Source organism: Papio anubis, chromosome 7 (genome assembly GCF_008728515.1).
Source record: "Papio anubis isolate 15944 chromosome 7, Panubis1.0, whole genome shotgun sequence".
Lineage (NCBI taxonomy): Eukaryota > Metazoa > Chordata > Mammalia > Primates > Cercopithecidae > Papio > Papio anubis.
In genome coordinates, this window is record NC_044982.1 from 5,177,081 (window position 1) to 5,249,169 (window position 72,089).

Below are 72,089 nucleotides of genomic sequence, written 5' to 3' on the forward strand. Positions count from 1 at the left end.
CCTTGGCTGGCTTTTTCATGTTTATGGCACGAGGTGGTTATTGCTAGTGAATTTTGCTCTTACGATTTTTTTTCCCTTGGTTGGGTCTTGGAGAAGGAGGAGTCGTCTGTGGTTCTTCTTCCTCCTGCCATCTTCATCTGGCAGTGCTCTTCTGTAATTGTTTATTCATTCACTGAGTACTTACTGAGTGCTTACTGTTCAATGTCTGCCGTCGAGGGAAAGTAGACGCAGCAATTATCACCTCGTGACAAGGCTGTTATAGACACTAGTGAAGGAGGTTGAATTCTGCAGTTGATTTTGGCTGCCTGGGTTCCTGTCCCGTCTTCCCGTCAGACAGAGAGCTCCTTCAAGGCAGGAATCGAGTGTCGGGCATCTTGGTCCTTGTCTGGAGGGGTGGTCAGTGTTTGTTGCGCTGACGATGGAATGAGTGGATGGGATGCCAGGTAAAAGGAGGGCTGTCTGGGCATGGTAAGCATATGAGTGCCTTGATCCTCCGACTGCCAGAAACAAAGATAGAGACAGCTTGGCTCTGCCCTTAGTCACGTGGTGGTTAAAGACAGGGTGTCACTAATCACGAACTGAGCATTCCAGGTCTGGTTTAGTCTTCATTGCCATAAATTAATGGTAAATTTGTTGAATGAATCTAGAAAATAGCTGTCAAGGCAAAAGTTTAAAAGGAGGAAAACTGTACTGGGCAGTGGAGATTCAGGATCTCTGAGACCCAGCTGTGGTTCTAAGTGGCATTTGTCATCTGGTAGGGAAGACAGACAGGCAAGCCCACGTGGGGCAGAAGGCTCAGTGTGGGACACAGGACCTGAGTGGACTGTGGGCCACGTGGGAAGCTGAGGGCAGCCCAGCCGCAGCAGCGAGGCAAAGGCAGTGAATGCTGAAAAGCAGGGTCTACCTGAGAGGTCATTGAGCTCTGAAGGAGCGTGGGAGGCAGATGAAGCTGTCTGCAGACATCAGACGGCAGAGGGGCCTGCACGCCATGTTAGGGGTTGGACTGAAGTCCAAGTGGAGTCCTGGACAGGTGGGAACACAGGTAATGGGGCCCTCCTCCTGCTGCCCCATCTAGGGAGCATGAACAGAACCACCTGAAAGAGCCAGGCACACTCCACTCTCCTGACAGTCGCCAATCTGTTCACGGCAGCCCTTCCATGGCAAAATCCTGACCCTCAGGACAAGGTGTTATCTCATACGTGTTTTGGAGGTCCAAGAAGGAGGAGAAGAAGCCACTTTGCCTGCACAGCACGCTGAAGGTTGGACGACTCCGGATTATCTTAGCGACTTCTCTCAACCACACTGTCTCTGACCTTTCTCTGTGGTGACTCAGTGGGTGTAGGTGGCTGTACTTTGCCCTTTGGGTTCTGGGTAATTCTATAATCTTCCTCCAAATTGTAATTTAGCCCACTGGAAACACAGTTTCAGAATTCTCATTTTGTGTGCACCTAAGATGGCATGATTTTCTCCAAAAGTGTGTTCCCAGAAGAAAGCCTGTGGGACTTAGCTCTCCTCCAGGCAAGGTGGGCCCGGAGAAGTCACGTGGGTATGTGTCAGACCCTCTCCCATGTGAGTCTCAGTGAGTGGTGTCGAATGATGGGGTGTCTGTTTGCAGCATGCGTTGGCACCAGTCGACAAGCATTTGATGAGGACTTCTGACCCTGGTTGCTGGGCTGGGCTGTCCGGACACAGGACTGAAAGGCTTTGTTACTGACACCCCAGGAGCTCCCAGTCTGGAAGAGAACACCAGCCAAATACATGGGAACCAATCGTGGGACTGTACAAGATGACGCTGCCTGTGCCAGGTGTTCTGCTGTGCATGCCACACCCTGGGCCTGGGGTATGAGGTTCCTTCCTTCCAGAATCCCAGGATTCCCAACGGGAGCAGGCAGCGGACCAGACCCTTTGTTATGAACTTGAGAGGGTTTCTTGCTGCATGGCTCAGCTTCCTTCTATTCTGAGGGAACCCAGAAATGATGGGCGGTGGTTGAAGAGTGTCCTCCAAAAACGTCGTGTTCACCTGGAACCTCAGAGGGTGACCTTATTTGGAAATAAGGTCTTTGCAGGTGCAATTAAAGAAAGGATCAGGGTGAGAACCTGCTGGGTTAGGGTAGGCCCTAAACCCAATGACTGGTGTCCTTATAGGAGATAGAAAAGGATACATGGAAACAGGGAGGCTGTGTAGAGATGGAGGCAGAGGCTGGAGTCCTGTTCCCACAAACCAAGGAATGCCTGAAGCACCAGAGTCTGAACAGGGCAAGGAGCCTCCTCCCCTGGGGTCATGGGAGGGGCACACTCACACACAATAAAATACAATCCCCGTGTAATTCTAAATGGTGGCCTCTTTCATCTTCCAGAGGCTCGGCCAGGACTCAGGAAATGGGCAGCAGAAAGGGAAGTTGAAAGGCTGGCCTGGGCAGCAGAAGGAGGATCGGCCGGCCGGCCTGGGCAGCCCCTGCCCCTGCTGGCTCCCTCTCTAATTCTGCTCTCAGCCTTTCCTCTCTGCTGCAGGGTTCTCCTCGCTGCCCTCTGCCCCTGCTCACCCCGCTGTGGTCCTGACGTTTTTAGGACCAAGAGTGGTCGATGGTTATCCTGAGTTCCGAGATAGGACAGATGACCAGCGCTTGCTCACAGCACTCAGGTAGGGTTGCTGAAAAGCTCAGCGCAGACCGCAGTGTTCCCCCAGAACCCTCTTAGGTTCCTGCACCGCGCCTCTGGAGGTTCCTGCACCGCGCCTCTGGAGGTGGCCTGCAGAGGGTCGCTCAGAGACTGGGGGAGCGCAGTGTGGCAAGACCTGGATTATTACGTCAGGAAATCTGTGCCCCATGGGCCATGCAGGTAACCACACATCACGCTCTGAGTAAGTCTCCTCAGCTGCAAATTAAGAAACAAGGTGCCTCATGAGATTGACCTGAGAACTAAGTGAAACAAGGGATACAGAACCACTTCACAAACATAAAAGCAGTTGCTAAATGGAAGCTTTTATCACTGTCATCTAAGGAGCTGCAAATATGGGTCAGGTGTGTGAGACCACACTCCAGTATTTCCAGGCCCCATATGCAAATTGTCTGCTGGACACCAGCCAAGATGTTCAGGGAGATGTCCGTTGCCCCCCAGTCAACTCAGCTCTTGCAGACCAGCCTGGAAATGCAGTCTGCACCCCACCCTGCTGCTCAGGGGGACCTACTTGCCATCTCTGCTCAGGATCAGAGGAGCATCAGACCCCGGCCAGAGGCCATGGCAGCGTGGGACTGGGGAGGCTGACACCTGTCCCATGTTTATGTGGAGCGGGGGCCAGCCCACTTTCTCTGCAAGGGCCAGATGGTGAACATCGTGGGCTCTGTGGGTCTCTGTCACAGCCGACAATTCAACTCTGCCACCGTAGTGTGAACACAGCCATAGGTGATATATAAAGAAATGGACGTGGCTGTGTGCCAATAAAGCTTTATTTACAAAAACCAGGTGGTGGGTTAAATTTGGCTCTTGGGCTAGAGTTTGCTGACTTTTGTTGTAGAGGGGTTTGGGGAAAACTTTGGCTGAATTTTATTTTTTGGAGTAGCTTGATTCTTGAGATTTTCATTATCAAACTAAGTCACCAGTATGATACAACTCGACGCCTAGAAATGGTGACTTCTTTGATGAGTGTCTCTTCCAGGAGAGCCACCCAAGAAGGAGAATTGCATTTACTGTGTCTTTAGTGACCAGGTCTTGCTCACAGATTGAGGGAAAGCCTTCGCCGTGCCAGGAACTGGGACTTCTTTCCCGAACTGGCGTGTCCGAGTACTGCAGTGGCCTGACAGCCAGTGGTTTCTGGAAGTGAAACAGAACAGAGCTCCTGCAGAGGAATTTCTGATTCTACTTTTCCTCCAGGTCCGACAGAGCAGAGAAAGCCAGTAAACATTTGCCAGGGACATGGTGGGGCTGGCGAACATTGTGGGCTAATTCACATTTTTATTCGAACACAGATGGCTGGGCCCCTAGGAAACCTGGATGTTGCTTCCCCGTTAGTCTGACTTCAGAAACACTCCGGTGTCACCAACTCTGTCTTTGTTCTTATTATAAAATTATTACTAATGAGAGCGGCCATTTATGAAGTCAGTTCTCTGAGCCAGGCTCTGTGCGAGGCACTTTCCATTCATCTCAGTCTTGACAGCAGCCCGGTTGAGGTAGGAGGTCTTGACCCCCTCGACAGTGAGGGGTGGAGACTTATCAGGTGACACAAGTTCTGTTCATCAAACAGCTGTTGAACGATGAGACTAGGGGTGAGACCAGGGTTGTTCACCTGCGAAATCCATGCCTTCCACAGAGCCATTTCCACTGGGATCTGAGGGGTGCCTCCGGTACCACTCTATAGTGATCCCCATGGCCTGGGTTTCCGCTGGGAAGACCCCAGCTCCAGCCCTCCTTCCTTTCTTGTCTGGGTCCTTCCCAAGCTCTGCAAGAGGATGTGCAGGGTCAGCTGTGCGGAGTGCACGGTGGATCCTCATCATGGCTCGAGGCCCACATTGATATGGACATCGCCCAGGTGCCCCGAGGTCTCCAGGGCTGATGTACCTCATGGGACCTGGCGTGCCAGCCTAGAGAGCTTTGCTCTACCCTGCTGGGCACCTGCCTCACTTCTCAATGACACCTCACTTCTCCATGGCGCCTCCCTACTCCTCACCCTGGCATCCTTCTCTCTGCACACAGGGCCACCCATGTGTGCTCCTTACGTGGTGCCCTTACCACACAGAGGCAGCTGTTTGTTTCCTCCCCAGCCAGACCACGAGCACCCTACATCCGGGATCTGGGTCTCTGTCTCTGGGAATCCCCCGTGCCTAGCATGGTGCCTGACGCACAGTAGGCTCTCAGCCCGCGTTTGGTGACTGCACGAACAGATGTGTGAACTTACACGAGCTGTCACGTGACATGATTTAATGTCATTCTTATAACAACTCTGAAGTGGGCAGAGTGTGTACGACTGCCCTCCCTTATACAAGAGAAAGCAGGGCCCCTTCTGTGGGGCTGGCTGAGGACCCGATGGTGGGTCATAGACTGAAGTCATGGTACTGGTGATTGCATCCTTCCACGGAGCTCGCAGCACATCTGAGCACTGCTTTAGGTCTTGGACCCAGCAGTGTGCATCATTCTTTAACCTTTACGAGACTGTAGAAGTCTTACCTTATTCCCGTTCTATGAAGAAACCGAGGCACAGAGAAGCTGAATATTTTGCCCTGGTCCTGGTGCTCCCTGAAGTTAATGCCCAAATGGGAACCCTACGCGAGGGCACTGCCTCAGCCGCGCAGCCCCAGGCAGTAGTGAGAATGAAGAGAAATGCCTGGTATGTGCTAGGCTGGGGCCTGGAGGCCCCTTCCCTGGCTTCTCCCAACCAAGAGCTCCTGTTTCTCAGCACCTGCCAGGGACCGGGGTGCTGGCGGAGGGCGTGGCCAGTGTTGTGACCTTGGAGGTGGAGAAAGGAAACCAGTTCTGGGGGCCTTCCTCCCTAGCATCCCTGGCAGCCCTGGTCCTTCTCAGAGTGGCCGCAGGAAGCCTGGTGTGGTTCTGGATGAGGTCTTGGAGAGGGCGATGAAGGAGGAAGAAATGGCATCCTGGCGAGTCCTTTCCTGCTCCTTTAAGGCTTGTGGAGAAAGGAAATTCACGTGGTGGCCGAGGAGGAGCTGACGTGGAAAGATTGCTGGCTTCCAAGCAGGAGGCTGTGGTTTCAGACTCTCTGATTTTGTGGCCGTGGGCTTGTTTCTGAACCTCTTTGAGGCGCAGTAGAGTTATTTGCAAATCAGGGATACAAGTACATGCCCTGCAGGTCGTCTCTGACGCATTCTGAATTCCAGACTTTGAGGATGCTTTGGTGGCCTCATTCACTGGGACTGACTAGCGGGCAGAGGCTGTGATTATAATGGAGGCCTACCATGCATGGGGTGTTTCTCTTCATCCTCACCACCGCCTGGGAGGTGGCCATGGGTATTTCCATTTTACAGGTGAGGAAAACTGAGATCCCAAAACCTAAGGGGTATGCTTAAGGCCATACACATCTAAGTGGCAGAACTGGACTCCGGGCCCAGCCACGCCATGGACCACCTTCTCTCGGCCTGGCCACTGCTCACCCAGTGCAGCATGTCCTATGCCCGACTGGGCTGGCTGATTCCAAATATGCTTTGAAAAGATTTATTGGACACATCAGGAGTTTTCATCAGCTGGAATTTTTTTTTTTTTTTTTTCCTTTCTGGGTTGTTGTTATTTTGCATCAGGAAAAATGAAAAGAATTTAATTCATCATTAAATGCTGGGAAGAAAGAATGCAACAAGAAGAAAGCACCACTGCCAGGGAACAGCGTGAAGCCAGAGGGTGAGGAGGGCGAGGCCTGACAGAGTCCACCGGGCAGGGATGCAGAAAAAGTCTTGCCATTGGTGACTGCTCCCCGGGGCTCACGAGGGCTTCTTCACGGACCTTCTTGGCCAGCTCATGAGTTCTCTGGCCAGCTGGCCACTTGGCAAGTGTCCACAGGCAATGCTTGTTGTAAGGAAAATTAGAGGCCCCCAACTCTGAGTTTAGCAGGTGCTATGGCTAGAACATTTGTGTCCCTCCAAAATTCGTGTTGAAGCTTAATCCCCAATGCAATAGTCTTAGGAGATGGGGCCTTTACAAAGTGATTAGGTCCCCAGGGCTCCACTCTCACAAATGGCATCGGGGCCCTTGTGAAACGGCTCCAGGGAGCCTGCTTGTCTCTTCTGCCCCTTCGTCCGTGAGGACCTGGGACAAGCGCCACCTCAGAAGCAGAGAATTGTCCCTCTAGATGCTGAATCTGCCAGTGCCTTCATCGTGGACTTCACAGTCTTCAGAATGGTGAGAAATAAATTCCAATGATTTAGAAATCACCCATCCCAAGATATTTTGTTATAGCAGCAGGAATGGACTAAGACAGGGGACTGTGTGGTGTTTGTGTGACAAAATGTTTCTGGTTCTCTACTGGGACAGCTGCTGGGCACTGAAGGCCCAGGAGGGAGGCAGGCAGTGAGGTGAGTGCTGCTCCCCACACCGGCCCTTAGGACAGAGGTAAGCAAGGGCAGTACCTGCACCTTCCATTTTTCTTACATATAATCAAAGGTCCTAGTCCCTGCCTCAGGGAATGTGCAGAAGAGAAGAGCCTGTCTCTGCATGCAGTGGTTTACACGTAAATGTGTGTCTCAGGCTGCCGTCCTCACCAGCTTGGTACCTGGGGCTGGGCCACATAACCTTCTGAGCACGTGCTGAGCTTATCTGTGAAGAAAGGAAGTTGGCTTGTCTATGGGCGTCCCACAGCCCCGTCTGGTTTTATGATTCCGTGCCCTATTCGTGCGCATGTCATTAGATATTTGACCAAGGGGTGCAGCAGAGGGACACTGACTACTAAAAGTGTCGTCACAGAGGGTTCCCCAATTCCTCCTCTGTTCTGTGCCCACCTCCATCACTTCCCTCTCTTTACTGGGCCATGCCTGTGCCTTGGCATCTGCCTCCCCGCGTCCAGAAGCTCCCTGTGGGCGAGAAGCTGTGTATGGCTCCTGTGATTGTACTGAAGAATTTAGAGTCATTGCAACACTAAGGACAGCCACGTGTCCACCCAGTGGCAACCGGGGCATGAAACTGCCCAGCAGGGATCAGCACAGAACACTGATGTGCATGAGGGGCGCTCGCCGTCCCGCTCGCCGTCCTGCTTGCCGTCCACATGGAAACCAGGGCAGAGTGTGAGACGGATTTGGACAGACGCCCTGACCATCCATGGGCGCATGCTTAGCAGGCCCCACAGCAGTGTGGACCACTCTGCCTCCAGTGGTGACAGTAACGGTCCAGTCACAGAGACCTAGGACGGTGCCACAGGCCTCAGTTGGCTGTGCATATTCACCGCATGCCTGCTGTGCCCATGGAGGCAGTGGGGAGCGGGAGGCAGGGGCTGGAAGGAAGAGGAGGGGGGATGGGCAATGGAGGGTCTCGAGAGCTACAGGAGCAGGCTCTCTTTCCATCAGCTCCCGGAGCCCTCCCCTCACCCGCTCCTCTTCTCCACACCTCTGCTTTCATCCTCTGAGACCGGCCTCTATCCTCCTGGCTTCCAGCAGCGGGGGGCTGCCCTGTGCTTCCTGGGCTGTGTGTGTGCAAACTCCTGTTTGCCTTTGCACCTCCCCAGGGCTTCCGGGGGTTTCTTGCTCTCTAGCTTCCCTGCTGGAGCCAAGGTACTGGATCCTGCTGGGGCTGCAGCCTCCTTCCCCAAGAGCTATGTCTTGGAGAGTGAGGAGGAGTCAATGGGGAGGGGACACAAGGCACCCAGAGGGATAAGGAAACCATGTCCTCTGTTCACCTGAGGCTGCAGACCTGGTGGGGGACCTGGTTCAAGTCAGCAACATCCATAGGTTCAAACTCAGGAAGCCGAGACCAGGAACACCTAGAAGGGAAGTTAGTTGCCTGAAGATTTTAAAGTCTCTGTTGGAGAAAGTTTTAGCTCATTTCATGGGCGATTGAGTCACAGCTGTTTAAAGTTATTGTGAAGTGATGTGCAGACATGATTTAGTAATCACCAAATGTTAGATATATGCTGCAGGAAGGTACAAGGGGTGATGCCAGTTCTCCCACTCTCCTCCAGCCCCATGCCACTCACTCTGGGCTCAATTCTTCTGATGAGTTTTTCCCATAGCTCTAATTAAAGTATTTGTCCTGGGCGCTGATTTAGCTGTTTAAACCCATCGGTGTACCCCCCACAAAACACGCTAGAAAAGACAAGACTTGGCTTAGACTCCCCCCCACACCACCCAGCTTCTCAATCTTTGTTATTGTTTTTATGTTTAAAACATTAAATGTGTTTATGCAATTTTTACACAGTTTATATATATTATGAATTAAATTCTACAAACAAGGTCATGTTTATATAGAAGTGTAGTCTATCCTTTCTTTTTTTGTGTGTGTTTTTTGTTGTGGTGCAATCTATCTCACATAGGATTTACTGTTTGACCCATTCTCAGTGTACAGTACAGTGGTGTTAAGTACATGTACGTCCCACCATGCATCTCCAGAATGTTTCATCTTCCCAAACTGACATTCTGTCTGTTAACATAACTTATCCTCCCCTCCCCTGCTCCTGAGAGATACCAATTGCCCTCTGTGTCTGCAAATTTGACTTAGCTGAGGTACCTCTAGAAGGAGGAACTCTACTGGATTTGATCTGTAGTCCACTCTTTCTGAAATGACCAACATTTTTTCTTTTTTGTTGAGATGAAGTCTCACTGTGTCACCCAGACTGGAGTGTAGTGGCGTGATCTCAGCTCACTGCAACTTCCGCCTCATGGGTTCAAGCCATTCTCATGCCTCAGCCTCCTGAGTAGCTGGAATTACAGGTGCCCACCACCATGCCCAGCTAATTTTTGTATTTTTAGTAGAGATGGGGTTCGCCATGTTGGCCGGGCTGGTCTTGAAGTCCTGACCTAAGGTGATCCACCCGCCTCGGCCTCCCAAAGCGCTGGGATTACAGGTGTCAGCCACCGCCCCCAGCCTTGAAATGACCAACTTTCAACTGTGTGGGTGCCTACTCGCCCTGCCACATGAGATGAGGACATCAGCCATGTGCCAGGGTCACACAGCAACTCAGCTGCAATTCCGGGGGTCACGCTTGGGTTGTTCTGACTCCAAACAGCCTCCGAATCCCCCTCGTCCTGGGATCTTGGCGTGATTAGGCGTCAGGACTGAAGGGAAGGGAGGCTCTTTGGGAAGTCCCGTCTTACAAAAGAGACACACTGCTGGCTGGGGTTTGTGTCAGAGCCCTGAGGGCTGGCAGGCACTGTCCTGCTGGCCCCAGGTAGCTCGAACGCCTCTGTACTGTGTGAGGAGGAGAGTCTAGGATGTGGAGGGTAAGGAGCCGTTGTCTTGAAGCCTGGGCCCTGCCTCCTGGTGGCTTCCGACTCCAGGAATGCAGACAGAACGCCTGGCGGCTGGTGTGGTGCAGGCCTGTTTTTGCAGGCTGTCTCCTTGTTTATTCCACTTGTACCATTTCTCCTGGCAAAGACCTTCCCCAGCCATGGCCGGAGTCATGTTGGGACAGCTGACCCCTGGGCTCTCTTGAGCTGGCTTAGGAGCCTGGATGCCGCCCTCTGGGTTGAGTAGCAACATTCCTGGCCAGACATGAAAGGAGAGATTATAACAGCCCATTTTCTCCAGGCAGCTTATCCCGATTAAGTGAGAATCAGGCACAAATCCCCACCCTCAAGTCCTTTCTTCTCATCCTGCCCCACCAGCCGCCTCACCCTGATGAAGTCTGACAAGACCCAGGGGGGAGTCTCGGAGCACGTGGAGCTCCCGCCAGCGCCCCATATAGGTGCGGGGCCGAGCCCCCCGGCATAGCCACTCACCGGCAGCCGAGGCCCACGGTGGCACAGGCAGCCAGCAACGGCACTGGCGGGAAAACTGTACCTGCCCAGGGCAGCACCTATGCCCCTTCCTCCCTGCTATTTGCCTTCTGCGGGCCCGAGGGGCTGAGCTTCGCCTGTACATGATGTTCTCTGGTCACATCAAGACGAGGTTGCATAATCCCCGGACTGTGCGTGGGGTGTGGGTGCCTGGGTGTGTGGCCTCGGGTGTGAGGTCAGGCTCAGCCAGGCCCTGATCCCGCCCAGCCCGCAGCAGCCCCCTCACCGTCGTGCAAGCCGGAACGGGAAGTGCCAGCTAGAAGCGGAGGCCAGGCTGATTTACGAGGATGGAGCCTTTGGGGAGCTCCGATGCGGCCTGGGAAGCTCCTATTCGTGACGCTGCCCTGGGCTGGCCGTGCCGCTCGCTGGCCTCCGCCCACACCTATTTTGAGCATTTTTAATATTTTCATAAGGACTCTGTGGCAGATGATTTATGGCTCCCTCTCCCCTTCCAACCCTTGTACATGGCCGTGGCAAATGCATCTGGAAAGGACAGGAGAAAATACAGATGAGTGAGAAAGGCGCCAATGAGGCGATCTCGGCCACACTCACTTGAGTTAGAAGGGTCAGGCCTAGCCCCTGGAGCCCAGGGCAGGAGCCAGGCTGAGCAGCTGTCTGTGGCTCTCCAAAGCATCACAACGTTAGAAATGAACTTTGGAGCGCGCAGACCTGGCAGACGAGGCTGCTGAGGCCAACTCTGAAACAAGTAGTTCAGAGGGCAAAGCGATTTGGGCCGCGTTTGGGCCGTGCTGGCACTCCCCCGGCCTTTCCATTTGAGAGCAGTAATTCATTGTAAGATGGAAACTACTTAGAGATAACTGGAGAACATTGGCCTTTAACACACATAAACAAAGTGGTTTCAAAGGAAGGGCGCTTGTTGGCCCTCCAGCCAGCCAAGGCAGAAAGCCCTGCTCCAGCTCGGAGACCTGCAGTGAGGCCTTCCCAGTGCCTGTGGGGTGCCAGGAGCAGGGATTCTGCCTTTTGTCCCGGGGCTATATCTTGCTAGCAGTGTGCTGGGAAGGCAGGCGGGGACCCGGACCCCCACACACCCTTGAGGGCCTCCAGCCTGCAGATCCCTAACCCCGGTCCCAGGCAGTGTGGGCCTGCTTGGCAGGGTTGGTGCAGGGGAGGAACGATCCATCAGGGAGGTCCACAAAACTGACCACAGTTGGGGTGGGCGTGGGGAGGGCTCTTGGGCATGCAGGATGATGGACAGCAACAGGGAGGTGAGGATGGGCCACAGGCAGAGCAGCTGCGTGCGTGGTGTGGTGTGTGAGGTAGATGGGAAATCGGGGGTGGGGGGGCACGAGGCAGCATCTGTGGAGGTGAAGGTGAGGAAGACAGATGCCAGGTCACAGGGATACCTGAGGCCACACTGAGGATCCAGGCCACGCCTTCAGGGCAAGGTAGCCGATGGTTAGTTTTGGTAATTGACACATATTAACTGTATATATTATATATTTATGAGATACCATGTGATGTTTTGATATATGTTTACATTGTGGAATGTTTTAACAAGCTAATCAATAACCTTTCACCTCACATACCAATGTTCTTTTGTGGTGAAAACATTTAAAATCTACTCTTTTAGCAATTCTGAAATATACAATGCATTAGTATTTATTCTAGTCACCATTCTGTGCAATAGATCACTGAAACTTACATTTCTTATCTAACTGAGATCTTGTACCCTTTGACCTTGTCCCCTTGCCCCATCTCCCAGCCCCTGGTAACCACCATTCTGCTTTCTACTTCTAGGACTCTTTTTAGACTCCACATATTAAGTGACATTTCTCAAAAGAAGACATCCAAGCAGTGAACAGATCTATGAAAAAAAAAAAAAAATGCTTGTCATCACAAACCATCAGGGAAATGCAAATTAAAACCACAATGAGACATCACCTCCCCTGTTCGAATGACTTATCAAAAAGATGAAAGACAGCAAGTGCTGGTGAGGATGTGGAGGAAAGGGAACCTTGTGTGCTGTTGGTGGGAGTGGAAAGTCATACAGCCACTGGGTGGTGGGAGGAGAAAATGCAGTGATTCACTCAGCAGATACCCTCACTCATTCAGTGTTGACCAGCTGCTGTGCTCCTGATCCTAGGTTGGGTGCCTACTAGAGATGCAGAGACAGCATTTGAGCTAGACTGCTCTGGCACTGGCCTGGGGGTAAGGTGGGGGAGCGGAAAATGGTCATTCCTGTGAGAAGCTGGGATGGAAAGGAGAAGACAGATTGGGGATGGTAGGAGGCAGAGGGGGCAGGCTTAGAGATCACATGGGTGTGGACACGGCAGATGGGGTTGGCTGGGAGAAGTGGGTAGGGAAAGGTAGCACCAAGATAGCAAGTTCTGGTAGGCAGATGGCACAGTACTTCCCAGAGATGGAGACTAAGGAGCTGGTGAGTGTCCCAGGCCTGGATGTGGAACACATGAGGTCATGAGGAGCAACCACAGCAGCCATCGTGTGGGAAGCTAATATGTGAGTCTTAGGAGGAGATGGGGTGCCAAGGGTCAGTGGTGTTGTGTGTGTGAGTGCAGAGAGGAGGCCGTGGGAGGCCAAGGCAGTGGTCAGGATGCGAGGGGTGGAGCGAGCACCGCGGGCCTGGTGGAGGGACCTGAGGGGCGGACATTGCCATCTCACTGGCAGGTCAGGGAGAAGGTGGCCAGTGGCAAGGGCGTGCCTTCGGGTTATAAGGAGGGGTTCCTGTCCAGACTCTGGACAAGTGTGGTTGGGAGACTTTGGGTAGCTTTTCTGAGCCTCAGGGTCCCTAAGTTAGATGGGGGTGATGATGCCTCCCTCACAGGATGTGGGGGATTAACGGGTCAACCTTGGTGCTGACGTGCATAGAGTGTACAGTGAGACCCCAACCTCAGTGATGCCTCTGCCCCCAGATGCAGCTGAAGGTTAGCACCCACCGACTGTAACATCATAAGGGGGCAGGACACACCCAGATATTTAGGACAAATTAGTAAATCCTGGTTGGATGCCTCTTTCTGTGCATGTGAACACATTCTGGTTGGGACAGGGCCAGGGGCCTCTCAGAGCAACGGATGGGGCGGCCGCGAGGGGAAGGCCTTGCTTGCTGGGTATGCCCTACGGGTGGGCCTGAACTTTGTGGCCCAAAGGCCAGAGCCCCTTTTGGAGTAGCCCCTTTTGAAACGGTAAAGGGTTTTAGAAGGGATTCGTCGATGTGACAGTGGCTGAGGTTCATCCGAAAAAGCTCCCTAAGGAACCAAAGCCCAAGACTCACTGGATAGGAGATGTGTTCAGTGCAAACCAGGGTGCAGAGAACCTGGCATCAGGTCCCAGTTGCCAGTCGCCAGGCCAGCCCATGATCAGACAGCCTCAGGTGGAGGGAACATAGCTTCTGTGTCCCTGCCTGAATGAACGGTGGCACGGGAGTGGAATTTGAGGTGCCCTGGGAAACACGTAGAAATGCTGGAAGTGGGTGGGCAGGAACAGTCTTGGAGCACTGTGTGGACCGAGTCACAGACAAGCCCGGCTCACGTCATGCCTCATTCTGCTTATCTGTGTTGGCTGACTGCCTCAAGGCCAGCGAGGTATCAGGACCTACAAGTTTCCAACAGCTTTGCAGGCTCTGGAGGACAGCAGAAAGGTCACTGTCCACAAGCAGGCACTGCCACCGTGGAGAGGGGACACAGGTGTAAGGGACATATGCCTGGGTGGTTCAGGAGTACCATGGTTAGTCCAACCCCGCCACCCTACAGAGGAGGAAAACATGCTGAGGAGACTTTCAGGGACTTGTTTATGCCCCAGTTAATGATTTTCTCAACTTGGCATCCCCTGGCACAAGGTTTCCAGAAATGTCATCCTTCAGATGGGATATGGGAATACCCAGGTCCCGACTGCTCAAGGTTTGTCAAAGATTTCCAGGCCCGCGTTGAAGACAGCGGAGGGGCAGTGTCAGCGGTGTTACTCGTGGTTAGACGTCTGGTCAGCACTTTCTCTGCCATTAGAAATGTCATCTCCAACTCCCACAAATGTTGCTTCACCGTTAACCGGGGTGACGTCGGGTGGTTGCCTCTGCTCTGCTCTGAGGTCAGGATTTCATTTCTGCTTTTTTAACAGGTGTAAGTCTGGGTTGTTAACAGGCATGGCCCAGGAACCCAAGGACATCTGTTGGCACCGCGGCTGCCTGCACACAGGACGCAAACTTCAGACACTGTGTCTTTCCCCATCCACTCCTGCGACCCAGCCACGAAGCCCGACCAGTTCTATTCCCTGGGCCTCTGGGTGATTTCTGACCCTAATCCACCTCTTTGGGGAGGTTTATTAATTACTGTACTGGGGACAGCTCCATGCCAAGTAGTTCAAAGCATCTTCCAACCTTGACCCATTAATCCCTTTAGCATCCCAGGGAGAGCGGAAGGCGATGGCTGAGTCCTGTGATTCCCGTCGCCTGCCGTTGCACACATGGTGGGGGATGGAGGCGGGGGAACTTGAGCAAGGAGAGCTTGGCCTGCACGTCCTCGGTGAGTCAACAGCAGGCCTGGAAAAGAAGTTGAGTTTCCCGACTGAGGCCAAGGGCCTCACTGCCAGCACAGGCTTCCTTCCTTACAAAACAGTTGTCATCCACGCCTCTCAAGATGTACCCGTCCCTCAGCACCCCATCCCCCAGCACAGGCCGCCTCAGTATCTTAGTGCCAGCAGCACTACCGCTGTTTACATTGAGCTCTGGAGAGCCGTGTGTTATCATCGGGAGCAGCCAAACGTGGCCCTCTCCCCTCTCTGAGTATCCTCTGCAGAAAACACCCTCCCCCACAAAAGGGTTTGGTCTTGGAGCAGAGGCCACATCCGTCACCTGTTCAGGGAGCACCACAGCTGTGCGGTCCCCGAGGGGGCTACCTACCAGGGCAGGGCAGCTCCCCGGGGTGCTCGGGGGACCCCCAGCCAGCGGCAGCTGGATAAGGAAGAAACAAGATGTTCTTTCTCCTGCCTGTATTTGCCCTGTACTCTTCAGATTCGACATTGTTTTTAATTTTCAGCCTAATTTTAGTCCAAGAACTTGGTGAGGCTGGAGAAGAGTCTTAAAACCTTTTTTTTTTTTTTTGTAAACAAGTGTACTTTTCTGGCCAGATGTTTCTTTTTTCCTGGTCTTACGGGGCTGCGCCATTGAGCTGTCCGGCTGAAACTGAATAAATCTTTGTTTTACGGCTTCTTTGGTCCTTTACAACTAAGAGCCTCAGGAAGGAATCAGATATTTTAATCCTCCTGGTCTTAGCCTTGAATGACCTCGCAAATGCACCATTAGCTAAGAAATCTTAGAAATATTTTTGTGGCTGACCTGAAAGCACATTAGCAAAGTCCCAGGCCCTAACGCTGGGATGGTTAATCACCCCTGGGATGGAATGACCAGGCAGAGGCTGTCCCAGCAGGGTGCCACAAAGCGTTGAAAACATTTCTTTTTTATGAGCTGTATGTCTTGCATGATTAGGTCTTCTTAGCAGCGACCAAGACGACTGTTACCTTCTGTCTCCAGCTGGATATCCTGTTTAAAATCCGACCCTGCATTTAAACGTGTGCAGAATGGGTCCTCAGCGCACCCTGCTGAGGTTGCTCGGACGGGTTCCTCCAGGAGGTGTGCTGGGGTGTGGGCTGACACAGCAGTACGTCGCAGCTTGAGGTATGGTGAGATGCGTTCATGGTTTAGGGAAAGCAGAGGCTTATTCCAGCTATTTTCACTTCTAAAAGGGTCCTGGCAGAAGGACAGACTTGTAAAATCTGCTGTGAGTGATACAGCTCCGGCCAACTGTGGAGCCCTCCAAGTGCTGGGGAGAGCAGGCAAGGAACCGGGCCTGGTTCTTGGACAGGTTTTCATGTCCTAGGAGGAAGAACAGTTATTGCTTAATCTTGAAAGTTGGGCTTTAGACCCTCAGTGTCACAGCAGACCACAGGGCTGGCGAGGTTACAGATGAGGCAGGGCCCCGCTGCTCCTCCTGATTCCTCTGCCTCAGAGGCCTCCCTCCATGGCCCCAACCCTACCCCACGGCTGCAGCGTCCCATGCTGCGATGTCTTAGAACTTTGAGCAGAATGTCCCGTCTCTTGTTCTCTTCTCTGCGGAACTGTCTTTCCCTGGCCCCCTCTAATGGGCTTGGGGCCATTGCCTTCCCTGTCATCCTTCCCTTTCCCGCCTCACTCACCACCCTTCCTCCCTCTCACGTCTAATCAGTCTTCGAACTGTGTCAGTTCTACGTCTGTGACATCTCATCACCATCTCTGCTCAAGTCTCTGTTACCCGGGCCACGTCCACAGCCTCCTAACGGCTTGTTTCTGCCTCTGATCTCTCTGAACCGCCTCTGCCTGCATGTGCTGCTGTTGACTCTTCCCAAGCTCAGCCCTGGCTGTGGCATGCTGCGTTCTTCCAGGAATCCCTGTTACCCCGGCATCCAGTCCCTATGTCCACCCTCACAGGCTCAGGCCCCTCACCATGCAGCCCCAACCCACCTTTCTGGACAAGAACTCTGTACCTTCTGACCACTCTGGATAGAGGCTCTTGCTGCTCCTGTATCTTTCTTTGCCTACTTGATTTCTCCCGCCTGCATGGAGCCCCCTGCCACTCCCAACCCAGCTGAATGTCCAGAGGCCTTGCCGTTAGCTGCTGAGAGGAGGAGGTACTGGACCCAGATAGAAGAAAGTGTGGGAGGCCTATTTAGTTCTGAAACAAAAAGAAATCTGGAACCACACCAAAAACCAGGGAAGATATTTTGCTGTGGCTCCTTTAACGCAGCTGTTTAGACACGGGGACATTTTGGCAAGTCATTCTATGTTCAGCTATATCATTCTACTAAGCGTCACGTGACACGGACTCTCTGACCTCCCTGCGTCTCACCCCACTTTTGGGCTCACGCCAGACGTGAGAAGGGTGGTGGGACACAGGGATAAAGTGGAGGTTAATCAGGCGTCAGAGAACCGGGCACCTGGGGCTTAGCATGCAATTCCCTGGAGCACAGCCGCAGCTTCTCTGCAGCCCCTCCCCTCAGGAAGTGGAGTCTGTTTCCTCCATCCTGGAATCCGATGGGTCTGTGACTTGTTCTGATCAATAGAATGAGGCTGGGGTATTTCGAGCCCAGGTCTCCAGTTGCCTTTCAGCTTCTCCATCCAGCTGCTCTGTGGATGCAGGCTAGCTTCACCGGGGGATGAGAGACCACGTGGAGCAGAGACCAGACCTCCCAGCTGCTCTGTGGATGCGGGCTAGCTTCACTGGGGGATGAGAGACCACGTGGAGCAGAGACCAGACCTCCCAGCTGCTCTGTGGATGCAGGCTAGCTTCACTGAGGGATGAGAGAACATGTGGAGCAGATACCAGACCTCCTAACTGAGGCTCCCCAGCCGAATACCAGCATAAGAGGGAGGGTCTAATCTATCATTCAGCAGCCATTGGCCCACCAACAGACCACAGACATTTGAGAGCACCCAGTGGAGATCAGCCAAGCTGGCCCAGACCAGAACAGTCCAGCTGACCCACACAATTGTGGGCTTCATAAAGTGGACATCATTTTAAGCTGCTGGATGTTGAAGAGGTTTTTTGTTAAGCAGCAAAGCTAACCATAGCAGTGCCACTGGTCATCTGAAGGAAGGCCTGTGCTCATTCCGTGTGAATTGGCCTACAGTAGTGTCATCTGTGTTGAGGATGGTCTGATCTCTCCTGTAGTATTCTAGGGATCTTGCTCATTGATTTATAATCAAGATATGGAATTGGCTGCTTAATAGTGGAAATTATTATGGTGTCCATTTGATCTCTGCCCTTTTTTGGCGGTAAAGTACAAATGACATATTTTTACCATTTTAACTGTTTTAAAACGCACAATTCGGTGGCATGAGGTACATTCACGATGCCACACAATCATTGCCACTATTTAGTTCCAGAACATTTTCGTCAAACATTTAGTTTTGTTCATAGGCATGAGTCCACGGTAGGACGCCCTCCACGATGCCCTGAAGGTGGTGGGGGTGGGGAGAGTGGTCTGCACCCGTTCCCTGGCTCTCCAGCCTGGGGCTTCTCATGCAGCTTCCTGGCTTCCCCTCTGGATGAAGCAGAAAAGCCCCTTACAGACTTGGAAAAAGGCTGACTATGGATTGGTCCTCACCCCTCATTGAAACTGGAAAGGAAACCCCATAGCCATTAAGCAGCCATTCCCATTCTCTACAGCCCCCACCCCATCCCAACCCCCGGCAACTAGAAATCTACTTTCTATCTCTATAGATTTGCCTGTTCTGGATGTTTCTTTCTTTCTTTTTTTTTTCTTTTTTTGAGATAGTCTCACTCCATCACCCAGACTGGAGTGTGGTGGCACGATCTCAGCTCACTGCAGCCTCCACCTCTGGGGTTCAAGTGATTCTCCTGCCTCAGCCTCCCAAGTAGCTGGGATTGCAGGCGTGCACCAGAGCCATTGCACCTGGCCTGGATGTTTCTTATAAAGGGAATCATATGAAATGTGGTCTTTTGTGCCCGGCTTCTTTCACTTACTCACATTCATCAAAGCTCCCTCCTGGCATGTGCATCAGTGCCTCACTCCTTTTTATGGCTGTACCTTCCTAGGGCCCCTGTGCCTTCCTGGCTGCTTGTATCTGTCAGCTGTATTGGGTTGTGTGTGTGCTGATGGCTGTGACGTGCTAGGTGCCTCTCTGGGTGTCTCACCTGGTTCACCTCTTTCACTCCTCACAGTCACTGATGAGCTCACTGTTGTTCTCATTTGCATTTGACAGGTGAGGGAACTGAGGAACAGAGTTTCAATACTTGACCCAATGCCATGCAGCTGGCACAAGGTAGCTCAAAGATTCCAGTTGAGGGAGTTTCATTCTGGTGAAGAGCTGTCCTGCTGGTTCCTGGATTGTGAAGGACATGAGGAGACTCTCTCTCTGGACCCTTTCATTCTCAGCTTCACGCTGCCTGGGAAAAAAAGCCATTGAACTGGTAGCAGTCCATTACATCCACAACACAGTTGTGTTATTTATTGTAAGATATTTACCATTTTTTGATGATAAAAATAATGCCCACTTATAAGAATCTAGACAAATCACATGTTAAGAAAAGAGAGAGCTACTGATAAAAAACAAAAAAGAAAAGATGTAGAAAATGGAACTGGAAAAGTGAAAGAAATACAGAAAATACAGGGGAACATCTATGATAACATAACTGTGGGGGTAAATGGGTTGAAATGTCCAGGAGACCTGGATGAACATTAACTGGTAAAAGAATAGACATTAAAAAAAAATTGACAAGGCCATTTTGACATAGAAGCATCAAAAACTTTCTAGTATCAGAACAGCCCTGTTAAGAGTCACTGGGTTAAAATGGACACACTGGATGCCCAGAGAAAGGAGGGTAATATTAACGGGAGCTGTCTTCCAACTTCTGCAGGGCTCAAAAAGAGGAAAATTGCACCAAATGGTATATCAGGAGTCTGAATCCCAGGCACCTTGCTCAATGCTTTTACAGGTAATATCCCATGAACTCTCCCCAGCCTCTCTCTAGGTTGGTGCTGGCACCTCCAGCACATAGGCGTGGGCCCATGGTGCGATGCCCTCCCCAGTGTCTTGGAGGTGCAGATCTGCACCCATTCCTGGCTCTCCAGCCTTCCACTCTTCCTGCAGCTTTGTGGTTTCCTCTCAGGCAAAACAAGTAAGCCCCTTATGTCCCCACTGAGCTGGGGAAAAGGCTGAGTACAGATCGGTCCTCACCTCTCATGAGAAGTCCAAAACAGTTCAAAGATCACGTTCTACTCATGATCTCCTCCATGTTCATGTTACTTGCTGGTCAACGAATGTTAGCATCTTGTCTCCATCTTCTTGTTACTTTTGAAACAATGTTCCCTTGTCCAACCCTGTGAAATGCCTTCCTTGACCAGCCCACGCTCTGGTTGCAGTCGATTTATTACTATTTCTCCTTTGCTCCCCAATGATTAAGATGGGCTCATGAAATCTATGCACATGTGAAAACAAGAATAGATCAAGAAAGCAAGGCACATGGAGGCAAGGGTGCTTCCCAAGGAGCCCAGGAGAAGTCTGAACACAGGGAGAAGAGCTGCCTGGGCCTCACAGCTGCTGGGGTGAGTGCTCAGCACACTGAGCCCAAAGAGGGCTGTGTCCACTCACAGAACAGCCACGGGTTTTCCTTTATTTGTTCTCCATTGGCACTGAGGTTTCTTCTCTAAGCCACTGACCAGGAAGGCTGGGGTGGATCCAGGCCACACAGGCCATGGTTGCACTGATGCAGCAGCATCCCTGACAGGCTGTTTGGCTGAAGGACACACACATGGTTGTGGCTGTGGTGACTCTAAATGATTACTTCATATCACAGGACACAGCCAGGGCTCTCTGCAAGGACACAGCAAATCACAGAGCACCAAAGAAGCCAAAAGAATTAGGGGTGGAAGTGGGGAAAGGCCCTTCATCTGGGGATGGTGGAAGGTACAGGAAGAAAGCCTAGAGAAAGCCCCAGGAAGGGACACCATGCCTTGTGCAGCCATCAGCGCACTCATCAAACATAGGGCCCATTGGGTTTCCTTGAAAATGGATGGTGTATGTGTATGTTTTAAATATCTCTCTTTTTCCTTTTTTAATAAAAATAATTATCGTAGAGCAGATGGAACTTATGGCCAAACATATTGCCATGCATTTTCTAAAAACAGAATAATTGTCATTATAAAACAAGAACATAAAGCAGAGATACAGCTCAGGGAAGGTATGGCAAGAGAGAAGGAAATGAGGCATTCTCAAACTGGCAGAACTCAGAAAGATGTGAAAGGGAAATGTACAATCATTTACAGATATAAAGAAGAATGGACACTGTCAAGAACATAGCATGTACATAGAGGACAGGATTGTGAAGAAAGTGAACAAAAGAAAATGGAAGTAAAGAGACATTGAAAGGGACTTGAGTATGGGAAGGCAGTAAAAAGGATCCCAAATATTTGTACTTGATAAGTCTGAAGGATAAAAGAACTAAGATCATGAATGAAAAAATTTTAAATTAAAATTATAACTTAAGAAACATTTCTGGAAATAAAAAGAAGACTTGAACCTATAGATTGAAAGAAAATATTGTGCCCCAGGGAAACTGCATACAGAGGTCAACACTAAGGCATTTCTGATGAAAGTAACTAAAACCTGATCCCTTTCCCTTGACTCTCTTTTTATCTTTGAAATCTGACTTGAGTCTTCTTCCCAGCTAGAAGAGAGAGGAGCTGGCCTATGATGTCCTCAAGAAAGTTGCTTTGTACCTAACTGTATTATGCCATTCATACACTGCTATAAAGAAATACCTGAGGCTGGGCAATTTATAAATAAAAAAGGTTTAACTGGCTCACTATTGTGCAGGCTTTACAGGAAGCATAGCAGCATCTGCTTCTGGGGAATCCTCAGGAAGCTTCCATTCATAGCAGAAGGCAAAGGGGGAACAGGCACATCACAGCAAGAACAGAGCAAGAGAGAGAGTTGGGGGAAGGTGCCATACACGTTTAAACAGATCTCATGTGAACCCAGAGCCAGAACTCACTTATCACCAAGGGGAGGGCACAAACCATTCATGACAGATCTGTCCCTGTGACGCAAGTACCTTCCACCAACCTCCACCCCAAACACTGGGGATGACATTCCAACATTAGATTTGGGTGGGGACAAATATGCAAGCAATGTCACTAACCAAACTGACATGCAAATGTAAAGACAAGAGACACCTTTGAATATGTAAGAATTCAGGAAATACGGTTTATTTGAGCCTGTCTTGAAGAAACTAGTAGCCAAAGAATTTTAGCCAACCAAGCGACGAAAGAGGAGAATTAGCTTGGAGCATTGAATCCATGTAACTCTAGGGTTAAGATATAAGGTGGGCTGGGCATGGTGGCTCCCACCATAATCTCAGTACTCTGGGAGGCTGAGGCAGGTGGATTGGTTGAGCCCAGGAGTTTAAGACCAGCCTGGGGAACATGGGGAAGCCTCATCTCTACAAAAAAACACAGAAATTAGCCAGGTGTGGTGGCAGGCGCCTGTAATCCCAGCTACTTGGGAGGCTGAGGTGGGAGCATGAGGTGGGAGGATCACCTGAACCCAGGAGGGTTTGGTGATCAAAGGTTCGATGATCAAAAATGCCATGAGTCATGATTGCACCACCACACTCCTGCCTGGGTGAGAGTGAGACTGTGTCAAAAAAAAAAAAAAAAAAAGACATAAGGCGATGAAAATGTTCCAGGAGAGAGAGCGTGAATAGTGAGGGGGAGAAGAGCGAATGGCTGGAGAACACCGTGCGGGGGATGTGGGATGGCTCTGGAGCACAGGTGGAACTGCCTTCAGGTTGGGCATGAAACATTTCTCACTAGCCGTGGGAATGGAGGCTGAGTGTGTGGGTGCAGATGCCGGCATGCGGCTGGATGTGAGGATAGACATTTGGGAGAGTTCTCTGCTGGCTGCTGCTATTTCTCAGCAAAGTCTCAGCTGAGAGTGAGGATGGGAGAAGAGAGCTTGGGACATTGGAGGAGAAAGGGGAAGATATGAAATGGCCATTTGTGTAGTGGTGTCTAATTTACTGTTCGATCATCTATTATGGTAATTATTTCTGAAATTGTATTTTTCATCTCTCCAGGTTCCCAAGTTCTTCTTGGTATGTTTTCTTTCTTTCTTTCTTTCTTTTTAGAGATGAGGTCTCACTGTGTTGCCCAGGATGGTCTTGAACTCCTGGGCTCTAGTGATCCTCCCAGCTCGGCCTTCCAAAGTGTTGGGATCACAGGCGTGAGCCACTGCGCCAGGTTTTCTTGGTACATTTTCAGCTCTGCATGCTGGTTCTTTATATGGGCTCTTGTCCTGCCTTTAGAAATCCAGCCATGTTTTCTTTAAACATCACTATCCCATCTTCTGTTTCTGCTACTTCTGGTGTCTTAAGTCCTTAGGGGCTAAGTCTTTTTGCCGTTTCTACTTGATTCTCACCCATGTGGCCACCTATTCTGTGCTTGGTGACCTTCATAAATCGGTATCTGCTTCTTTGGGGTGTGTGAGAATTCTGATAGCCCAGACTGGGAAGGGTTTTTCTCTAAGATCAGCCAGCTCCCTGTCTTTGAGGGTCCTGATGCTGCAGGGGCCCCAGGGCCAACCCCCACCTGCTGCTGGCCAGCTCCCTGTCAGGGCATGCTCCCGTGGCTCGCGTCTTCAGGGAGGCCTCACCCTTCCCACGTGCCTGTAGCTCTAGGCTGGTTCTGGTCTGGTTCAGTCCAGTTCTCTTCTTATTGGGTGTGTGTTTTGGGGTTGGGGCGAGGGGTAGAGAGTTGATCTTTAGGAATTTCCTTACTTCCTGTGAGTCCAGCAATGTGTTTTCTTTTTGTCAATCCAGGAGCTGGTTGTCTCTCAGAGTCTTACAGAGATGAAGGAGAAAGCTTTGTTTTTACTTTAAATCCATTGGTACCTTTTGAAACTTGTACCATGGTTCTGTATCAGTCATCCTATCAAGATGAGAAACTAAAACGCACTAGACACATGGTGAATTATAGCAATGGCACACAAGAGTCAGCACACAGAACACTAAGCAATACTTTTGGCTCTGACTCTGAGCAGGCTCCTGGCTGGCCATTCTGTGCCCCCAGCCCCCGCCCCCACCCATCACACTACATGTTTTATGCAGCAACCTCACCCTTTGCTTCCGTCCCTTTACTCACATTGATTCCTTTTCCTAGAATAGACTTTTTCCTGGTCCCTGCCTTGTCTGGGACCACCCACTCCATAAAACCATAGCTTAGCTCACGTCCTCCTGCAGCCTGTCCTTCTCCCCCCATGCCTTGCCCTCACTGGCCCTGCCCTCCGAGTGTCTCTAGACCAGGACTTCTCTCTCTTCCCCTGTCTCCTGCAGCACCTGGGGGCTACTGCGTCTGGGCTGAGTAACACCCTTACCTTCTCCAGGTGATGCAGGACCCAGCCAAGGGAGGACGCACATTTTGTTGGGAGAGATGAATGAATGTGGGGTAATTTCAGGGCCCCCCATTCCTTTTCAGTCTTAGCCATCTAAGATGCTTTCTGGTGCTTCTGAAACAACTGTCTGCAAAAGCAAAACATGGAATGCAGAGAGGAGTGTGTTCTGGAACTTGTCAGGCCCGGGACACCCGAGTTACTGGCATCAGGAAGGGCGTTGGCTGGAGGTGCAAGTGGATTCCCATGAGGGTCCTCTTGGCGGTGCTGTTCTGGGGACTCATGGGAATGTGGGGGAGAGAAAGAATGTTCAATGAAGAATGAACTGTGGTTTCTGGGGGCAGAGTCAGACGGAGCTGCACTCCGCCTTTCTGGAACCCACAGAGGGGCCTCCATCCAAAGGGGAGGATGTTACATGAGTCAGCTCAGCTCTGGTCAAAAGCTGGAACCCACTGATCTGGATTTTTATCTATTTTCTGGCATCTTGGGGAACAAACAAGGGATCATTACAGCTCTATCTAACTCCTTGCCTCACCTTATGAAGGCTGGTGCTGGCCTAGTCTCTTCCACAGCTTCCCCTTGCAATTCTTGGGAAGGCCAAAGATCCCAGTGCATGCCTGAACTAGACAGAGGGAATGCACAAAGGGCTCCTTTAGAGACACAAATGGTTCACTTCTCTGTCCCTTTTTTTCCTGAGCAGCAGGAGGGTGGCATCTGGGATGGATGGAGATCATGCTTCCTGGCTCCTGGCTTTCTATCATCTTAGCTGTTTCTGCATCTTCCAAAAGGAAGCCTTGTTCAAGCCCTTGTTGGAGACCTGTCCCTATCCTTGTATTTACTGGGTCCTGTATTTACTGAGCACCTTTCTGGGGCCAGGCGTGGTACTGTGCACTAAGCCTAAAAGATCAAGCTTCCCAAAGCATCCCAGGAGTGACCCATGGATGAACAGTCACTCATCTCAGATCAGGCTGATAGTGAGTACCAGGCAGGCAGGTGTCTCAGACCCAGCTGCAGGATCCAAGAAAGGTGTCCAGGGGGAGCTGACTTTTGGGCTAAGTTTCTTCAATTCAACAGCAGTTAGCTGAGCAAACGGTGGCAGCCAGGCAGGGCAGGCAGTGTGGGTGGGGGAGCTTGTATTAGCCCAAGTCCATTTTAGCTGCCTGTAGAGTAGGCAAAGGCTGGATCCTTTAAGACCCACAAATATGCCATGTTGGCCGCAGCAACAGGCCTAAAAAGCTGGTTTTCTACTCCAAGACTATTTTTTAATATGAAAATGGCCATAGTATCACCTATTTGATAGGGTTATACATGAAGTTTTATAATTCATGTTTTGTAGCTTTACTGCAGTATAATTGGCTTTAACAGTAAGCTGTACATATTTAAAGTGTATAATTGTGTAAGTTATAACAACATCCATGAAACCATCACCAGGATCAAATGATGAACATAACCAACTCCCTTCAAAGCTTCCTTGAGCTCTTTTGAAATCTATCCCTCCATCCACCCCCATCCTCAGATAAACACTGATCTGCATCCTGTCATTATAGTTTTTATTTTCCAGAATTGCATGCAAATGGAATTATATAGTAAATATTTTTTGTCTGACTTCTTTCACATGGCGTATTTATTTTGATATTCTTCTATGCTATTGATGGCAGCTGGCCTCTCCCTGCTCCCGGCACTTGCTCTGATTTCAGAGCAAAGTTGAAGCCAAGCGCAGGCACAGTCACAACCCAGCCAGGAGCACGCATGCTTGGGGTGGCACTGACATGCCAGTCCCCTGCCACCACAGCCCCTTCTGGACTTTGGGCACTGATGAGCATGGGAGGGAGGCCAGTGGGGGCCTGAGGGTGGCTTGGCCTGGGCCTGCAGGTGCCCCTCGGCACAAACAGCCTGGGTGCCATGGATGACATGTAGATGGCGGCAGGAGGCAGACAAGCTTCTGGGTAGAAAGGGGTGGGTCCCTGGTGAAGCCCCACCTTCAAGCCAGGGATGATCTGAAGCATGGGGGCTGGGCTGTCAGTTCCTGGTGGAGTCCACAGCCTGGAGTGAGAACTTGTGGTGCTTTTTCCATGCCCACTCATGGCTGCCCATGAACCAATCAGCTCACACTTCCTCCCTTCTGAAGCCCATAAAAACCTCAGACTCAGCCAGACTCAAGCAGACGTTGGGACAACCTGACTGCAGAAAAGAGCTGCCCACTTTAGGTCTCCTGAGAGCTGTACTGTCACTCAATAAAGCACCTCTTTGCCTTGCTCACCCTCCAGTTGTCTACATACCTCATTCTTTCCAGACATGAGACAAGACCTTGGGGCCTGCTGAATGGTGGGACTGAAAGAGCTGTAACACAAACAGGGCTAAAACACATCCTCTCCTCTTGCCACGTTGTGAGCGATGAGGAATGAAGAGCTATGGCCCTTCAGGGAGCCCAGACCTAGGGGCTGTGACACCCTCTTTGGGGCTCTGTGGCTTCTGGCATCTCCAAGCTTCTGGGCACCACCATGTTCCCCTCATCCAGATGTGGGTGTCCATAGTGGAAGCTGCTTGTGGTGCATCTGATCCAGCTGCAGGCTTGCATGGAGCCAGTGCCTGTGCTAGAGCCTGGAGCTATCTGCCCTGTTGCAGCTTCTAACATGTCTGGCTGTGTGCAGTGACTAGACCTGCATATGCTCACTCACACACCCCTTACTGCTCCACACCTGGCTACCTCTTGGCAGGCATGGGATCCAGGATGTTAGCACAAGCTGAGCATAGCATGCCAGGCCAAGTGGGCAGAATGAGCTCAGTGGGCCTGAGCAAAACCCAGACCAAGGTGCTACAGACTACAGAGGTTTCTGGTTGGAAGAGTGATACCCTGAGGATCCTGTGACACTATCATGCATATGTTCATTCCTTTTCTTTCCATTGTTAAGTAGTCTTCCATCATATGGATATACTGCAATTTGTTTATCTGTTCACCTGTTGATGGACATTTTTTGGTTCCAGAGTCTCACTATTACAAATAAAGTTGTTATATTTGTGAGCAAATCTTTATGTGGCCATATGCTTTCATTTTTCTTGAGTACATACCTAGAAGTGAAATGGCTATATCATATGATAGGTGCTTGTTTAAATTTTTAAGTAACTGCCAAACCGTTTTCCAAAGTGGCTTATTCATTTTATAATCCTACCAGTAGTATATGAAAATTTTAGAAGCTCCACATCCTCTTCAGCACTTAATAGGCCAGGCACAGTGGCTCATGTCTGTAATCTCAGCACTTTGGAAGGCCAAGGCGGGCAGATCATTTGAGGTCAGAAGTTTGAGATCAGCCTGGCCAAAATGGTGAAATCCTATCTCTACTGAAAATACAAAAATTAGCCAGGTGTGGTGGCGGGTGCCTGTAATCCCAGCAACTCAGGAGACTGAGGCAGGAGAAATGCTTGAACCTGGGAGGTGGAGGTTACAGTGAGCTAAAATCATGCCATTGCACTCTAGTCTGGGCAACAGAGTGAGACTTCGTCTCCAAAAAAAAAAAAAAAAAAAAGAAAGAAAAGAAAAGAAACCCTTAATATAATCCATCTAATTTAGCCAATCTAGTGGATGTATCTCATTGTAGTTTTCTTTTGCATTTCCATAATAACTAATAATACTGAATATCTTTTAATGTGCTTGCTTGCCATCTTTTTTGATAAAGTATGTAACTGAATATTTTGCTCATTTTTAATTGGATCACTGAGCTATAAGAGTTCTTTTTACATTCTAGATTCAAGTTCATTGCTGAATATATGCTTTTTGGATATTTTTCCCCTATATTTGAAATATCTTTCAATTTTATAGGTCTATTTTGAAGAGTTTTTTTTTAATGCAAAAAGTATCCAATTTATCTATTTATTTTTTTCTTTTACATTTCATGCCTTGTGTGGTATTTAAGAAATATTTGCCAAACCAGGATCACTAGAATTTCTTCTAGAAGTTTTGTAGTTTTAGTTTTTATATTTAGGATTATGCTGCATCTTGAGTTAATTTTTCATGTGGTGTGAAATATCGAAGCTCATTTTTTTAACTTTGTATATGGTTATTCAATTTTCCTAGCATTATTTATTTAAAATATTATTCTTTCCTCATTGGTTTACCTTGAAACTTTTGGTGGACATCAATTGGCTATATATGTCTGGGTCCCTTTTGGGCCTCTGTTCTGTTGCATTGTTCTGTATGTCTATATTTACATCAATACTGTAGTTGTCTTAACTATTGTGGCTTTGTAATAAGTCTTAAAATCAGATGGTTTAAGTTGTCTGACTTTATCCTTTTTAAAAAAGGTTTCATTGTTGTGTGTCTATTCCAGGTGCATTTTAATACAAATTTAGAAATTTGTTCATCAAATTTTATAATAGGCCTATAGAAATTTTGATCGGGATAATATTGAATCTGTACATTAATTTGGGGAGAATTGACATCTTAGCGACATTGAGTCTTCTAATCCATGAATATAGTATATCTCTCCATTTACACAGGCCTTCTTTATTTCTTTCAGCACTGTTTGGTTGTTTTGGGTGTTGTTTGCACATCTTTTATCAAATCTAATCCCAAGTATTTTATCTTTTTTGAAGATATTGTAAATGATTTTGAGTTTCAATGTCTTTTTGTTTGTTTTTAATATGTAGAAATGTAATGCATTTGTACTGACCCATATCTTGCAAGCTTGCCAGACTCACTTCTTAGTTCTAGTGGTTTTTTTGGTAGATTCCTTAGGATTTTCAATTTAGAGAGTCATTTCATCAGCAAATATGACAGTTGACTTCTGCTTTTCAAATCTATATGTTTTTTATTTCTTGTCTTTGCCCTATTGCATTAGCTAGAACCTCCAATACAACATTGAATGAAAGTGTTAAGAGCAGACATCCTTGTCTTGTTTCTGAACTTAGGGGGGAAATCATCCAGTCTTTCAAAATTAGATATGATGTTAATTTCTAGATATTTTTGTTGATGCCCTTTATCAGGTTGAGGAAATGCCCTCTAATATAAATTTGCTGAGAGTAGTTATAAGGATGAGATATTAGATCTTGACAGATGAATCTCCTGCATGTATTGAGATGATCCTATATGGTTTTCTCCTATATTTGCCAATATGGTGAATTACATTATTTGATTTTCAAATGTTAAGTCAATGTTGCATTACTTTATAACTCCCCTTGGTCATGGCATATCATTCTTTTTGCGTATTGTTTGATTCAATATGCTCAGATTTCTTTAAGAATATTTGCATCTGTGTTCATAACATATATTACTCTGTAGTTTTTTTGTAATACTGTCTTCTTGTTTTGGTATCAGAATAATACTACCCCATGGAATAAGTTGTAAAATATTCCCTCTTCTTTAGGTTATTGAAAGAATTTGTGTAAACTTGATTTTGTTTCTTTCTTAAATGCTTGGTGTAATTCTCCAGTTAAGACAAGTGGCCCTGAGATTTTCTCTGTGAGAAGATTTCAAACAACAAATTACATTTCTTTAATAGATAGGAAGCTGGGCTATTTTGGATAACCTGTTTTTGAGTGAGATCTGGCAGTTCATGTCTTTCAAGGACTTTCTCCATTTCGTTGAAATTATTGAGTTTATTTATAGAAAGTGGCTCATAATATTCTCTCATAGTCATTTGCAGTATTTTCAGTGATATCCTTTTTCTCTCTTATTTCTGATACTGGCAATTTGTTTTTTTCTCTCTCTTTTTCCAGGTCTGTCTGGAGAGTGGTTTACCAATTTGATTCCTTTTTTTTTTTTTTAAAGAGATGAGGTCTAACTATTTTTCCCAGGCTGATCTCAAACTCCTGAGCTCAAGTAATCTGCCTGCCCTGGCCTCCCAAAATGTTAGGATGACAAGCATGAGTCACCATGCCCAGCCTTTTGCTACATATATATATTTTAAATAGAGGTTGCTTTAGGACTTTCAGTACAAATCTTAAATTTATAACAGTCTGTCTTTGAATAATATTAGACTACCTCCCATACAGTACAACCATCTTACCAAGCTGCACTCCTGTTTCTCCCTTTCCAGCCTTTGTGCTATTGCTGTCATGCCTTTCATTTCTTCATCTACTTTAAGTCTCATTATTAAGCTTACTTGAAATAGTCAATTATCTTTTAAAAAGATTTTTTAAATAAGTGAAAAAGCCTTTTATATTTATTCAATATGGACCATTTATCATGTCCTTCGTTTCTTTGCATACATCTAGATTTCTATCTGTTATCATTCGCCTTCTGCTCAAAGGGCTTACTTGACCATTTCTTGCAGTGAAGGTCTGCTGGTGATGTACTTCTTCAGCTTTTGTGTGTCTGAAAAGATCTTTCTTTTTTGCCTTTATTTTTGAAAGCTAATTTTTCTTGGTGGGTAAATAATTCTAGATGGACAGTTGTTTTCACTTTCAGATGTTGCTGTATTATCTTCTGGCATGCATTGTTTCTGACAAGAATTTGGCTCTCATTCTTACATTTGTTCTTCTGTACATAAAGCATTTCTCCCTTCCCTATGCTGGCTGCTTTTAAAGTTTTCTCTATATCACTGCTTTTGGGCAATTTTACTATGATGTACGGTGGTTGAGGTTCTTCAAACTTCTCGTATCTGTGAGTTTATAGTTTTTATAGAATTTGGAAACATTTCAATCATAATTTCTTCAATTTTTTCCCATCTGCCTCTCCTTCAGGGACTCCAATTACGTGTAGATTGGGACATTTGAATTTGTCCCAGCAATGCTAATTCTCTGGTCAGTCTCCCCTTCCCCCTATCTTTCTACTTTCTTTATTTTATTTTGGGTGGCTTGCATTTCTGTGTCTTCAGGTGCACTACATTTTTTTTTCTATAATGTAATCTATACTTCATCCTAAGCTTTAAAAAAACTCTATCAATTCAATTTGTATCTTCTTTTCTATAACTTCCAATGCCTCTTTTTCAATATTCTTAAGTTCTCTTCTACCTTCTTTACATACAAAATATGATAACTTTTTAACATCTTTGTCCACTAACTCTACATACAAAATATGATAACTTTTTAACATCTTTGTCCACTAACTCTACACACAAAATATGATAACTTTTTAACATCTTTGTCCACTAACTCTATCATCTGTGTCATTTCTGGGTCTGTTTCTATTGATTGATATTCCTCATTCTGGGTCATATTTTTCTATTGCTTTGCATTCTTTTTAATTGGATGCCAGCATTGTACATTTTATTTTGTAGGTGCTGGATAATTTTATATTCCTTTACATGTTCTTGAGTGTTATCCTTGGAAGCCATTGTGTTACTTGGAAACAGCCTGATCCCTTTTGAGGTTTACTTTAAAGCGTTGTCAGGGGAAACCAGGATGGCCATTGGTGCAGGGATGATTTTACTTTGCTCTTGCGACAACAGCCTTCTGAGTACTCTACCTGATGCCTCGGGTATTACAAAGTTTCTCTGCTTGGACTGGTGAGAACACAATCTGTTCCTGGCCCACTGAGCCTCACACATTTTTCTGCCTGTTCCTTTCTTGTGGGAGTTTCCTGGCCTCGGTAGTTGTCTTGCAGGTATACGTCCATCGGTACTCCGTGGAAGTCTCTAGGGGAAGCCTTGTTGAACTCTGCCCTACAATTCTAGCTTCCTGGGCCTCCCTGGGTTCTCAGCTCTGCCTCCTCCTTTGAGGGAACAGCAGGCTCTATTTGGGTCAGCTTTCCCTGGAACCTAGCCTGGAAAGGATTTCTAGGTGGTAAGTGAGGACCATCATAAGGCTTGCCCATTTGTTTCCCTTCTTTAAAGTATCTCTGTTCTGTGCGGACTGTTGTTCTGTGTCCAAAAATCGTTGTCTTTTTTTTTTTTTTTTTTTTTATAGTTGTTTTGTCTGGTTGTTTAGTTGTTTAGTATGGGAGGGCAAAGCTAGTTCCTGTGACTGCATCATGGTCAGAAACAGAAATTCTACCTATGGGCAGAGCACGGTGGCTCACGCCTGTAATCCCAGCTCTTTGGGAGGCCAAAGCAGGTGGATCACTTGAGGCCAGGAGTTTGAGACCAGCCTGGCCAACATGCTGAAATCCCATCTCTACTAAAAATACGAAAATTAGCCAGGTCTGATGGTGGGCACCTGTAATCCAAGCTACTCGTGAGGCTGAGGCAGGAGAATCCCTTGAACCCAAGAGGCGGAGGTTGCAGTGAGTTGAGATTGCATCACTGCACTCCAGGCTGGGCGACTCTGCCTCAAAAAAAAAAAAAAAAAAGAAAGAAATCTTACCTATACATTTCGTATTGTGGTAAAATATACATAACATGAAATTTACTATCTTAGCCATTTTTATGTGTACAGTTGAGTGGCATTATGTACATTCACAGTGTGGTGCAACCATCACCATCATCCACTCTAGAACATTTTTATCTTTCCAAGTTAAAACTCTGTACCCATTAAACAATAACACCCAATTTCCACCTTCCACCCAGCTCCTGATAACCACCATTCTACTTTCTTAATCTTGAAATAGTACAGTATTTGTCCTCTTGTGTGTGGCTTATTTTATTTAGAATAACATCTTTAAGGTTCACCCATGTTGTAATATTGTGTCAAATTTTCCTTCCTTCTTCAAATGTTTAATTGACTCGTAAGAATTGTACATGTTTACGGGATAGATGTGATATTTTGATATGTGTATACAATGTGTAATGATCAAATCAAGGTAATTAGTATATTCATCACCTCCAACATTGACCATTTCTTTGTATTGGGAGCATTCAAAATCTTCTGACTGAAGAATATTCCACTATATGGATGTACCACATTTTGTTTACCCTTTCGTCTGTCGATGGGTACTTGGTTGTTTCCAGCTTTTTGTTCTTGTGAAGAAAGCTGCTATGAACACAGGTGTACATGTATCTGTGTGTGTTCTTTTCAGTTCTTTTTGCTATCTACCCAGAAGTGGGATTGCTAGATCATATAATAATTATGTTATATGTCAACTATTTTGAGGAACCACCATACTGCTTTCCACAGTGGCCGTACCATTTTACATTCCCACCAGCAATGCACAAAGATTCCAGTTTCTCCATGCCCTCTTCAATACTTCTTTTATGCTTTTTGATAGTAGCCATTCTAATGGGTGTGAAGTATCTACATTGCAGTCTTTAAACTTTCTTCTGAGAACACAAAAGAATGGGTTCCCAGTCAAGCAGGGCTGGGGGATAGTGGGCAAGGCACTTTCCCAGGGTCGGGGTGATTGGAGCTGGGTCCAGCCCTCTGCAACGTTGCTTTACATTTACTCAACTGTGAACTGTGAACTCCCCGCAGCCATCGCTGTACGCAGTTCTCATCACAATGCCCAGTGAGCCCTGAGTGCTTAGTTGGTTGGCAGACATGGCAGTGTAGACAGCCGACGGCTTTGGAAACTGATTCAGTGTGACTGCAGCAAAGGAGGTGGCGGGGGTGAGCACAGGGGATGAGGCTGGAAAGTGTGGGGGGAAGGTCACATTCAGGATGTAATTTGTATCTTGAGAGCTATGGGAGGATCTTCAGTAGGGGCCAATATGGACAGACTTGCCTGTTTCAAAGATTACACTGACCACAGGAGATTGTTCATCACCTGCGGAGAAGCGACTCTACAAAACCAGTGAAGACATAAGGAATGGAGGATCAGGTTGGCAAAGTGGGGATGAGGCCGAGGCAGAGTGTCTTAGGGTTCTCCAGAGAAACAGAACCACCAGGGGATATATCCAGTCATGCCTGGCTTGATGACGGGATACTTTCTGAGCTATGTGTCATTAGGTGATTTTGTTGTGCAAACATTAAAGAGTGTATTCATATGGGCCTAGATGGTAGCTCCTAGGCTGGAAAGACATACAGCATGTGACTGTACTGAATACTGCAGACAGTATTTGTGTAAGTATTTGTGTATCTAAACATATCTGATCGTAGAAAAGGTACAGTAAAAATATGGTATCATCATCTCATGAGACCACTGTAGTATATGCAGTCTATCATTGATTGAAATGACATTATTCACTGCATGACTCGTGTGTGTGTGTGTGTGTGTGTGTGTGTAGGAGCCTTATTATGAGGAATTGGCTTGCACAACTGTGGAGGTAAGAAACCGCATGATCTGCCTCTACAAGCTGGAGCCCCAGCAAAGCCCCAGGTGCTATGGTTCAGTTGGAGCTAAAGTCCTGAGAACCAGGGTAGCCAGTGGTGCGAGTCCCAGGCCAAGCGCAGAAGATGAGACCTTTTTTTCCAGCTCAAGCAGGCAGAAAGAAAGAAAGAGGGGTGAATTCCTTCTTCCTCCACCTTTCGTTACATTCAGGGCCTCAAGGGATGAGATGCTGCCCACTCACACTGGGCAGGATGATTTGCTTGACAGAATCCTTCCACTCAAATGCTCACCTCATCCTGAAACACCCTCATAGGCACACCCAAGCATGATGTTTGATCTGGGCCGCCCGTGGCCTGCTCGAGTTGACACAAACAATTAGCCATCACACAGAGGATGGGAGGGTCAGTTCCCACCTTCCTCTTACGACGATGGCTAAGCTCTAGCCCAGGAGACCCTGTCTCCTCACACATGTCACAGGCCACCATCTTTGGCAACAGGTGGCAGAAATTCAGTCCCTGTTTGGGAACTCACAGATGATACGAAAAGAGACTAACATGGGAAAGGGGAGAGGAGTTTGTCTCAATCTGGGCAGATATCTTCCACTTCTAGAATCTGCGAAAGTGATAAAAGAACTTACTGAAGAAGCACGCGTTGCTCATCTCGGTAGCTGAGCAAAGGAGTCCAATGAGATTAATTTCCCTGCTGCTGAAAATCTGTTGCATGAGTTTTGGGTTTCCCTTTGTCCTTTTCCCCCTTGGCTTCTTGTATGAAAATGACAGCCCCACATTTGCTTGACACTGTAGAAACTACGGAGTCAAGAAAACAGAAGGCTTCCATTTGTTTTTTATAGGAGCGCTAATGGCCTCTTCTCAGATTTGTGTCCGCCTCTGGGTAAATGGCCAGTGCCTTTTGCCAAGAAATTAAAACCATTTGAAGCACATGGGTATTATAAGTGTGTGACTATTATCGAAATGCATCTTTAAATTTCATAAGCTCATAATTTTGGATACGTTAATTCAGGGTACATATTATTTTAGGTTTGTGGATTTTCAAAGGGTATTCAAGCTTAAGGAAGGGAATTGAAAAAGATCCGACTGCATTGAGAAATAAAAACAAAATCCTAAGCCCCCCAACTGACCAAATGGACCTCCTCTTGGCCAAAGAGACTCCCAGAGAGCCTTAAAAGCTGAGTTCCCGGCCATAGCACGGATGGGAGGTCAGACACACCTCAAGATAGCCCCTCCCTCACTAACCGCCATTAGAGTTTATTTTTTAAGAGTTAAACAGAAACCAGCCCTTTTGAAAGATTTGCTCCACTGCTGATTTCAACCAATCACCTGATGTTACAGCCAGACCCCCCGCCTTTTGCAGTGTAGACACAACAACTGACCAGCATGAATGCTAAATAGAGATAATCAGACTGATGACAGGACGCCAAATTGTAAGTAAGACCGGAGGCCATGGCAGGCAAGGGTTAAATCAGGTACCTCTGTGCTTTGGAAATAAAAGATGCTGTCACTGCCACGAGGTTTTGTCTTTTTTCTAATAGCTAAACAAACACTGGCCTCAAGATAAGCAATATTAAAACAACGGCAGCTCCACCAGATGCTGACTAACTGACTCCTGTTCCGCAAGCCATAACTACAGCTTCGAGTGAACAAGAGACTGATTTCAGTAACCTTTCCCTGATGGGAGACCACCGTCCCTCTGGGGACTGGTTCTGGCTGGTCCATGGGGACTGTGCACTGAGTGCCTTGGACTCCCAGCTGCGCCTTTCAACATATAGGGCCAACTGTAAAACATTTAAATGTGAAGTCTTCACTCCCAGGTGAACGTGTGTGTGTTGACATATGTAACAAAGATGTTTGCTTACTACACGTGCACACAGGCCCTCTTCATGAATCTTCCTAGCTCCTCTTATAACCTGCTAAATCTGTACACTTAGCCAACTCCTTCAGCATAGTTTCCTGTCTTACTGTTCCTTCTTCAAAATACCTGTTTCTGGTTTAACAGGTTGTTAAAACCTGTAGGTTGTAATCGTTTATAAAAAATAAAACTCCTCTTTTCTAAATGTATAGATCTCATGATTTTAAGTCAATAGCATCAATGGCAAAATGTGTTACCTGTCCACCAACTCCCCATTCCCATTGGTTTCAAAGTTTCTGGACAATTTCTATAATCAAGAAGAAGCTCTGTGGCTGGGTGCAGTGGCTCACGCCTATTATCCTACCACTTTGGGAGGCCAAAGCAGGCAAATCACTTCAGCCCAGGAGTTTGAGATCCACCTGGCCAACATGGTGAAACCCCATCTCTACCAAAAATACAACAACAACAACAACAGTAGCTGAACGTGGTGGTGGTGCATGCCTGTAATCCCAGCTACCGGGGAGGTTGAGGCCAGAGAATCCCTTGTACCCAGGAGGTGGATGTTGCAGTGAGCTGAGATCGCACCATTGCACTCCATCCTGGGCAACACAGTGACACTCCGTCTCAAGAAGAAGAAGAAGAAAAGAAGAAGAAGAAGAAGAAGAAGAAGAAGAAGAAGAAGAAGAAGAAGCAGGAGGAGGAGAAGGAGGAGGAGGAGGAGGAAGAAGAAGAAGAAGAAGAAGAAGAAGAAGAAGAAGAAGAAGAAGAAGAAGAAGAAGAAGAAGAAGAAGAAGAAGAAGAGGAGGAAGGAGGAGGAGGAGGAGGAGGAGTAGGAAGGGGAAAGAAGAAGAAGAAGAAGAAGGAGGAGGAGGAGGAGGAGGAGGAAGGGGAAGAAGAAGAAGAAGAAGAAGAAGAAGAAGAAGAAGAAGAAGAAGAAGAAGAAGCAGCAGCTCCATGACACATTACCCCACCCGAGACTCCCCAGACCCTGGTCCGCGGAATCGCCTCCCTCAGCTTCACCTGTGCCGCTCTGGCAGCCCCCTTCCAGCCCGCCTCTATCCTTCCCCTGCCTCCTACCTTTCCCCTCATTCTCTCTCTTTTTAAGACCCGATTTACCTGTTGCTTACTTCTCTTGGAATTATTTTTGCTGCTTATGAAGATTGGTTGTTATGTTGTAGTAGCAATGACAGATATCCAAGCCATTTCTTCCTTGGAGAATTTCTCTGCTTTTAAAACAGGCCCCTGGATATTTGATAAAAGCAGCTGTAGAAGCTGTGAAGAGTGGCTGACACCTTTGTTTCTAATGATATTTTAAAGATGTTCCCATTGGGAAACATGGAACTGTGTTTGAGAGGAAAAAACCCAAAAGCTTGTAAACAATGACATTAATGATGATGGAGGCTTTCTTCATAATTAAATAAGCAGTCCTAATTTTATAAAATACAATTGTCAGGAGTTTAGATTTTTAACTCCTGTGTATTTTGAAGCATGGCTAAAATACAATAAATCTGAATTGATTTCTTCCAAACAAGCAAAGCCTACAAAAATCCATGGAAAAAATTTACCTTTAAAAATAAATATGAAAACATTCCCACAAATTCACTATTTCCCAGCAGAAAAAGAACTAGCCTTTTAGAGAAAGGACCCTCCTTGGTCTCCAGGAATGACACTAAGAGGGAGCAGATCATTCCTATTCAGAAAATGTGAGGTGAGCCTTGACATTCCCTTTTCTTCTTGGAGCAGAGGCCGGCTAGCGGAGGTCAGAAGACTGAGGTCCTAGAATGGGGAATTCAGGCCATGGAGAAAGGGAAGCAAAAATCGTATGACTTGATGTTAAATGTTTTCACGGCTGCGGCAAATAAACCCGTAAGTTCACCCTACAGCACCTTCCTCCACACTGCTCGTGTGGTTGTTTCTTCAAACCAGACTGATGAGCTATTTATTTTATTAATTTGTTAAATATAGATGGATGCTGGGCAGACAGCAATGAATAAGACAAAGCGCAGCCTGCTGCCTCGATGGGGTTTATCTGCCACTGGTAGAGACGTCCAACTCGCAACTAAATAACAACCAATGATTTCATCTCATTTGCCACCAGCGACCCGCAGGAGAGGCTGCAAAGCCTGGAATGAGTGGGCTTGACCCCAGGTTGAGGCTCGGGAAAGAAGGCTTCCTTGAGGAAGTCATGTTTGAACATTCGAAGGATACAGGCAGGTGCACACGAGGTGGGGAAGTGTGTTTCTGGCAGATGGCATAGCATGTAAAGGTCCCCAGGCAGAAAGGGCAGAATGAGGAAAGACAAGGCAGACAGACAGTGTGGGTGTAACCGGGGGAAAGGAGAGCAGTTCATGGAGCCAGCCTGCAGGGGAGGGCACTTATGGGCACCACGTTGCCTCATGGCAGCAATATTTTGGCACCTTCCTCCAGCCACAGCAACTCCTCAAATGTTACTACTGGCTGAGTAGAGCAATTTTGTCTTCAAGGTCTTGGAATGCCTCGGAACGGAATCATGTGGCCTGAGAGCATAGGACGCTCCTCCCCTGAGCAGCAGTCCCAGCCTGCTCACCTCTTCCCCTGGCTACTGCTCATATGTTCCCTGCAGTCTGAGGTACTTCTCGAAGAGACGATGGCAACCAGCGAGGAGCTGAGGAGTGTCTTCTTCATCCCTGACATCTGTTCCTGATACACCATCTGCCCTAGACAACAAGCCCACGTCTTTCTTCTTGTTCTTCCTTCTCCACTTCTTGTTTGGACTCTGGGAGTGGAGGAAGTCATTATGCCTCACGCTCGGGGAGCCTGCAAACATTCTGCAGAAGAAAAGGGGCTTGGGGAATTACTCTCTGGGTTCCTATCTTCCCTTCTTGACATTATTTGCTTGGGGGCTCAGCTTTCCAGCTGGCTGGAGCAGTTCAGAGAGGTCTGTCCTTCCCAACAAATGGAGGGGAGGGGTTCAAGGTTACTCTGTCCTACACAGGTGGACATTGGCCCAGCAGGCTGCAAATGTAGATGAGATTTTACACAGACTCTAAGAATCACCGTGACATTATCTAACATTTAAAAAAAATCCTACAAGCAAATTGGACAGAGGACTGAAGCAGGGAGAGATGCTGGGAAAACCTGTTTTCTTCTCAAAGCACTATCAGTGACATGCCATATGGTTTTTGCCAAACCATTTGGCTGCTTTAAGATTTTCTATTCCCAAATGTAAAATTGAGCTAATAGAATTTGCCACCCTACCGGGATATCACAAGCACTAATCAGAATGTCTATAAATGCCTTTGAACTCCTTTGGAAAAACACGCAACCAAAATACCAAGTGGGATTTACATAAATGTCATGCTAACCCCAGATCTTCATCTCGACAGTGGGAATTTAGGGCTTACGTGGATGCATTTATTACAGTTCTCACCGAAATTACACATGACTGGATGCCTTGAGCTTTAATTTTTTTTTTCACAAGACTGTGCAACCTGCCAGGTTGAAACTCAGAAATTTTTCAAATGTGAAGTCCGTTACAAAGAACAGTGTGCACTGAAGAAGTCTTCTGTGACTATTTGGGTCTATCCCATATGCCATGGCCATTGAGGTCCTGTCAGGATTTTTGGTTTCCTTGAACTGAAAATAAGACAACCTGATCTTTTATCCTCAAATCTTTGGGGTGTGCTACGGTGCATTACCTTAATACTCATGCATTCTCTCTCCTTTCTGTTGGGAGAATTGAGAAAAATATTTCTATCGACATATCTACAAAGGTTCATCCTTTAGAAAGCCCCGTGACTGTTTATTTGACTCTTGGATAATTATACTTAAATCCATGTGTTTACTTCGGAGATCTCCAAAAAGAGTAGAAAAGATCTAGCAACCCCAAATTAGTTTAGGAACCAGCATGTCCCTTGCTTTAAGGAACACAGTAAACATTTCAAAAGAGCATGCCAGCTCATTATCTAACTCTCTCTTCAGTGACTTCAGGGAAAACAGCAGCAGTTAAGCAATGTTTGCCAAAAGCAAATCTGGGGACGGGTGTTGATTTTAAAAGAGAAGGAAAGAAGAGCTAGTTGCTCACTGCAGGTTCTCCTGGCTCGGTGGTGCGGAGGCAAAGGCCTGTTTCTGCAAAGACTTTGAGGACCCATGACTCTTCCTCAACCTCCAGACCGCTGGAGGTCCCTGATAGTTGAATAAGCTAAGTACAGTGTGCCCGCCTAGTTCTTTCCTGGAAGATGAAACGCAGCTCCCGAGTCGGGAGACGGAAGAATGGATAAACATTCCTCAATTGCTGTTGATAGGTTCTCACCCCAGAACCCGGGCAGTCGGCCTCATGCTCCAGAGTGCAGGTCCCGTAAGGCGTGAGTATGGGGGTGTTTTCCACCATGACACCATGTGCATCCCCACACGGCCCCCAAACGTAATTAACATGTCCTGTGGCTGTTGGAGATTCTGGCTTGTTTAGAGAACTGGCTACCTGGCACTCCAGGCTCGACTGCAAAGAAATGCTCTTTTGTGATAACACGTCTGGACATCCAGTGCAAGAAACTGAGCGTTAGCCCCCCTGACCCTCCCACCGCCCAGAAAGACTCCAACTGAAAGGTTGCACAATGGCTGATCAAAGTCCACCACATTTCTTTCCAGGGCTACGATTTTGTTCTGTCTCCACTCTGGGGAGTTGGAAGGCTGGAGCACGGACCAGCCATCCCTCCCCCTACCTCCTGGTGATGTTTGGAAATCTTAATTTTGTTTTATAGGTCACAGGTCAGCCCATCCATGCGGATCCTTGTAATTGGACAGGACGTGCTTTGTGTGGTCTGATTACATCTTTTCTTTCAGACCCAAGGGGAGCCGTCAATTAGAGCCGTGCTTGAGCCTAAGGCTGACCTGAACCGTTTGAAGGCAGATCTTCCATGGAGCGCCCCGGTACTACTTCATTTCCAGGAATCTTAATTACAAGGCATTACTCTGATGGATTGAATGTATTAAGTAGCCTCAATTCACCCCAGTTTGTAGCCCTTTGGGAGGCGGCTCCCGTCCCATCATTTTCTGCCCCCCTTTGCTGCCCCAGTGCCATGGCACCCGGAGGGCTTTGTTCCAAACCAACTTTGAGTCGTGAGTATTATCTGAAGCCCCTCCCTTGCCTGGAGGCCTTTCAGAAACTACTTTATCTCTTGCAGGTCCTTTTCTGGAAAGGTCAAAGGGACGAGAGGGGGTCTCTGCAGTGTCCTGGATCTGGTTTCAACCTCACCTTCTCCATGTATGAGAAAACAAGTCACTTGGATTCACTGTGCCTCGGTTTCCCCAGATGGCGAGCAGGACTCAGTCTTTTGGTGAGAATTAGATAAGACTTAGAATGAGATGAGAATTACATGTGAGTGCACAGTTGGGATGTGGTGCGTATCTCACGGTGGGGCTGTGACTGCCACGCAGACCTGAGATTGCCTCTGAAGAAATGCCGCTGGCTGGTTCGTGGGCCATCTCGGCAGGATGTGTGCCAGGAGCAGGTGCTCCTGACCTTCCTCTGTGGCTCTTGCTAAGTCCTCAGTGATACAGAATGCTAGCCAGGCCCCTGGGGGAAGGGACACAGGGCCCCTCTGAAATTTCAAAGCTGGTGTGCACAGCAAGTTCCAGGAGAAGGTGGGCACATTTGCATAGTCACCAAGGAGCCTCTTTGTTGGAAGGGAATCAAGACAGGACCCTCCTCCTTTTTGCAATTTAATAATGAACAGCCGGGCATGGTGCTGACTTGGGGCTGCTGGCAGGGACAGGCACCAGCGTTGCCAATGGAGAGCTAGCTCGCTATGACAGAAATTCAGGGGCAGTGCCGGGGGCTGAGCGGGGGTGCCAGCAGTGTGTGCTGGATGGGAAGGGGGGCTGGGAGGCCTTGCTAGCAGTGGCTACCGATGTGTGAGCAAACCAAAGGAGTTGTCACCCTGGAGCCTGCTCAATAGAGCACCCTGTGATCACCCTGCTAGGACATCCTTGTGGCTATGGACAAGTGCCCACTGGGCGACACAGGCACCTTATCAGAGCCCCTCCCCAACCCCACGCAGTGAGTGCAGTCGGATTCACTCTTTACCAAACAGCAGCTTAGCATCCACTTTTCTCCCTTTTTCTTCTGCGTCGCCGGAGGGCTTAAGTGTGACTAGTTGCAGATGTAGCACTTGTGGCCGTGTGAGGCCACACGTGGCTGATGTGGAAGGGGCACTGCAGGTGTGATGGAGGCAAGGCATTGAGGAAGCAGCTGCATGCCCTCTGGCCTCGCCAGTACAGTTTGCCAGGTGCCGTCTCACACTCTAAGCTGGCCAAGCCATCCTTGGGGATGGCCCTGGAGCAGCACCTGCCTACCTGCCCGCTGCAGAGGTGACAGCATTTCATATGGCAAAAGCTTCCCAGGGGCCAAATGGAGAGGTCATCAGAACCTTGTGGTGAGAACCAGGTCCAGATTTGGCTTTCTGGAGATGAATGGCTAACATGATCCACCTATGACCACAGACTGTTCCCTGAAATAAGTCACAATTTTGAAAGAATGAGTGAGCTTTCTCCTGGGATTTGATTTGGTTAGAGGATAAGAAGCACACTGCTTTGGCCATACTGTGGGTCTCTAACATGGTCTCCAACCTTTTGTTTCATTTTCTCCCCTCCCTCTTCCCCTTGTCCCCCTCTTTTACTTTCCTTCCTTTGAATAGCACCTGGTCCATCAGAGGACAAGCTTTCATGTGTTAGCCATCACCTCCGTCATCACCATCATTGTCATCATCATCGTCCTCATCACCTCGACACACTGAGCTTTGTAGCTTAAAAACAAAATGCCTTTAACAATGTGTAAGATGCCACCTTTGGGATCAAATGGGAGTTTGGGATTATTTCTATTTTCTAATCGTTCAGCCCCCTCCCACTAAGTGTGAAGCATAGAGTCATTAAGTTGAAATGGATTTTGTTCACCACATGGGCCCTCAAATCCTTTCTGGAACAAGATTGGATGTAAAAATAAATTAAATAAATACATTTTCAGCGTGTGCAGCCCAACCCAGAGCTCCTTGCAGATAACTTCTTCCTTTAAAGCACGTGGAGCCCAGCCAGCGCCACTGGGAAAGTGGCAAAGAGAAAAGCCGGCTCTGGCCCCGGGCTGCATCAGAGCAGTCGATTGAGCTCTTCGATTCCCAGCACTTCAACACTGCTTGCCTCTTAAGGATTTTCTGAAGGTCACTGATGCTGACAGGGAGTGTGGAAAAAGGATGTTTATACCTGGGGCTGGGAGACGCTATCTCTCAGGCTGGGAGAGACTGGCAGAGCTGCCTGATAATGAGAACAGTGCCATCCACGCCGTTCTGAGCACATGGTAAGCCTCAGGCACATGGCACACGTGAGAGGCGCTTCTGTGTCTCCTGGGTTGTTTATGACAATCATGACAGGTAGCTGCCACCTTCCCATTTCGCAGTGAAGGAAGCGTGGTGTGGGCAGATGCAATTGCAGTTTGTATCCAAGGTGGGAAAGTGGCTGAGTTGCAGGCTGGACTTCTGTCCATATTATTATGGGTTGAACCGTGCTCCTCCTGCCAGATTTATATGTCAAGGTCCTTCCTCCCAGGACCTTGGAATGTCACTTTACTTAGAAGTAAGGTAGTTGCAGAGGTAATTAGTTACGATAAAGTCATGCTGGAATGGGGTGGCCCTTGTCTAATAGGACAGGTCCTTATCAAAAGGGGAAATTTGGAGATAGGCCCACACCCAGGGCAGATGCCAACTGAAGATGGAGGCAGAGGTCAGTGTGGTGCTTCTACAAGCCAAGGAAGGGCAAAGATGACCAGCGAGTTAGGAGAAGCCGGGAGAGGCCAGGGACAGATCCTCCCTCACAGTCTTAGAAGGAAGCAGTTCTGCTGACACCGCGATCTGGGCCTCGCAGCCTCCGGAACTGTGAGCGAGTACATTTCAGCTGTGTAAGGCACATGGTCTGTGGTGCTTTGTGAATTACTGCCTCCCTGGGAGACTGACACAGACATCAAACCAAACCTGTCCCCTTTCCACTATGTTTCCTTGAGCTTTAACGGAGCAACGAGAAGACTTTGGAGGCCACCTTGAGTCCTCTACAGGGCAAGGATGGGAAAGAAGCAGGCCTGGGGCCCAGGGTTCCAGGGCACTGGGAGTAGACTCTTGGGTGCCTGCTGGTGGCTGTTGCCTCCTCCTCTCTGTTGAGGCACTTTTCCCATTTCTGCACTTGCACTTGGGCTGAGACTCCTCAAGAGGGGACTCCCTTGTGCCGCCATCTGTGGCCATGGGAGGGATCAGGGTGGCTCAGCAGCCATGCAGAGGGTGTGCAGTGCTGGAGAAGTCATGGAGGTGAGCCCCACTTGTGAGGCTTCTGAAAATGTTCACTTTTGGATAATGAGTTTTTGTTTTGTTTTGTTTTGTTTTTTTTCAGGAAACTGATCTCTTACTAGAACTAAGTCAACAAGAGCTACCCTTGGACTCTAGATGCCTGGGAGGGTCTGGAGTCGTCAGGCAGAAGGAGAAGGTGGAGCGGGTCTTCCCGGAGGCCGGCTCCCACAGGGGCGGCCAAGGCTCTGGGCCTCTCGGCGTGCCTCTGTGGATCCTGTTGGATCCAGAACCGTCTGGATCACCTGAAGAGTTATTTGAAACCAGCTGATTTTCCAAGGGGGCAGTTGACATGGGTGGGGATATCACAGGCAGGCACACTGGCTTCAGAATTAGAGGCCAAAAGTGTGGACTCTCTCTGTCACTAACTCAGTTCTGCTCTCCAGCAAAACCCTTCGCAGCTCGGGCTAACCTGTCTGTGAGTGGAGGTGGGCAGCTCCTGTCTCAGAGTCCTGGTGGGGGTGAGGTGGAAGGCCCTGGGGGGGCACCCTACAGTGAATTCTGTAGCTCCCTCCCCTTTATCTCTCACGTCGTTTACAGTGTAGCTGGGGGTCAGCACGCGGTCCCTACTTGATATGCTTTGTTTGGTGATTTCGATATTTAAGCCTCTGTCAATTCAATCCAAACTTCGCTACAGAAAGGGCAAGATGCCAGGAAATGCTGATAGTGGCTAAGCATTGTTCTTCAACTTGAACAGTGGTTCTAAGTTGACTCTGTGGTGTATTTCTAGTGGCAATACTAGATATTTTCCTTCATGGCAAAAATGAGAATCTTTATTAAAACAACTACATATTATTATTTAACATCCTGATTCCAAAGTGACAGCAGTATGGCACGGCTTATTAAGAAAGTTTATATCTAGGTGCTTTGACAGTTTACTAAATCTTTTTTTAAAAAGTTATTTATTTATTTATTTTTGAGAGATGGGATCTTGCTATATTGCCCAGGCTGGTCTCAAACTCCTGGCTCAAGCAATCCCCCTGCTTTGGCCTCCCAAAATGCTGGGATTGGCCGGGTGCGGTGGCTCAAGCCTGTAATCCCAGCACTTTGGGAGGCCGAGACGGGCAGATCACGAGGTGAGGAGATCGAGACCATCCTGGCTAACCCGGTGAAACCCCGTCTCTGCTACAAAATACAAAAAACTAGCCAGGCGAGGTGGCGGGCGCCTGTAGTCCCAGCTACTCGGGAGGCTGAGGCAGGAGAATGGCGTAAACCCAGAGGCGGAGCTTGCAGTGAGCTGAGATCCGGCCACTGCACCCCAGCCTGGGCGACAGAGCGAGACTCCGTCTCAAAAAAAAAATGCTGGGATTACAAATGTGAGCCATTACACCCAGTCCAGTTTACTAATTTTTTATGATGAAAGGCTTTATAGCCCTAGTCTCACCTCACTCTTTAATGCCTGCTTTCCACCTCCGAAGCTAGAATGCTCCTGACACATACGTGTGGGTCTAGGGTGGTGAGTGGGCGTTTTCTCTCTCTCTGATCTCTGCTAATAATGTTGAAGGATACAGGCCTAGTTTTTCAGCATCCCTATTCTGAGCTAGGGAGGAAGGAACGCGAAAGAGAAGCGGGGAGTGGAGAGAGAGAGAAAGAGTGAGAGAGAGAGAGTGGGAGAGGAGGCAGGCAAAACTGTCTATGGGCCATTTCCGTGCCTTTGAGAATGTTAATCCCTGTGGCTTCCCCCAGAGAGAATGAGCAATTTTCCACTCTCATGAAGAAAAAAAGACAATTTCCTTGCTCCCAATAGGAGTTCGCAGGGACCCTGTGCTGCTCTGGAAATTGCACGAAATGTCAATACTATAGACGGACATACACATCAAGCTCTTCTTAGCCTGGCTCCTTAACAACCACTCTGGTGTCCACAGCCTGCCTTAGCGACACACTGCATTAGCGGTGCAGTCCAAGATGACAGGTTTTAAAAAGAGCTGTGTCCTCCTGGTGCGGACAATCTCATGGTGAGAATGTGTTAGGCAGGAAGCGATGTGGGTCTTCAAGCAGAATTCCCGTGACTCTGAGCTGAGACTTACCACGTGGACCCTGAATTACTTGGAACCTTGTACTTTTAGTGTTGGAGGGTGCAATGGGGTGGGGGCCATCTCTTCTAGCAAGATTTTAAGTTCATGAGAGGCATGTCCTGCCCCGTGCCTCATTGCCAGCATCCTGTTTAACCCTCCAGAACCTGAAACTTACCATACCTGTGTGGGGAGGACCTGCCAGAGGGCGTGGCTTTGACACTTGTTTATGGGGCAGGCAGGTGTGTTGCAACCCTGTTTGCAAAAATGGGGCTGATTTTATTCTTACTGTGAAGGCCTTTAGCTGTTTTCTTCCAGAGAAGTACTACCTTTCCTGTTCTGTCTCTTTTCTGAACGTTTCTTTGAAATATACTACATAGGCAGAACAGTGCATAGGAGTGTACAGCCTGATGCCTTTTCATTGACAGAACACAGCTGTGTAACTGGCATCCAGACCAAGAGACAGAACATCCCATAACCTCTGAAACTGCCCCACTCCCCTCTTACAGCTCCTGCTCCCCGCCAGGGTAAATCACTAGCCCGCCCTCCAATGACACAGAGCAGTTTTGCCTGTTCTTGTACTTTACATAAACGGAGCTACACAGTATGTGCCTTCTTAGCGCCTGTTTCTTTTGTTGCAACATTTAGTCACTTAGTCAGATTTAGCCACAGTCTTGCCTGTGGTTTTAAATCCTTCATTCTGGCTGTTATAGGGTAATCCACTGCATGAATGTACTACGGTTTATCTGCTCTACTGATGAGGGGCACGTAGTTAGCTTCCAGTTTGGGGCTATTACAAACAGTGCCACTGGGAACATTGTAGTTGACACTTTTTGTTGCTCTTCTGTGAGCGTGTCTACTGGAGGGCATACCTGGGAGTGACATGCTAAGGCCAAGGCCTCGTTAATCTTTAACAGACAGATCCAACCAAGGCCGTGCCAGTTTGCAGCGGCCAGGAGGGAGAGTCCTGCTTGGGTACATCTTGGCCATACATTTTGGTCCACACTTGGTATTTTTCTTGTGCACATTTTTGTTGTTGGCCTTTTCTTTTTCCTCCCCTCTCCTCCAGAAATACAGCCATTTGGATTGACAAAGATGCAACAGCAATTCAATGGGGAAACAGTAAATAGTCGGTTCAACCAGTGATGCTGGAACAACTGGACATCCATATGTAAAAAAATGAACCTGGGCTGGGTGCGGTGGCTCACGCCTGTAATCCCAGCACTATGGGAGACTGACACGGGCAGATCACAAGGTCAAGAGATCAAGACCATCCTGGCCAACATGGTGAAACCCCATCTCTACTAAAAATACAAAATTTAGCTGGGTGTGGTGGTGCACGCCTGTAGTCCCAACTACTGGGAGGCTGAAGCAGAAGAATCACTTGAACCCGGGAGTGGGAGGTAGCAGTGAGCCAAGATCTCGCCACTATACTCCAGCCTGGTGACAAAATGAGACTGCGTCTCAAAAAAAAAAAAAAAAAAAAAAAAAAAGAACCTGAACTTGAACTCCTCATATACTAAGAGTGCGTGTATGAGTTCTTTGCAAACACCTACGGAATATTTACAAAAATCCTGTTAGGAATAAAATCTCAGCAAAGTCCCCAAGGTAGAATTCACTAGGCTAATTTTTCTGACTTCAATGGAAGACAAGTAGAAATGAGTATCCAAAGAACGGCTCTAAGAGGCAGGGGGTTTTTGTTGTTGTTATTTGTGGCTGTAGCCCCAAAGCCTAGAATAGTGCCTGGCATCAATTTTTGAATTAGTGAAAAACGTAATGAGGCATACTGATTAGAAAGCATCCCATAAAAATTAGCAGAGGAGCTAAAGTAATGATATGTATTGTTCGTTGAATGTCTAGAGGTGCCTTTTCGAGGCTCTAACATCCTCATGGAGAATCCAAGCCCGTTCCTTCTGCAATGTATTCTCATTGCCTTGGCCTCACGGTCCCGAGATGACGATGATGGCTGTAATAGTATTAATAACTATTATTATTGTTATAATGATAATGAAACTTCGTATAACTTGCTTTGTGCCAATTGTTGTTCTAAGCCCCTGATGTATTGTCGTACAGTCCATGCTCACATCTGTCCATGAGGTATGTGTTATTTTTCCTCATTTACAGATGGGAAAATAGAGGCATAGAGTGATTCAGTAACTTGTCCAAAGTCATACAGCTAATAGTTAGTATAGCCAGGAGCTAAGCTCAGGCATAGCCCATAGTCTGTGCTTACTTTCTAAGTTTTATTGTAACTCCAGGTGTTGTATTTTCACAGCCAAAGTAGGAAGAAAGAGGCCACACGAGGCCACGAAGCCACACCAATCTCAAGGGAGGCCATGAAATCGAGTATCTGACAAAAAAGAGCAGGAGTTCCACCTTAGATGAAGCAGGAGCCGAGCCTGAGAGCAGGACGCACTGCCGTGGGGAACAGAGGGCCTGGTCCCTACAGCAGGAAGGAGTCAGGGATCACAGATGGCATTGACAAACGATATCTCTGCCTTATTAAAAAACTATCTACCTGCAAATTTAAAAAAAAATTCTAGATAACTTGGGTTAAAAAGAAAATGAAAAGCTATTTAGAAATAATTGGGAATAGATTAACTAAAATTCAGAAGAGGAGAAAAGATCTAAAGAAGGGGAAAAATCTAAAGAGAAGGATAACCTATAGAAAAAAATGGAAGGAGTAATCAGAGAGGACTACAGGCCCACACTGCTGTGCAGGCATATTCTGCATTTCTAAGGAATAATGACATTCATATTAACATTATACTTACAAGAACTATTCCACAGAATATAAAAAGATGATCTCCAACTCATTCAATAAAGCTAGTATTACCCTGACACCAAATCCAGACATAACTAGTGCAGAAAATATATAGGCCACCCCGCTTGTGCAAATGACTCAAAAAAATTCCAACTAAAACATAAACAAATACAAGAATGCGATGTACTAGAAGATCACATTTTTCCTAAGAATGAAAAGATGGTTCGAGGTTAGGGGACCTATCAGTGTAATTTCTGGCAATAACAGTTAAAAGAGATCGACGATGTGACCATCTCAACAAACGTAGCAGATAGTGCGTTGCTGCTCCATCTTCCACCTGACCTTCTGAGGTCTTCTTGCAGGGATTAGAAGTCTGGAAGCTCCGTTTCCCAGGCTCTCTGGCAATGGTTCCAGTTTAGTTTCTATGACTGAGAGGTACTCATTAGTTTGGCAAAAGTGGAAGAAGGCTGGACTGGAGATGTGAGCGCTGTTGGACAGGCCACAGACTGCCTGAGCCTGGTTCCACACCAATCACATGAGACTATTGTGGGAATCCTCCTCCTGGAGCTATACAATGGGTACACCCTGACTTGGGGCGGGGAGGGGTTGTGCAATATAATTTTTGCAGAAAAGAATGGCCATCATCTTTTCAAAGTATTCAGTACTCAGGGTTCCTCCTGAAAGATGTAAGTGCCCTTCTGTTGGCTGAAATAATATAAGAAATGGAAAAAGTACACTTTCAAGAATTTCAATTTAGATACTGTTTGTATTTGTGTGTGTGTATGCAAAACAGTTCTTGTGTTTTTCTGTACAAGATTTGGCACAATAACTGCAGATTTTTTTGGGGCTATGGATAACATTTCTGGAGCGGTGTCTCACTTGTTTACGTAGATTACTGACTTGCGGGCATTCTTGGCTCTGTGTCAAATGCCTCTGTGTTAACTGGTTAGAAACGAAACAAGTTAGACCTGGCAGGCTTCAAGTCTCTGTAGGCAATAATAGATGTTATCAGTTATTGATATCGAACATCTTTATGAGCAAGCATTGTGTAAGTTGCTTTAAAATGTCATCTAATTTAGTCTTTGCTATTGATTGATTGATTCAGTGAATTTTTGAGGGGTAACTCCTATGCAAAAAACACTGAGCTAAGGCCAGAGGATGAATAATAAGAATGATAATAAGCCAAATGCGGTCTCTGCCCTCATGGAACTTACAATGTGTCAGAGAACAATCTACGAAAATATAATTGGGGGCTGGGTGCGGTGGTTCACGCCTGTAATCCCAGCACTTTGGGAGGCCGAGGCAGGTGGATCACAAGGTCAGAAGTTCAAGACCAGCCTTACCAAGATGGTGAAACCCTGTCTCTACTGAAAATACAAAAATTAGCTGGGCATAGTGGTGTGCACTTGTAATCCCAGCTACTCAGGAGGCTGAGGCAGAGAATTGCTTGAACCTGGGAGGTAGAAGTTGCAGTGAGCCGAGATCGCACTCCAACATGGGTGACAGAGCAAGACTCTATCTCAAAATAAATAAATAAATAAATAAATAAATAAATAAAAACATGATTGGGATCAAGATGAGGTAAGTACGCTCCCCTGGGGCTCCAAGGAGTGAGTGAAATGGAAGCCCTGGACAGGAGGTGCAGGCAGCCCTCAGGATTCCTGGAAGTAGATGGTAGCAGGCTGACTGGGGGAGGAAGCTAGAACTGAGAGAACTATTGTATCAGCAGCAAGTCTCATTTGACACCCATAGTTCTTCTTTTCCCTCCAGTATCTTCTAATTTTACCTCAAATGCAGCTGAAAACCAGGAATTACATATTGAGTGTGAACAGAAAACTCCCAAGGCAAGCCCTCTGGTTCTAGTCTGAAAGACAGGAAAGAGGGACCCTACAGTTCAGAAAGGATGGAGGAAATTATTTTCCCTCTCATGTGTTAGTGGTTGTCCTTTCTTGTCCTTTTTGGGAACAATAACTCCAACAACTGCAGATTTCTATCACACGCCCATGAGTCAGTGGCAGTGGGATGGCGTTTTTTTAACTGCTGAAAGAAAACTGTCAACACGGAATTCTTTATCCACTGAAAATTTCCCTCAGGAATGAAGATGAAATAAAGACATTTGCAGAGGAATGAAAACCAGGAGAAATTCTCCCCAGCAAACCTGCTTGCTTATTTGATTTTGGTACCTGTCATTAACCCTCATAAATAAAATCTGCTATTGTGATGTTATGGAAGTTGCTAATTCTATCCTTTTTCTTAAAAAAATAGTGTTAGAAATACATTTTCAGTGCTGCAAAAGAAATAGCACTGGAACATAAATTTAATTTTCTCAGCAAGGCAATTTTATTTCTATAGAAGGGTGCGACTCATAGATGGAGCAATGGTGAGAGCACACCTGGACAAGGGAGAGGAAGGGGTTCTTATCCCTGACGCAGGTAGCCCCTACTGCTGTGTCATTCCCCTATTGGCTAGGGCTGGACTGCACAGTCTAAGCTAATTCTGATTGGCTATTTTAAAGAGAGCCAGAGTGGCAGGATGAGTAGTTTGCGGGAAAAATTGTTTCAGAACAGGTGACTCAGGATGACTAAGAACAGAGCAGGTGACCAAGGATGACTAAGGATGGATCAGGTGACCAGGGGAACAGATGTGAACTACTGATTAGAACTGGTAGCTTGTTTACTGAGACTAGGGGCAAGGAGACAAGGAGAACAAGGAAGTTAACCTTCAAAATGAAGAACAAAGAACAGGGGAGTTGAACATAATGATAAATTGGTTCTTCGGAGAGGATCTTAGAACTCATTGTACTTAACAATTTACAGACTAAAACCTTTGAAGAGGAATTTATTATATCCTACCATTTCCCCCCTTCCAATTTTCAAAGTCTTTCCTCTTCAAACCTTTATAACGTGTCTTGGCTTTGCTGCTCGACTTAATCCTCTAAAAGAAAAAAAGCTGATCTGAATAAGGTGGAGGACAGTTAAGGAAGGTTTTAGTAAGTGCTGCTTTTATAAGTCTTTGCACTAGCCCACAGATGCAGGGTATGACGCAACACCTAACAAGAATGAGTACACCTATTACAGCTGCAAGAGAAGTAAGAATTGAGGCTATGAGTTCTTTCCATTTAACGAAATACTTTTCTAGCCACCCTGAGAAAGGGTTATTGACTTCAGAATTTTTGGCTAACAGATTGGATAAAGCAGTAAGTCTTTGTAAGGCCCTTGTTATGCTCCCAAAGGGGGCAGTGTTGTTTGGGATAAAGGTACAACAGTGAATTTTAATCATAACACAAACACCACCTTTTTCAGCTAATATATCTAGGGCCATTCTGTTTTCCCAGTCCATCTGGCTAGTGGGCCTCAATTGTTCTGCTATTCCTTTGACAGCATCCCTGGTGTAATTAACAAACCACTGCTGATTATAATAGGTGTAATTTATCCAGTCTACGTTTTTATTGTCACCCATGAAAATACTGAGTCAAATCCTGCAGCTATTTGATCTTGAGCTTTAAATTTGTCTGATACTCCTCACGGAACTCCAATAGCATTTATATAAACATGGGGGTCAAAGGACCCATGCTGAACACTTCTTCTATGATTTTCTTAATCATATTGACGGAATGCTAGGGTGAAAGGGATGGCCAGCTGGACTAGAGCACAAGTGTTACTCTAATTTCTTGCAAAGTACCCAGCAATAGTCCCCTGCAATACCACCACACACTTGCTTGAGGATGAACAAAGGCAGACTGATTGGTAAGCTCTTGAAAAGGCTTGGTTTCACTGCACCCTGTTAAGTCTCCAAGGAATGCTAACTTTTCCTCCTGCCGTGAAAAGCATGAGATGAAGTTAACATCAGGGGCTGGAGGCCGGATGGCCCATGGGGACAGACCTACAGGGCTCTTGACCTCAGAGAACAGCAGTGAAAGAGTCTTGCATGACTCATTGCCCCAGACTGTGGGGTTCTGGAAGAGAGCTACCATACAGCTCATGCCCGGTCCGTGAGAGGACCACCCAAGTGGAAAGGGGACAATTTGGGTCTCTGGCCTGCCTGTCGCAGAAGCTTAACAGTCTCTTTTGTTCAGCGTGCAGACAGAATATTTAATCTATTCCAGCTAAGAATTTACATCTGATACCCTGTCTCAATTGCTATAGTTTGTTTTAAATCTTTCACCTTTACAACAGCTACTTTGGTTTTATCATTGGGTATATAACAAGAGAAGGTTTGGTTAGCAGAGAACCTAGGAGATGGAGAAGAGGGTGCAGGAGGTGAAGAGGCAATGAAGTGCATTTCAAAAGATCCTATGGGGTCCTTCCCTGAGACTTGTGCTCCTACACCAAAGAAATGGCTTGATGAAGGGGACGAACTCTGGGGAACAGAGATGGTAGTCTGTGCCAGATTACATTGGCTCAGTTGACAATGGGGAGGGGAAACTCCTCTAGTAAAATGAATATATGGTTTTAAGAAACTGCAAGTACTAGTTGGGGTGGTCCACCCTTCTTTTGTAGTATTTTATAGAGCATTGGACCAACTTTGGCAGAGAAGCTCTGTTCTAGGAGGACAAGATTCCCAGTTCATACTGGAATCTTCGTCAAACTCCTCACAAATTAACTTATCCCAGTTAACGATTTGCAGTCTGAGGAGAGCTAGGAAGGATAAAGATATTTTTCTGAAGTGGAGAGTTGCCTCTAGTTTGGCAAATCTTCACAGGGCATCACAAGGCAAGCATCAAAAGTAATGGTTTGGGGTGAACTTGACCTAGTTACATTACTAACGAGAGGACTAGCAATAGAAAGGGAAAAGAAAGAGATGCAATATAAGAGGATCAAACCTGTTTTCGCGTTAGCTTGGTTGGAGTTGGCCCTGGAATAGCTGTCCGTGATTCTGGAGGGGGTGTGCTCTTTTGACCCAGGTGTGATGAGTCCATCCCCTTTCTGCTGTTCGAACTGCAGTCTCGGTGCTTAGAAGCACTAGGTAGGGTCCTTCCCAAGCCAGTTCAAGTTTTCCTTCCCGCCAACTTTTGATGAGGATGTGGTCCTCAGGCTGATGTCGGTGTACTGGAAACTCTAGGGGTGGTACCTGTGCTAAAAGACCTTTAGTTCTGAGGAAAGAGAAAGTGGAAGATAAACCAAGTATATAATTTCCAAGAAACTGATCTTTTGTTTTGAAGGTGGGAACGTCAGCAGTGGAGAGCAAACAGGGCAACCTATACAACACTTCATAAGGGGATAAGCCAACATCTCTTGGAGCAGCAGTTCAGATTCTCAACAGGGCAATGGGAAGGCATCTAGTCCATGGCACCTGAGTCTTTAAGACGAATTTGGCTAGGTGGTTTTTTTATAGTTTGGTTCATTCTTTCCACTCTTCTTGATGAAGGTGGGTGCCAGGGAGTATGATATTCCCATGTTATATCCAGTACCTGGGCTAATTTCTTAATGGCATGTGCAGTGAAATGAGTCCTATTATCTGCATCAATGTTTTCTATTAATCTAAACTGGGGTATAAAATTTTCAGCTAATGCCTTGACTACATTATTAGCAGTTGTACTTAAAAAGGGAGTAGCTTCTACCCAATGAGTAAGATGATCTACTATTACTAATAAATACTTTAGACGACCAATTGGAGGCATCTCTATGTAATGAATCTGGGTATTTTGGAATAGCCTTAAGCCTGGACTCCTACCCGCAAAGGGTAATCTTTTTATAGTTTGTTTATTCGTTTTCTTATACACTAAGCAACTGTCTGTAACCCGTTTGGCCAGGGTATAAATTCCTGTGCACCCATAAACTCTGAGGACTGCGCCACACATGGCTTGGGGCCCCCACTGGGTCTCTTGATGCAGTTGGAACAAAATTTCCCTCGTAAGGGGTTTGGATAACACTTCTCTCTGGTCTGGCGATATCCATTTTCCTTCGGAATTCTCTTTAGCACCTATTTCTTATTAGTTTTTAGACCAAAGAAAGCCAAACACCATTATATATTTGACAATGCTTCCTGTGTGTTTTTATACCAAACAAGCTGAATTTCACCTATATATTAGTGTGCTATTAATGTTAAACTCAATTTTAATAAAATCTTGTAGACATAGTTATCCAATTTCAACATCTGATCATAAGGTAAGATTTTTATAAACTTTTTTTAACCCTTTATAATTTTTGTTAAAGAACAAGTTAGTGCATTAAGAAAAACCCATTGTGCTTTTATTTTAATGTCCAGTTTACAGAAAAACTGGATGATACCCCTTTAACTTTAGCCAGTATGTTTACACAGTACTTCCTTTACAATTAACTTTTCAAAACTTGCTTAAACCTTGAAAACAATTTTTAACCTTTTAATGTAGGTAAAACTCCACATTCTTATGCCTCCTTATAATCCTTTTACCAAAAGTATATTTTACTTTCCTTACACACCTTGCACATAAACTGTTTCTTCAATAGTTCTACATTGAGGAGGCCTAATTCCTTTTAAATTATACATTTCTTGCATACATTCTCTTTAATAACATTTTTCACAACTTCCACAGACAATCTTTGACATGCCTTAACTTTCTGACTTCTTGTAAACATCCCTTTCTTTAAACAACCAGTCAATTTATTTTAGGGTAAGAATTTACCATATAAGATTCTTTTTACATAAACTCTCCTTTTTTTAAATGTCAAAGATGATAGCCATTCTTTTCCAAAGCAAACTTCCTTCGTATCTGTGGACTAGACTGCCTAAGGTCACAAGGTTAGAAGTTAGAATAATGCATGTTACACTGCTAACTTTTAGCATACTTTACTTTTGTTGAAAACCTTGGAAGTTTGGGATTTTAATTATGTGCTGGGTTTAGAACCTAGACAGAAGTGCAGATAAGGTCTGGCTTATTCTAGAATTTGACTCCACGTGTCCTAGGTTTTACCTAGCTGCAAAGCAGGCCAGTTGTACAGCTAAGGAAAGGTAGCCTGTTTGGCTATCTGATCTGCTAGGTTATTTGCTAACTTCCAAAAGAAAGGCTTTTCTGGTGTCCGAGGCCATGGACAATAGCTATTTCTTTTGGCACTGAAGGTTATTTAATACTTGGGTGATTAGTTCCTTGTAGACCAGGTCTTGGCATTTGCTATTAATAAGAATTGGTTAAGTCCAATTTTTTCCAAGTGTGTAAGCCACTCCAAAGGCGTACTTAGAATCGGTATAGATGGTTCCTTCCTGGTTCTGTAAGTACGTTAAGTCTTGGTTGAGTGCAAACAGCTCACACGTTTGAGCAGACCAATTATTAGGCAATTTTTCTAACTCTATTTCTGTAAGAGTTTCTCTATCAATTACGGAATCCCGATTGTGTGTTTTTCCCTCAACCACCTGGGAAGAACTATCTATAAATAAGTGTCCTCCCATCCTGAAGGAGTTTCTCCTAGGTCTGGTCCGACCTTTGTATGGTAATCAATTAAATCTAACACGTGCTCTCTCTTTAGATTTGGATCCCTTATTAGGAAACCTTCTGGGTTAAACAAATTATCAGTGGTTAACGTTAAATCATCTTTTTTCTAACAGAATAGCCTCATGCTTTAAGATTCTTGAATCAGTAAGCTACCTTTTTGCTTTCTGACTTAGGATAGTTCTGACCTGGTGAGGTGTGCTCACAATGAGGTTTCCTCCAAAAGTTATTTTTCTACATTCTTCTGTTAGCAAAGCAGTTGCCACTACAGATTGAATGCATTTGGGCCATCCGCAGGTTATGGGGTTAACGATTTTTGATAGGAAGGCTACAGGTTGCCAGTGACTTCCGTGTTTTTGGGTAAGTACTTCTAGGGCTACACCCTTGTTCACATTGACAGAGAGATGAAAGGGCAGTTCTAGGGAGAGTAAAGCTAGGACAGGGGCAGTTACTAGTAACAACAGGGTTGGTGGTTTGGACTACCTGATTCATAGCTCTAAGGTCTTGCACCAACCCGTATGACCTGTCCGGCTTCTTTACAGGCAGTGTTGGAGTGTTATAGAGAGACATATAGAGTTTAAGAAGCCCATCACGTAGAAGACCTTCAATTATCAATTATACGTTTTAAATTTACCCTGGCTTTTAAAGGAATAGGATATTGCTTTCTCTTTACTACTTCCCCAGGGGTTTCTAATTTAACGTGAATCAGAGGAATCTGTAACTTTCTTCCATTCCTGTCTGTTGACCACACCTCGGGATGAATGTGTTCTTTGTCTGTTGTGGTAAGCAAATTTAGGGAGGGGAGAAATTTTCCATGATTGATTTGGAGGTGTAAGCCTAATTTTAGCATTAAATCTCTTCCTAATAGATTTGTCCCTGCTTCCGGAATTAACAGAAATTTAATACTAACTGATCAGTTTTTATATTTCACTTCTGTCTGCTCTAAGACTTTTGCTCTAAATTCCTCTCCTTTTACGCCAGAGATACAAAGTTCTTCTTGTGAACAAGTTACACTAGATGGAAGATAAACTGAGAAGTGAGCCGCTCCAGAATTGATTAAAAAGGTAATAAGCTTAGGTTTGGGCCCCACTTCTAAATTTATCAAGGGCTCTTGGTGGGACTCAAGATAAAAAGATAGAACCCCTGACTTCCTTAGTCTTCTTCAAAAGCCATAAGTGGGATGACATTTTCGTCCTTTTCCCATTTGGGACATTGTCTTTGAAAGCGATCTATTTTTCCACTTTTGAAACATTTATTCCGTAATTTCTTAGTAATGTCTGGACAGCTATGGGTAACAAAGTGGAGCTTTAACATTCCTTGTCTAAGGCGGTCTTCTGATTCTAGGTCAGCGGATTTTCTCTTCTGCTCTTTAAGACTTTCTAAAAATTCTATTGGTCCCTCATCTTTTCCCTGTTTTATATTAAAGCCCTTGCTAAGATTCTGGGTGCGGGGCACCAATTCTCAAATTCTTTTTATTACCATCTCCCTAAGGTCTTTCATATTTCCTCAATGGGCTATATTGTTGTTATCCCATTGAGGATCCTGGGCTGGGAATTTTTGTTCAGCTGCTGGGACATTCTGACCAGGAGGGTGTTTATATCCCCAAATGGTCATAGTGGCCCAGCGTATCATGCTCCTCTCTTCTCCTGAGAATAAGATGCCTAAGATAGACATTAACTTGGCCCAAGTATATAACTGGGGTCCTAAAACTGATCAATTTGATCTTCCACTCCATAAGGGGCATCTTAGAGTGGTTTAAACTCCTTTTTTTTTTTTTTTTTTTTTTTTTTTTTTTTTTTAGGTTTAGGGGAAGGGTCTGGGGTGGCAGCTGGAGAGGAAGTTTCTTTAGTCCAAATCAAACAGCAGTGTTTTATCATTTGCTACTTTTTCTTGTGTTTGGACCTTCCATTATCTTTCTAATATTCATTCTAACATTAGGCCTAGAGGACTGTAGAGGAGATATTATCATGATCATGATCTTTCCTATCTTTGCTTGCTGTATTTCCCATCCTGGAGAAAGTGTTTTTCCCTGAGTCCGTGGGGCTCAATCTCTCTTATTAGAAATTTCTTGGCCGGGCGCGGTGGCTCAAGCCTGTAATCCCAGCACTTTGGGAGGCCGAGACGGGTGGATCACGAGGTCAGGAGATCGAGACCATCCTGGCTAACCTGGTGAAACCCCGTCTCTACTACAAAATACAAAAAAAAACTAGCCGGGCGTGGCGGCGGGCGCCTGTAGTCCCAGCTACTCGGGAGGCTGAGGCAGGAGAATGGCGTGAACCCGGGAGGTGGAGCTTGCAGTGAGCCGAGATTGCGCCACTGCACTCCAGCCTGGGAGACAGAGCGAGACTCCGTCTCAAAAAAAAAAAAAAAAAAAAAAGAAATTTCTTGCAGCCTAGCAAGTCTGTAGGGCTTAACCTCTCACCCTCCAGCTTCCGATTCATCCTTGTCCGTCTGCTTCCCTTGTGGGCATTTTCAGGTCCTTCTTAGCATAAGCCATGTGAGGTGCAGATCCGGACTCTGCACTCGCTACACACTCAATTGTGTGTTTCACTCACACACTTTCAACCTCCAGGATGTCCTGACCACCAAGGAATACCTCACCGCCCCCCATGGCTTTTTTTACCTTGATATGTCCCAACCAAGGAATACTTCACTGCCCCTGCGGCTTTTCTTATCTTGGTCCTGACCACCAAGGAAATTCTTCACCGTCCCTGCGGCATTCCTTACCTTGGTCTGTACACAGTTACCTGGTCACCGTGGTATGTATTTGTGGGACTTTTCTTCCTGCGTTGCTGAGATTCTGGCTTTATTCATGACACTGGGTGGGTCCCAATTCCTCACCCCTGAGGCCACCGTAATGTGGCAGCAGGGTGTGCCTCCTCACAGGAGAGGACGGAACCCTTCCCCAGAGGAGAATGGGAATCCTGGGCAGGCCCGCAAATGTGTTAGAAATAAATTTTCAGTGTCGCCAAAGAAATAACACCCAAACATAAATTTAATTTTCTCAGCAAGGCAATTTTATTTCTATAGAAGGGTGTGCCTCATGGATGGAACAATGGCAAGAGTACACCTGGATAAGGGAGGGAAAGGGGTTCTTATCCCTGATGCAGGTAGCCCCTACTGCTGTGTCATTCCCCTATTGGCTAGGGCTAGACTGCACAGTCTAAACTAATTCCGATTGGCTATTTTAAAGAGAGCCAGAGTGGCAGGATGAGTAGTTTGTGGGAAGAATGGTTACAGAACAGGTGACTCAGGATGACTAAGAACAGAGCAGGTGACCAAGGATGACTAAGGTCTGAGCAGGTGACCAAGGGTGACTCAGGACAGAGCAGGTGACCAAGGATGACTCAGGATGGATCAGGTGACCAGGGGAACAGATGTGAACTACTGATTAGAACTGGTAGCTTGTTTACTGAGACTAGGGGCAAGGAGACAAGGAGAACAAGGAAGTTAACCTTTAAAATGAAGAACAAAGAACAGGGGAGCTGAACATACTGTTAGATTAGTTCTTTGGAGAGGATCTCAGAACTCATTGTACTTAACAATTTACAGGCTAAAACCTTTGAAGAGGAATTTATTATATCCTACAATAGCATTGCATATTTCAGACCAAGAAGTCTGGAATTATTATGAGCCAGCATTAACTGACTTGTCTGAAGCTACACATCTGGTTTGTAACTAGGCAAGGTTCGGACGTAGATTTTCAAGCTCACTCATCCAGGGTGCTAATTTACACCAACGTACACTGGCCAGGGGCACCAGGGCAAAGAATGCCAATACTGGTTTGAATGATCATCTTTTTGGGTAGGCACTTCTCGTTTGTTGATTAAATTTTACAATCAATTTGGAACTTTTATGTTGTATATCTATGCTTTTGGTTGCTTCTCTAATTTGGCTTTCTTGCAGCCCATTCCATTGTGAAAGATATAGTTGCAAGCCATAAGTATTAATAAACGATAAGGAACAGAGTTTATTCACTCACTTTGAAGATACTCTATCTCTTCCCAAAATAACCACCTATTTTAGTATACATTAAAATATTTTTAATTGACTTGATTGAGGTATGATTTCATGAGGTTTGACTAATCATAGTGAAATCTTTGTCACCAAAAGTTCTGCCATGTGACCTTATAGTCGACTCTCCCTACCCTGTGGCCACAGGCAGCCACTGCACTGCTTTCTGTGAAAAGACGGGCTCCTGCATTAGGCATTGTTTGTGTCTGGCTGATTTCATTCAGCATAATATTTTGGGATGTTTATCCACGTTACTGTGTGTATCAGTAGTTGGTCCTTGTTTATTGCTGAGTAGTGTTCTATTGCATAGATATGCTCTAATCACCAGTAAGTAGGCATTTGGGTTGTTTCCAGTTTAGGGCTATTAGGAATGAACGGGCTTTGAACATAAGGTATTTTGTAGACATGCATTTTTCATTCCTCTTGGGGAGATATTTACAAGTAGGATTTTTGGGTCATGAATAAGTACGTGTATGTTTAACTACTAAGAAAGTGTCGGCTGGGCGTGATGTGTCACACCTGTAATCCCAACACTTTGAGAGGCCAAGGCGGGTGGATCACCTGCGGTCAGGAGTTCCAGACCAGCCTGACCAATATGATGAAACCCCACCTCTACTAAAAATACAAAAATTAGCTGGGCATGGTGGTGTGCATCTGTAATCCCAGGTACTCAGGAGGCTGAGACAAGAGAATCACTTGAACCCGGGAGGTGGAGGTTGCAGTGAGCTGAGATCATACCATTGCACTTCAGAATGGGCAACAAGAGCGAAACTCCCTCTCAAGAGAGAAAAAAGAAAGTATCAAACGGTTTTCTGAACTGTGTACACCACTTTGCTTGTCCACAAGCAATAATGACGGTTCCAGTTTCTGCACATCCTCACCAGCACCTGGTATTCTGCAGTGGTATCTCATTGGGGTTTCTCACTTGCATTTCACACGTGACTCACGGTGCTGAGTCTCACCTGCTCACTAGCCGTATGTATGTCTTCTTTGGTGAAAGGTCTGTTAAAATCTTTTATTCAGTGTTAAAACTAGGCTATTTGTCTTTGTAACTTTTTAAACAGGTAAAACAAGGCTCAGGAAGCCACCCATATACAGACCCACAGACAGGTGCACCCAGGGACATGGGACACACAAAAGGAGGGACCTTCACACGGGCACGCCAGTCCTCTCGGGGAGATGCATACCCACGTAGACCCATGCAGGAGGGCAGAAGGGGGTGCACTTCAATCTGACAACATATCCTCACATACGCAGGCACACGCATGCACGCAGACATGGTGGAAGATGTCCAGTCACACAGCCCGGTGCTGCTCCTGTTCCCCTAACAATCTGGGAAGGTTTGTATCGAGGAGGGATGTGGAAGGTGAAGGAGGACAAGGTAAGGTTCCTTGCCCTCCAGTCCGCAAACCATCAGCCCTGGAGAGCATTCTGCGTGCCTGCAATGGGCAGCAGGAAGAAATAATAGATGAGTACAACGAAGGAAGAGCCACGAAGGCATCGAAACACCAGCTTCGAGGGACTGCCTGAGAGAGCAGCCCACGGGAAGCCTTCCCGGCCATGTCGCCTACTTTGGAGGATGAAACCAACTTGGGGGCAGATGAAGGGGGCTCCATGGTAGGGAGAGCAGAGGGAGAAGCAGGTCAGGGCAGGTGTCTTGGCCTGATACCCATCGGCCCTCCCTGGCCAGGGATGCAGTGCAGACCACCCTGTAGGGGCGTCAGACACAGAGCCACTTACACAGGGGCCTCTCTCCACAGCAGGAGGCCACAGGAGGTCACAGCTAGTGTCCCATTGCTGTACAGGGCTCCAAATGCAGGTCCGGGGACTGGAGATGAATCTTAGAGACTTTTTTCCTCTTTAATTAGTAGGCTTTTTTTGGTTTGTTTTTTTTTGTTTGTTTGTTTTTTAGAGTAGTTTTGATTTTACAGAAAAATTGACCAGAAAGTATATAAAGTTCCCAAATATGCCCAAGCACAATTTCCTCAATGATTTCTATCTTGCATTAGCATGGTATCTCTGTTGCAATTGATGAGCCAATTGATACATTATTATTAATCAAAATACACAGTTTACATTACGGTTCACTCTTAGTGGTGTGCATTCTGTGGGTTTTGACCCGTGATTATGTCAAGTATCCATCGTTACAGTATGCTCACTTCTTCGTCCCTCCTTTTGTCCCTCCAAATCCCTGGCAACCACAGATCTTTTTACTGTCTCCATAGTTTTGCCTTTTCTAGAATGTCATTCATTTGGAATCATGCAGTAGGTAGCCTTTTCAGATTGATTTCTTTCACTTAGTAATATGCATTTAATATGTCTGTTCATGGCTTAATAGCTCAATTCTTTTTTTTTGGGGGGGGGGAACAGGGTCTCACTGTGTCACCCAGGCTGGAATGCAGAGGCATGATCTTGGCTCACTGCAACTTCCACCTCCCGGGTTCAAGCAATTCTCCCGCCTCAGCCTCCTGAGTAGCTATGATTTCAAGTGCGCACCACCATGCCCTGCTAATTTTTGTATTTTTAGTAGAGATGGGGTTTCACCATGTTGGTCAGGCTGATCTCGAACTCCTGACCTCATGATTCGCCTGCCTTGGCCTCCCAAAGTGCTGGGATTACAGGTGTGAGCCAGCGTGCTCGGCCGATAGATCAATTCTTTTCATTGCTAAATGGTATTCCACTGTGTGCATGTGCCATAGTTTATCCATCTCTGCTTTGTCTATCTTCTTTGGTGAGGTGTCTGTCCAGATCTCTTGACCATTTTTAATTGGGTTGTTTTCTTATTGCTGAGTTTTAGTTGTTTGTGTTTTAAACACAAGTCCTTTATCACACGTGTGGTTTGAAAATCTTTTTCTTCCAATATGTGGCTTGTCTTTTCATCCCTTAACAGTACCTCTCACAACCAGATGTGATGAATTTTAATGAAGCCAAACTTACCAATTTTTTCTTTCATGGATCATGCTTTTGGTGTCGTATCTAAAAAGTCATTGCCAAACCCTTAGGCTTTCTCTTATGTTATCCTTAAAAGTTTAATAGGTGTGTGGTTTACACTTAGGTTTATGATCCCGTTTTGACTTATTTTTTGTGAAGCGTGTAAGTCTGTGTCTATATGCATTTGTTGGCATGTGTATCTGGTCATCACAGCACTGTTTGTTGAAAAGACTATATTTCTCCATTAGGCTGCCTTTGCTCTTTTGTCAAAGATCAGTCGATTATATTTGTAGAGTCTATTTCTGGGCTCTCTGATCTGGAGGAAAAAGGTCTGTGATTGCCAGGGATTTGGAGGGACAAAAGGCATGATCTTGGCTCACTGCAACCTCCACCTCCCGGGTTCAAGGGATTCTCCTGCCTCAGCCTCCTGAGTAGCTAGGATTTCAAGTGCGTACCACCATGCCCTGATAATTTTTGTATTTTGTCTATTATTTTTCTAATACCACACTGTCTGTTACTGCAGCTTTGTAGCAAGTCTTGAAGTCCTCTAAGTTTTTCTCCTAGATGTTATATTAACTATTCTGAGCCTTGCCTTTCAATCTACATTTGAGAATGTGATTGTCAATATTCACAAAATAACTTGCTGGGATTTTGATTGGGATTGTACCGAATCTGTGGATCAAATTGGGAAGAACTGATAGCAATATCGTGTCTTTCTATCCATAAACATGGAATATCTTTCCATTTATTTAGATCTTTTGTTTATTTCATTAGAGTTTTGTAGTTCTCCTCACATAGATTTTGAACATGTGTTGTTAGATTTGTACCTAAGTATTTCATTTTTCTTGGTGCTAATATAAATAGTATTATCTTTTTAATATCGAATTTCAACTAGTCATTATCGATATATAGAAAAGCAATGACTTGTGTATATTAATCTTGTATCTTGCAACCTTGTTATAATCATTTATTAGTCTCAGGAGGGTTTTTTGTTGATGTGGGGGGATTTTCTACGGCTGCAATCATGTCATCTTAAAAAAAAGACGTTCATTTCTTCCTTTCTAATCTGTGTGCCTTTTATTTTCTTTCCTTGTCTTATTGCATTCGCTAGGACTTTCAGTACAATGTTAAAAATCAGTGGTATAAATGTAAATAATTACTATTTATTGTGAAAGAAAAATATCTTGGGCCCCCAACATCACTAAGCTAAAGGGAAAAGTCAAGCTGGGAACTGCTTAGGGCAAACCTGCCTCCCATTCTATTCAAAGTCATCCCTCTGCTCACTGAGATAAATGCATATCTGATTGCCTCCTTTGGAAAGGCTCATCAGAAATGCAGAAGAAAGCAACCATTTGTCTCTCACCTGCTTGTGACCTGGAAGCTCCCTCCCCCCTTCAAGTTGTCCTGACTTTGCATAGATTGTGGACCAAACCAATGTTCATGTTACACATGTTGATTGATGTCTCCTCTCTCCCTAAAATACATAAAACCAAGCTGTGTTCTGACTGTCAGGCCTCTGAGCCCAAGCTAAGCCATCATATCCCCTGTGACCTGCACATATACATCCAGATGGCCTGAAGTAACTGAAGGATTACAAAAGAAGTGAAAATGGCCTGTTCCTGCCTTAACTGATGGCATTACCTTATGAAATTCCTTCTCCTGGCTCATCCTGGCTCAAAAGCTCCCCCACTGAGCACCTTGTGACTCCCACCCCTGCCAGCCAGAAAACAACCCCCTTTGACTGTAATTTTCCACCACCCACCCAAATCTTATAAAACAGCCCCACCCTATCTCCCTTCGCTGACTCTCTTTTCGGATCCAGCCCGCCTGCACCCAGGTGAAGTAAACAGCCTTGTTGCTCACACAAAGCCTGTCTGGTGGTCTCCTCACACAGACGCTAGTGAAATTTGGTGCCGTGACTCAGACTGGGGGACCTCCCTTGGGAGATCAATCCCCTGTCCTCCTGCTCTTTGCTCCATGAGAAAGATTCACTTACGACCTCAGGTCCTCAGACCAACCAGCCCCAAGAACATCTCACCAATTTTAAACCGGGTAAGCAGCCTCTCTTTACTCTCTCCTCCAACTTCTCTCACTATCCCTCAACCTCTTTCTCCTTTCAATCTTGGTGCCACACTTCAATCTCTCCCTTCTCTTAATTTCAGTTCCTTTCCTTTTCTGGTAGAGACAGAGGAGACGCGTTTTATCCGTGAACCCAAAACTCCTGCACCGGTCACCGACTCGGGAAGACAGTCTTCCCTTGGTGTTTAATCCCTGCAGGGACGTCTGCCTGATTATTCACCCACATTTCATTGGTGTCTGATCACCACAGGGATGCCTGCCTTCGTCATTCACCCACAGTCCCTTGGTGGCAAGTCCATTGCAGGGACACCTGCTTTGGCTGCTCACCCCACCCCTTCTCTCTGTGTCTCTGCCCTCTCTTCTCTCCACTTTCTTGGGGGGCTAGCACCCCCCACCCCTTCTCTCTGTGTCTCTACCCTCTCTTTTCTCTGGACTTGCCTCCTTCATTATGGGCAAACTTCCACACCCTCCATTCCTCCTTCTTCTCCCTTAGCCTGTGTTCTCAAGAACTTAAAACCTCTTCAACTCACAACTGACCTAAAACCTAAATGCCTTATTTTCTTCTGCAACACGGCTTGGCCCCAATACAAACTCGACAATGGTTCCAAATAGCCAGAAAACGGCACTTTCGATTTCTCCATCCTACAAGATCTAGATAATTCTCGTCATAAAATGGGCAAATAGTCTGAGGTGCCTGATGTCCAGGCATTCTTTTACACATGAGTCCCTCCCTGGTCTCTGTTCCCAATGCAACTCGTCCCAAATCTTCCTTCTTTCCCTCCCGCCTGTCCCCTCAGTCCCAACCCCAAGAGTTGCTGAGTCTTTCTAATCTTCCTTTTTTACGGACCCATCTGACCTCTCCCCTCCTCCCCAGGCTGCTCCTCACCAGGCCAAGCCAGGTCCCAATTCTTCCTCAGCCTCCGTTCCCCCACCCTATAATCCTTTTATCACCTCCCCTCCTCACACCCAGTCCGACTTGCAGTTTCGTTTTGCAACTAGCCCTCCCTCACCTGCCCAGCAATTATCTCTTAAAAATGTGGCTGGAGCCTGGAGCCGAAGGCATAGTCAGGGTTAATGCTCCTTTTTCTTTATCTGGCCTCTCCCAAATCAGTTAGCGTTTAGGCTCTTTTTCATCAAATATAAAAACCCGGCCCAGTTCATGACTTGTTTGGCAGCAACCCTGAGATGCTTTACTGCCCTAGACCCTGAAAGGTCAAAAGGCCGTCTTATTCTCAATATACATTGTATTACCCAATCCACTCCTGACATTAAATAAAACACCAAAAATTAAGTTCCGGCCCTCAAACCCCACAACAAGACTTAATTAACCTTGCCTTCAAGGTGTACAATAATAGAGAAGAGTTGCAATTACTTGCCTCCGCTGTGAGAGAAACCCCAGCCACATCTTCAGCACACAAGAACTTCAAAATGCCTAAGCCACAGCAGCCAGGCGTTCCTTCAGGACTTTCTCCCCCAGGATTTTGCTTCAAGTGCTGGAAATTTGGCCACTGGGCCAAGGAATGCCCATAGCCCAGGATTCCTCCTAAACTGTGTCCCATCTGTGCAGGACCCCACCGGAAATTGGACTGTCTAGCTGGCCCAAGGCTCTAACTGACTCCTTCCCAGATCTTCTCAGCTTAGGCTGAAGACTGATGCTGCCCGATCACCTTGGAAGCTTCCTGGACCATCCTAGACGCTTTGGGTAACTCTTACAGTGGAGGGTAAGTCCATCCCCTTCTTAATCAATATGGAGACTACCCACTCCACATTACCTTCTTTTCAAGGGCCTGTTTCCCTTGCCTCCATAAATGTTGTGGGCATTGACAGCCAGGTTTCTAAACCCCTTAAAACTCCCCCAGTCTGGTGCTAACTTGGACAACATTCTTTTATGCACTCTTTTTCAGTTATCCCCACCTGCCCAGTTCCCTTATTAGGCCGAGATATTTTAACCAAATTGTCTGCTTCCCTGACTATTCCTGGACTACAGCCACATCTCATTGCTACCCTGCTTCCCAACCCAAAGCCTCCTTCGCGCCTTCCTCTCGTATTCCCCAAACTTAACCCACGTGTATGGGACACCTCTACTCCCTCCCTGGCAACCAATCACCAGCCTATTACTATCCCATTAAAACCTAATCACCCTTACCCCATTCAATGCCAGTATCCCATCCCACAACAGGCTTTAAAGGGATTGAAACCTGTTATCACTTGCCTGCTACAGTATGGGCTTCTAAAACCTGTAAACTCCCCTTACAATTCCCCCATTTTACCTGTCCAAAAACTGGACAAGTCTTACAGGTTACTTCAGGATCTGTGCCTTATCAACCAAATTGTTTTGCCTATCCTTGTGGTGCGACACCCATTTACTCTCCTATCCTCAATACCTCCCTCCACAACCCATTATTCTGTTCTGGATCTCAAACATGCTTTCTTTACTATTCCTTTGCATCCTTCATCCCAGCCTCTTTTCGCTTTCACTTGGACTGACCCTGACACCCATCAGGCTCAGGAAATTACCTGGGCTGTACTGCTGCAAGGCTTCACGGACAGCCCCTATTACTTCAGTCAAGCCCAAATTTCTTCCTCATCTGTTACCTATCTTGGCATAATTCTCATAAAAACACACATGCTCTCCCTGCTGATCATGTCTGGCTAATCTCCCAAGCCCCAACCCCTTCTACAAAACAACAACTCCTTCCTTCGTAGGCATGGTTAGCTACTTCCACCTTTGGATACCTAGTTTTACCATCTTGACTAAACCACAATGTAAACTCACAAAAGGAAACCTAGCTGACCCCACAGATCCTAAATCCTTTTGCCACTCCTTTCCATTCCTTAAAAACAGCCCTAGAAGCTGCTCCCACACTAGCTCTCCCTAACTCATCCCAATCCTTTTTCATTACACACAGTCAAAGTGCAGGGCTGTGAGGTCAAAATTCTTACACAAGGATCGGGACCATGCCCTGTGGCCTTTTTATCCAAACAACTTGACCTTACTCTTTTAGCTTAGCCTCATGTCTGTGTGTGGCAGCTGCTGCTTCCTTAATACTTTCAGAGGCCCTCAAAATCACAAACTATGCTCAACTCACTCTCTAGAGTTCTCATAACTTTCAAAATCTATTTTCTTCCTCACACCTGATGCACATATTTCCTGCCCCCCTCCACTACCTCTCAACAAGCCAAACTCATTGCCTTAACTCAAGCCCTCGCTCTTGCAAAAGGATTAAGTGTCAATATTTATACTGACTCTAAATATGCCTTCCATATCCTGCACCACCATGCTGTTATATGGGCAGAAAGAAATGTCCTAACTATGCAAGGGTCCTCCATCATTAATGCCTCTTTAATAAAAACTCTTCTCAAAGCTGCTTTACTTCCAAAGGAAGCTGGAATCATTCACTGCAAGGGCCATCAAAAGGCATCAGATCCCATTGCTCAGGACAATGCTTATGCTGATACGGTAGCTAAAAAGCAGCTAGCATTCCAACTTCTATCCCTCATGGCAGTTTTTCTCCTTCGCATTTGGCCACTCCCACCTACTCCCCCACTGAAACTTCCACCTATCAGTCTCTTCCCACGCAAGGCAAATGGTTCTTGGACCAAGGAAAATATCTCCTTCCAGCCTCACAGGCCCATTCTATTCTGTCATCATTTCATAACCTCTTCCATGTAGGTTACAAGCTGCTAGCCCATCTCTTAGAACCTCTCATTTCCTTTCCATCGTGGAGATCTATCCTCAAGGAAATCACTTCTCAGTGTTCCATCTGCTATTCTACTACTCCTCAGGGATTGTTCAGGCCCCCTCCCTTCCCTACACATCAAGCTCGGTGATTTGCCCCTGCCCAGGACTGGCAAATTGACTTTACTCACATGCCCCGAGTCAGGAAACTAAAATACCTCTTGGTCTAGGTAGACACTTTCACTGGACAGGTAGAGGCCTTTCCCACAGGGTCTGCGAAGGCCACCATGGTCATTTCTTCCCTTCTGTCAGGTATAATTCCTCGGTTTGACCTTCCTACCTCTATACAGTCCAATAATGGACCAGCCTTTGTTAGTTAAATCACCCAACCAGTTTCTCAGGCTCTTAGTATTCAGTGGAACTTTCATACCCCTTACTATCCTCAGTCTTCAGGAAAGGTAGAATGGGCTAATGGTCTTTTAAAAACACACCTCACCAATCTCAGCCACCAACTTAAAAAGGACTAGACAATACTTTTACCACTTTCCCTTCTCAAAATTCGGGCCTGTCCTCGGGATGCTACAGGGTACAGCCCATTTGAGCTTCTGTATGAACCCTCCTATTTATTAGGCCCCAGTCTTATTCCAGACACCAGCCCAACTTGGACTGTGCCCCAAAAACTTGTCATCCCTACTCTCTTCTGTCTAGTCATACTCCTATTCACCGTTCTCAAATACTCATAAATGCCCTGCTCTTGTTTACACTGCCGGTTTACACTGTTTCTCCAAGCCATCACAGCTGATATCTCCTGGTGCTATCCCAAACTGCCACTCTTAACTCCCTCTTAAAGTAAATAAATAATCTTTGCTGGCAGGGCTATGCTGAACCTCCTTGGGCACTCTCTAATTGGATGTCCTGGATCCTCCCAATTCTTAGTCCTTTAATACCTGTTTTTCTCCTTCTCTTATTCAGACCTTTTGTCTTCCGTTTAGTTTTTCAATTCATACAAAACTGCTTCCAGGCCATCACCAATCATTCTATATGATAAATGCTCCTTCTAACAACCCCACAATATCTTACCACAAAATCTTCCTTCAGCTTAATCTCTCCCACTCTGGGTTTCCATGCCACCCCTAATCCTGCATGAAGCAGCCCTGAGAAACATCGCCCATTATCTCTCCATGCCACCCCCCAAAAAATTTTTGCTGCCCCAACACTTCAATACTATTTTGTATTATTTTTCTTATTAATATAAGAAGGCAGGAATGTCAGGCCTCTGAGCCCAAGCTAAGCCATCATATCCCCTGTGACCTGCACTATACATCCAGATGGCCTGAAGTAACTGAAGAATCACAAAAGAAGTGAAAGTGGCCTGTTCCTGCCTTAACTGATGACATTAATTTGTGAAATTCCTTCTCCTGGCTCATCCTGGCTCAAAAGTTCCCCCACTGAGCACCTTGTGACCCCCACCCCTGCCAGCCAAAAATAACCCCCTTTGACTGTAATTTTCCACTACCTACCCAAATCCTATAAAACGACCCCACCCCTATCTCCCTTCACTGACTCTCTTTTCGGACTCAGCCCGCCTGCACCCAGGTGAAATAAACAGTCTTGTTGCTCACACAAAGCCTGTTTGGTGGTCTCTTCACATGGACGTGCGTGAAACTGACCACTGTGGGCACATGTCATCAGGTCCTTCTGAGGCTGGGTCACAGCCGTGTGTCCTCAAACTTAGCAAAATAAACTTTCTAAATTAACTAAGACTTGTCTCAGATTTTCGGGGTTCATATTATCAATTAAAAAACAAAATTTAAATTTAAAAAAAGAGGAAAGCAGTGTTGAGGGGGGCATCCTTACCTTGCTCCTGATCTTAGCAGGGAAGCTTCAAGTTTCTCACCATTAAGTGTGACCACTGTTGGCTTTTTGTGGAGTTTTGACAGCTGCAGGCTCCTTATCAAGTTCCCCTCTAGTCCTCATTTGCTGAGAGCGTTTATCATGAATGGGTGTTGGATTTTGTTAGATGATTTTTCTGAATCTGCTATGATCATGTGACTTTTCTTCTTTAGCCTGTTGAGGTGACGGATTACATGACTAGATTTTCAAATGCTGACCCAGTTTTGTGTACCTGAGATAAATCCCACTCTGTTGTGGTATATAATTCTTTTTATGCATTGTTTGGATTTGACTTGCTAATTTTTCGTTGAAGACTTTTGCATCTGTGTTTATGAAAGCTATTGGCTTATGGCTTTCCCTCCTTGTGTCTTTGTCTCGTTTTGTTTTTAGGGTAATACTGGCTTTATAGAATGCGTTAGAAAACATTCCTTTTGCTTCTATTATCTGGAAGACATCATAGAAAATTACTATCGTTTCTTCCTTAAATGTTTGGCAGAATTCATCAGCAAACCCGTTCAGACCCGGTGCTTCCTATTTGGAAGGTAATTATTTATTGATTCAATTCCTTTAATGCATACATACCTATTCATATTATCTATTCTTTCTTGTGTAAGTTTTGGTAGATTGCATCTTTAAGAAATTGATCCATTTCATCTAGGTTATCATATTTCTGGG

At 46.4% G+C, this 72,089-nt stretch overlaps 1 long non-coding RNA gene across 1 annotated transcript; it reads left to right on the forward strand.

Annotated features, from left to right (window-relative positions):
* The first annotated feature begins 38,035 nt into the window (after positions 1-38,035).
* Positions 38,036-45,581, forward strand: LOC103886504. The gene is made up of 5 exons (XR_650183.4): positions 38,036-40,620; positions 41,099-41,185; positions 41,440-41,592; positions 42,952-43,604; positions 44,684-45,581. It is a non-coding gene; the product is annotated as an uncharacterized LOC103886504 (long non-coding RNA).
* The last annotated feature ends 26,508 nt before the right edge of the window (positions 45,582-72,089 follow it).